At 41.2% G+C, this 72089-nt stretch overlaps 1 protein-coding gene across 4 annotated transcripts; it reads right to left on the bottom strand.

Moving 5' to 3' along the window:
- Positions 1-24839: 24839 nt before the first annotated feature.
- On the bottom strand, positions 24840-47072 carry c37h1orf159 (chromosome 37 C1orf159 homolog). Of its 4 annotated transcripts, XR_009647095.1 has the most exons (11): positions 47004-47072; positions 46719-46808; positions 41859-41943; positions 40877-40978; positions 39545-39610; positions 39299-39433; positions 37243-37268; positions 34520-34550; positions 27048-27148; positions 25619-25678; positions 24855-24878 (listed from the first exon to the last, which is right to left on the bottom strand). XR_009647095.1 is itself a non-coding variant. In XM_060852022.1 (10 exons), the coding sequence occupies exons 1-9, from the start codon at positions 47028-47030 to the stop codon at positions 27066-27068; spliced, it is 645 nt and encodes a 214-aa protein (XP_060708005.1). In that variant the 5' UTR covers positions 47031-47072; the 3' UTR covers positions 24840-24878; positions 27048-27065. The 4 variants fall into 4 exon arrangements, 3 of the variants coding, with proteins under 3 accessions (XP_060708005.1, XP_060708004.1, XP_060708003.1); XM_060852022.1 differs by lacking the exon at positions 25619-25678 and having other exon boundaries at positions 24840-24878; XM_060852021.1 differs by lacking the exon at positions 24855-24878 and having other exon boundaries at positions 24908-25678.
- Positions 47073-72089: the final 25017 nt, after the last annotated feature.

The raw sequence follows: 72089 nt of genomic DNA, 5'->3' as shown, positions 1-72089 counted from the left end.
AGGGAAAGAGATACATAAAACCTTATATTAATTAGCACCAATGGGACCAGGAGTGTGCTGGTTGATCAAATACTCCGATCGATCAAGATGTCCACTAATCAATGTATAGCACATACTAAGTTATAGAAACTTTAATGCAGGGTGTATACACATCACTGTTATACTTAATCTTCAGCATAAGTCACTTGAATAATAATGCAACTTTGTCTTAAATAAAACGTCTTAGCAGAGAGCCTTTTCACTCACAACCTCAATTGACTTGGTTGACATTGTGATAATACAGTAAATTTCCGATATACGGTTCTGAATATTGTTCAGAGTATTGGTTCATATGGGGAGTGCAGCCATAGCTAGGTCTATGGCATCAGAAAAGGCTCCAGTCTACAGGGACTGGGGGGGTGGGTGTACAATGAAGACTAGAAGAACAATAGTACTGTTCTTGGTGTCTTGGGTACAATATGAAAATTGGCAAATGGTACAAAACGTGGAAGTTTTGTAAACTGTGAGGAGGATACTGTTGAACTCCTAAAGTTCATAAACAAGTTGGCAGAAGGGCATGAAGGAGGCAATTTAATGTGAAGTGATGCATTTTGGTAGGAAGAAATAATATGAAATAATGGAAATAATTTTAAAGGGGGGTGCAGTGGCAGATAGACTTGAGTTTGTAAATCCATGAGTCATTACATTTGATTAGATTGGTTTGGACCACAGTTAAGAAAGCAGACAGTATCTTAGATTTTATTAACAAGATGTAGACTACAAGAGCAAACAGATTGTGTTCAGCTCATATGAGATACTAGTTTGACTTGAGTTGGAGTATTGCATCCAATTCCTTGTTTTACGGACCAAACCAAATCCCTTCAAAAAAATGTCAAGGAGATAGCCCAGATCCTAACTTTCTCTTATTTTAAAGGCAGGTGCCAGGCATTGCCTTCCAGCTGCAGTTTGATTAATCAAACAAATGCAAAACACAATTTATTCATACAGTATAGTTAAAATATAGACAAAATAAAACTAAACGAGAAGAATTGACTTAACTATAACTCAATTGAAATACTTAACAAAGTAATTAACTACTTATTATTTGTTCCAATATAGCAACATCCCCAAAGCACATGTTTGGCAAGTACAAAGTTAGTAAATTAGATTTTCTCACAAACAATTCTAGCAGCAGGAAGAGAATCCCAACCTTTAGCTGTAACAGAGGGAGGAAAAAGAGCTTCCATGTCCAGCCTCGAGATCCCAACAACTGTATCTGACTGTTACACTAAAAATCCTGGTTTTGTGGGAGCTTGACACCACCCATTCAGGCTGCTTCTATTGTTCCAACTTTAAAAAAATACCAAGGCCTCATAAACTGTGTACTTTAGGGAGAATGTGCAAACTCCAAACAGACAATCATCCGAGGCTGGAATTGAACCTGGGTACCCGGTGCTGTGAGGCAGCTGTGCATTGGATTGGCTACAGCATTGGCTATACATTGGGTGCAGATGACATTGACCACAAGGGTTCCAGGGATGAGGAAAAATACAGTAATGAAGATAGATTGAAAAGTTAGGAGTGTTCCCTTTGGTGAATGCAATGCTGAGAGGAGATCTGAAAGAGATATTCAAAATCATTCAGGGTCTGGACACTTTAGATAAGAAAATGTCAATTACACTCATGGAAGGAATGAAACCAAAGGATGACTGATGTAAAGTAATTAGCAAAAGGAGCAAAAGTGATAGCTTTTACATGCTGTGATTAGAGACTGGATGCGAGTGTGCTGGAGAAAAGATCAATCGATGTCTTCAGAATGGATTTAAAGTTTTATTTGAAAAGGAACACAGGACAAAGACTGGAGGATGGTGTTAGGTAAAGTGCTTATTAAGAGAAGCACTGCAGACAGGATGGACTGAACGGCCTCTTTCTGTGCTGGAGAGACAGTGGCCTTGTGGTAGCATCACTAGATCAAGCTGAGAACATGGATTCAGGTCCCACCGTGGTGGCTGGTGGAAATTAAATTCAATTAGTAAATGTGGAATATAAATTAAGTCTCAGTAAGGACCACTGTGAAACTATGATTGATTATTGTAAAAACCCACAACTATGGATTCACCAATACCCTTTAGGGAAGGGAAATCTGCCATCCTTTACCTTGTCCAGCCTACATGTGGCTCCAGATCCATAGCAATGTGTGTTGAAAACAACAAATGCTGGAAGTCACAGCAGGTCAGACAGCAAGCTAATATTCTGAGTCTAGATGACTCCTCAACAAGACTTGAAATGTTAGCTTGCTCTCTCTCCATGGATGGTGTGCTGTGATCTCCAGCCTTTGTTGCTATCAACACAGATTCCAGTATCTGCAATAACCTACTCCTCCACTTTCAATTGTCCTCCAAAGTAGCGAGCAAGCCATTCAGTTCAAGGGGCAATTAGGGATGAGAAAAAAATTGCCAGTGATGCCCCCATAACCTGAAGTAACCTAAAAAAACAAACTATGTTTCCACCGGCCAATACTCTAGCCGTAAGACAAGAATTTAAAAGGTTCCAAAATCCTAGATTGAAGTGGTATTTATGGTAATATTGTCTTCATCGTTATAATGAAGCCGTAAATGTGCTCAAAAAAACATGTCACCAACACACAGCAGCTGAAGTAATTTCCACCTCTGTGTCCTTGTAAAGATTTGTTTAAAATCTTTATAGAGAATTTCAAAGGTCAACCATAAAAAAAGCGGGTAAGTGACAGTCAAAAGGGTTTCCAACTGTGACGAGTAATTCATAAATGGATTTAATCTTCTATTTTGCAGTAGATTTACAGGAATTAGTTATGCAGCATTTGCTGCAGTACAATGGAAAAGCAATTGTACCTCTCCAGACAGGCTTTCTGGTGTCTGTTGCGAAGGGCAGTTTTTGTTCGGAGTGAATATTTTACTTATTCCCTCCAAGGAGTAAGGACCTTATTGATGTTGCAGAGCCACACCTCACACAGAAAGTTGGTTGTGGACTTGGTGAAGTAAACATTCCAGCACCTGGTTGGATACTATCCCAATACGCTGCACATTTGCTGGAGGATTTGAATATTCACAGCTACTGGCAATTGATTTCCAATGGGTGGCCAAACTGATTTGCATTTCTTCCCTTGAATGTTGACTGTCGTACCTGATACTCATGTACATAATCTAGGTTTACAGTCCTACTGCAGTACCGAGTTGGTGCTGCACAGTCAGCCATGCTATCTTCTTGTTGTGCTCGTAAACTTAAGCCCCACCTGTTACATATGGCGTGGTTCAAAGAATATTAGGGAGGTTGTCCCTAGTACCCTGACAAATAGTTAACCCTCAATCAACATCACTGGACAAGTTATGCCTTTAACACATTAATTCTGTGGGAACTTGCTGTGTGCAAGTTGATCGAAGGGTTTCTGACTTTGCAAAGCTGACTATTCAAAACGTATTTTAGTGGCTGTAAAATGCTTTGCAAAGGCCTGAGATCATTCAAGAGTGTGTCTTTCAAATTTGTCATATCATTGAATGTTGTATAGCAGGTCCGATCTTTGACTAAGTAAGGAAGAAATGATGAGCTGAAAAATGTGTTGCTGGAAAAGCGCAGCAGGTCAGGCAGCATCCAAGGAGCAGGAGAATCGACGTTTCGGGCATAAGCCCTTCTCCAGGAATGAGGAAGGTGTGCCAAGCAGGCTAAAATAAAAGGTAGGGAGGAGGGACTTGGGGGAGGGGCATTGGGAGTGTGATAGGTGGAAGGAGGTTAAGGCGAGGGTGATAGGCCAGAGAGGGGGTGGGGGCGGAGAGGTCGGGAGAAGATTGCAGATCAAGAAGGTGGTGCTGAGTCCGAGGGTTGGTACTGAGATAAGGTGGGGGGAGTGGAAATGAGGAAGCTGGATAAATTGGCATTCATCCCTTGTGGTTGGAGGATTCCTGGGCGGAAGATGAGGCGCTCTTCCTCCAGGCGTCATGTTGCCATGATCTAGCGATGGAGGAGGCCAAGGACCTGCATGTCCTTAGCAGAGTGGGAGGGGGACTTAAAGTGTTCAGCCACAGGGCGGTTGGGTTGGTTGGTGCGGGTGTCCCAGAGGTGTTCTCTGAAATATTCCGCAAGTAGGCGGCCTGTCTCCCCAATGTAGAGGAGGCCACATCGAGTGCAGCGGATGCAGTAAATGATGTGTGTGGAGGTGCAGGTGAATTTGTGATGGATATGGAAGGATCCCCTGGGGCCTTGGAGGGAAGTGAGGTGGGAGGTGTGGGTGCAGGTTTTGCATTTCTTGCGGTTGCAGGGGAAGGTGCCGGGAGTGGAGGTTGGGTTGGTGGGGGGTGTGGACCTGATGAGGGAGTCGCGGAGGGAGTGGTCTTTCTGGAACGCTGATAGGGGAAGGGAGGAAAATATATCCTCGGTGGTGGGGTCTGTTTGGAGGTGGCAGAAATGACGAAGGATGATACAATGTATCTGGAGGTTGGTGGGGTGGTAGGTGAGGACCAGTGGGGTTCTGTCGTGGTGGTGATTGGAGTGGTGGGGTACAAGGGTTGAGGAGCAGGAAGTTGAGGAGATGTGGTGGAGAGCATCGTCAACCATGTCTGAGGGGAAATTGCCATCACCTTTGGCACACCCGCACCAACCAACCCCGTGGCTGAACACTTTAACTCCCCCTCCCACTCCGCCAAGGACATGCAGGTCCTTGGTCTCCTCCATCACCAGACCATGGCAACACAATGCCTGGAGGAAGAGCGCCTCATCTTCCACCTAGGAACCCTCCAACCACAAGGGATGAATGTAGATTTTTCCAGCTTCCTCATTTCCCCTCCCCCTACCTTGTCTCAGTCCCAAACCTCAGATTCAGCACCGCCTTCTTGACCTGCAATCTTCTTCCCGACCTCTCTGCCCCCACCCCGTCTCTGGCCTATCACCCTCATTTTAACCTCCTTCCACCTATCGCATTCCCAACGCTCCTCCCCCAAGTCCCTCCTCTCTACCTTTTATCTTAGCCTGCTTGGCACACCTTCCTCATTCCTGAAGAAGGGTTTATGCCCGAAATGTTGATTCTCCTGTTCCTTGGATGCTGTCTGACCTGCTGTGCTTTTCCAGCAACACATTTTTCAGCTCTGACCTTCAGCATCTGCAGTCCTCACTTTCTCCAGGAAGAAATGATGAGACAAGATATGGGACACAAACATACCAAAATGAGTAGAATGAATGAATACAAGCAATGACATATTTGAATAATAGCTTTTCAGAATGATCAGATCAATTCTGTACAGTTGTGGTGCTGACTTTACATATAAAAATTTAACCAATACAAGTCTTTGTTGTTAGAATAGTCTTCATTGGCCAATATCAATGGTCAGTTGCTTTAGACCCATCTGTCTGGTCATGGCAGGCCTGGTTCTTTCCCTAAGTAGAGAAGGAAAATGGACAGAGAGGTTGCCCTGGGCCAAACTGCAGCACCAAGAGGAGATGATTGTGCAGCATTAATATAACTGCACAGAGGACAGTATCCCATTACCATTGCACAGTGACACTGACTGTGGCCAGCCAGCTCGGAGTCGGTCCCTGAACCGAGGAGATTCAGAATCCCCTGTTCATGTCAGTCAGCCAGGGCTCCCTGATTAGCCCAGGTTAGCAGCCCCAATCATGGATCTCATCGTCAATAAGATCCACTTGATTCCAATCACTACAGGCATCATCAGCAAAAGCTAAGGGCAAGAAGCTTTTCCATTTCCCAGGCTTGGAAAGGGGCACAGAGAAAGCCAACAGTAGAAACAAGAGCAAAAAATACGTCAAGTAGTCGATAATGTGAGGAACAAACTGTACTTTTGAGGTCCATATGTTCCTATATTACAACACTAATAACCCTTCCAAAGCACTTTCTTGTGTGCAAAGTGTTTTGGGGAGAAAGTGAGGATTGCAGATGCTGGAGATCAGAGCAGACAATGTGTTGCTGGAAAAGTGCAGCAGGTCAGGCAGCATTCAAGGAGCAGGAGAATCGACGTTTCGGGCATAAGCCCTTCTTCAAGAATGAGGAAAGTGGGTCCAGCAGGCTAAAATAAAAGGTAGGGAGGAGGGACTTGGGGGAGGAGCGTTGGAAATGCGATAGATGGAAGGAGGTCAAGGTGAGGGTGATAGACCGGAGATGGGGTGGAGGCGGAGAGGTCAGGAAGAAGATTGTAGGTTAGGAGGGCGGTGCCGAGTTCGAGAGATTTGACTGAGACAAGGTGGGGGGAGGGGAAATGAGGAAACTGGAGAAATCTGAGTTCATCCCTTGTGGTTGGAGGGTTCCTAGGCAGAAGGTGAGGCGCTCTTCCTCCAGCCGTCATGTTGCTATGGTCTGGCGATGGAGGAGTCCATGGACCTGCATGTCCTTGGTGGAGTGGGAGGGGGAGATGAAGTGTTGAGCCACGGGGTGGTTGGGTTGGTTGGTCCAGGTGTCCCAAAGGTGTTCTCTAAAACGTTCTGCAAGTAGGCAGCCTATATTAGGGAGACAGGCCGCCTACTTTCGGAACGTTTCAGAGAATACCTCTGGGACACCTGGACCAACCAACCCAAACACCCCGTGGCTCAACACTTCAACTCCCCCTTCCACTCCACCAAGGACATGCAGGTCCTTGGACTCCACCATCGCCAGACCATAGCAACACGACGGCTGGAGGAAGAGCGCCTCATCTTCTGCCTAGGAACCCTCCAACCACAAGGGATGAACTCAGATTTCTCCAGTTTCCTCATTTCCCCTCCCCCCACCTTGTCTCAGTCTAATCCCTCGAACTCAGCACTGCCTTCCTAACCTGCAATCCTTTTCCTGACCTCTCCGCCCCCACCCCCACCCCACCCCCACTCTGGCCTATCATCATCACCTTGACCTCCTTCCATCTATCGCATTTCCAACGCCCCTCCCCCAAGTCCCTCCTCCCTACCTTTTATCTTAGCCTGCTGGACACACTTTCCTCATTCCTGAAGAAGGGCTCATGCCCGAAACGTCGATTCTCCTGCTCCTTGGATGCTGCCTGACCTGCTGCGCTTTTCCAGCAACACATTTTTAGCTGCAAAGTGTTCTGGTGTAGCCTGAGGTTGCAAAAGACATTATATAAATTCAAGCCATTTCTTCTTTTTAGGGTAAAATAGGATGTTTTACTGTTGACACAGGTATAGGTGATGAAGCGAGATTGTTTAGTGGAGATTGATATTTGATATACACCAGGATGATGCTGTTCTCTGTCAGAGCAGGGCAGTTCGCTAAGACAGGGTGCACTATCAGCTTGTTAGCTCATTCAGTCATGCTGCAAAAAAATGCTGCCAACCCTTATGTTAATACATGGACAAAACCATTTCGAGGTGAGGCATATAATTATAGCCTGGCACTATAAAGGGTCCGAGTTCTCTTAGGACACATCCTTGAAGAGTTTTTGAGCAATGATTCCTGTCTGGACCATTGAAAGGAATTGTTTAGCCTGGCTGATCAAACTGCCGAGTCATTTCCTGTTTATCACTGAGTTATAAAGGTCAGACAGCACCTCCTCAGTCATCATCAATCATAACGCTGGAAACTGCATGTAAATGACACTGCAATAATTAGCTGGTTATTCTGGTTTAAAATTTTTAGTCCGAACTGAATGATGACGACGAGGAGCCAGTAATGCAGCTCTCTGACTCTGAGTCACAAGTTCTGGGTTCAAATCCCATTCCAGAGCACAGAAATCTAGGCTAACATTCTTGTGGTAATACAAACCGAATGCTACATTATTGGAACAGGGGATTATTCCTTATTGCCCTGGTTAATACTTGTTACTCACATTACTAAAACAGGCCAATAAAGCTTGAGGCACTTATCACAGAGGTGCAATGAGGAAGTGTTACTGTGTCAGCCTTTTTAGCTATAATAAGCAGTGAGACTGGAAACTGTGTAGAACACCTCAGGCTGTATACATGCAAAGGAAGGTTCATTGTAAATATCAAAAGCATTGAAATCATATTGAGGTACCTCAGAGTGGAATGTACCAAGCAGAGCAAACTTTTCGTAATTATTCCATTTGAAATATTTGGCCTTGAATTGTATCCTGGGCATGGAATACATATTATAAACATTAAAAATATTGCAATTGTAATGAGAAACTCAAGGATGGAACATACTGCATGAAAACAAGATTTAAAAGGGACCTAAGGGGGCAATGTTTTCACACAGAGGGTGGTGTGCTGATGTAATGAGCTGCCAGAGGAAATGGTGGAGGCTGGTACAATTACAGCATTTAAAAGGCATCTGGATGGTATATGAATCGGAAGGGTTTACAGGGTAATGGGCCAAATGCTGACAAATGGAACTAGTTTGGGATGCCAGGTTGGCTTGGATGAGTTGGACCGAAGGGTCTGTTTCTTTGCTGTACGCCTCAATGACTCCAAGTTGAGTTTTATTGATCATTACTTAATTTATAATTTGAAATGCTTTAGACTCTTCATTTCCCAAAACATATATTTAATTCATAACATTTCTCCAATAAGCATTTCCAAAACAGGTGACCTAGCCATCACTGTTTACAGGATTTTGTACAAATTAGCGGCAGCATTTCTCACATGACTATACTCCTGAAGTATTGCATTAGCTGCAGCATTCTTCAGGACATCCTGAGATTGTGAACGATGCTCCAGGTCAATAGTCCCCAACCTTTTCAGCATCAAGGTACACAACAACAAGACAAACAATACCACGGCACACCCACTGCTCTCACACCATATACTCAGCATCGGAAGAGTGTGCATCCGTGGTTTTGGAAGCTTGCATATGCACAGTCGATAGGGATGCATGGTGTCAGCAGATACTGCCTTCAATAATAAATGCCCCAAAGCTCTAGAGGTGATTGGAGGCACAGACATGGTCTCAGTGCTCAGGTAAAGCGGCACACTTTGCACATTGTTGTCGCATTATAGACACCTATTGGAAACCATTGCTCTAGACATACAATTCTGTCTTTCCTCACCCTCCCAAGTTTCATGAGGAATTAAATCTTGCTGAATTAAACAAGACTGCTCATCCCATTTGTATTTTTCAAATTGTCCACTTCACCTGCCCTTTCCCCATAGCCGTGAAAATGTCCTACCTTCAAGTACTTATCAGAAATGGTAAAAATTAAGCATATTTTTGGAAAAAGAACATTTTGACCTCATAAAGTATTTCGACTTGGAAATTACATAAAGTACAATTCCCGTCTTTTGTAAAATATGACCAGTCTTGCTTCCACCATCCTTTTGGGTAAAAAGGTGAATGGCATGCTTGCCTTCAGTAGTTGGGACATTGAGTATAAAAAATGGCAAGTCATGCTGCAGCTGTATAAAACTTTTAGTTAGACCACATTTGGAATATTGTGAGAGTTCTGGTTGCCACATTAGATGAAGGACATTGAGGTTTTGGAGAGGGTACAAAAGAGGTTTTCCAGGATGTTGCTGATTTGGAGTGTATTAGTTATACAGAGAAGTTGGACAATCTTGGATTGTTTTCATTAGAGCATGAAGCTGAGGGATGACCTAATAGAAGTAAATAAAATTAAGAGAAGCATGGAATAGGGTGAATAGTCAGTGTCTTTTTCCCAGGGCCAAAATATTCAATATACAAGGCAGGTTTATTTACACAGTGGCTGGTAGGTGCCTGGAACATGCTGCCAGAGGAGGTGGTAAAAGCAGATATGATAAAAATCTTTAAGAAGCATTTAGACAGACACCTGAACAGGGTAAAAACAATGACTGCAGATGCTGGAAACCAGATTCTGGATCAATGGTGCTGGAAGAGCACAGCAGTTCAGGCAGCATCCAACGAGCAGCGAAATTGACGTTTCGGGCAAAAGCCCTTCATCAGGAATAAAGGCAGTGAGCTGGAAGCATGGAGAGATAAGCTAGAGGGAGGTGGGGGTGGGGAGAGAGTAGCATAGAGTACAATGAGTGAGTGGGGAGGGGATGAAGGTGATAGGTCAGGGAGGAGAAGGTGGAGTGCATAGGTGGAAAAGGAGCTAGGCAGGTCGGACAAGTCCGGACAAGTCATGGGGACAGTGCTGAACTGGAAGTTTAAAACTAGGATGAGGTGGGGAAGGGGGAAATGAGGAAGCTGGTGAAGTCCACATTGATGCCCTGGGGTTGAAGTGTTCCGAGGAGGAAGATGAGCCGTTCTTCCTCCAGGCATCTGGTGGTGAGGGAGCGGTGGTGAAGGAGGCTCAGGACCTCCATGTCCTCGGCAGAGTGGGAGGGGGAGTTGAAATGTTGGGCCACGGGGCGGTGTGGTTGATTGGTGCGGGTGTCCCAGAGATGTTCCCTAAAGCGCTCTGCTAGGAGGCGCCCAGTCTCCCCAATGTAGAGGAGACCACATCGGGAGCAATGGATACAATAAATGATATTAGTGGATGTGCAGGTAAAACTTTGATGGATGTGGAAGGCTCCTTTAGGGCCTTGCATAGAGGTGAGGGAGGAGGTGTGGGCACAGGTTTTACAGTTCCTGCGGTGGCAGGGGAAAGTGCCAGAATGGGAGGGTGGGTCGTATTGGGGGCGTGGGCCTGACCAGGTAGTCACGGAGGGAACTGTCTTTGCGGAAGGCGGAAAGGGGTGGGAGGGAAATATATCCCTGGTGGTGGGGTCTTTTTGGAGGTGACGGAAATGTCGGCGGATGATTTGGTTTATGCGAAGGTTGGTAGGGTGGAAGGTGAGCACCGGGGCGTTCTGTCCTTGTTACGGTTGGAGGGATGGGGTCTGAGGGCGGAGTTGCGGGATGTGGACGAGATGCATTGGAGGGCATCTTTAACCACATGGGAAGGGGAATTGCGGTCTCTAAAGAAGGAGGCCATCTGGTGTGTTCTATGGTGGAACTGGTCCTCCGGGGAGCAGATATGACGGAGGCGGAGGAATTGGGAATACGGAACGCAAACGTCGATTTCACTGCTCGTTGGATGCTGCCTGAACTGCTGTGCTCTTCCAGCACCACTGATCCAGACACATGAACAGGCAGGGAACAGAAGGTTCTAGATCATATGCAGGCAGATGGGATTAGTTTAGAATGGCATCATGTCTAGTGCAGACAGGGTGAGCCAAAGGGCCTGTAACTCTACCTTTCCATGTGATATTCTAGATGCATTTGTTGTGTAAAGAAAAGTTCAATCTCACTTCTAGTTCTTTTCCCATTACGTAAGTTTTAGTTTAACCTTTTTAAGAATGTGAGGTTACTCATAAAGTCATTCTTTACATCTTAGATCATTATTAATTCCCCTTTTTATTTGCAGATGGTGTTTCTTCTGGAGATTAATAGATACTGGGCAATAATGGGCCTGTTGTTATTAGAAAGCCTTGTACTTGCATTACACCATAAATTTTTGAATTGCTTTCTCATTCCAGGCATACACATATATTTGAGTTAAAGTTAGTCATGTTGAACACAATGTTTATGCTTAATTGCCTTTTCCTGTGTGTGAGTTGGTGCTACTTTTTGGGATAAATTTACTGTAAGGAAGGAAGGAGTGGAAGGCACTGATGTGAATTTACAATTTAAACTGCATGTCTACTGCTCAAAAATAATCCTTCCAGTCAAAGAGTAATGATGTGAAACCACAACAAAAGTGCAAATTAAACATGGATTTATGAAAAGCTGGTCATTTTACTTTAATTCCAACGAGCAGTGGTAGGGGATCATTTGGTTGGGTGCAGTTGAAGGGCAGGGTGGGGTGGTGAGAATCTTTAATATAGTACTTTGCATCTTTATTGAGGTAGTTCACATGGGTACCTCGGTTTATAGAAAGCTTAATCTAAAAAAAACTGTAGTTGCAAGCAATATTTTTAATAATTGGATTGTTCCAATCACGTCAAGTTACAGAGAATTACTATGAAAAGTGAGAGCTGTCGATTAAAGGTTAAGTAAAATTATGACACACAGACACCTGCAATGGCAAGACATGTGCACATACACACAACCCTGCTGAACGACATTAATGCTTCATGAAGCTCCGATTTATATAATGAACATTGCTAAGTTGTTTAATTCCATCCACTACTGCTCTGGCTCACACACTGTCAATCAGTTTCTTATCTCCCACTTTCCAGACCTGAAGTAAAATCCTCTCTTGTGTTTTGTTTGAATCACTCAACCTCTTCTTGCTTTTTCTATCATTTTGAATTGAAAGGGAAATAATTAATATACAAAGGAGGGTGGATAGAGGGGATCTTTACAGATGTATGCATCATGTATGGAGTTCGTTGAAGGGAGTACAGCTACTCCCACTTTAACTTCAATGTGGCATGCAAAATCCATAAAATTACCCTACCTGTATTATATTTAGCTGATTATTGTGTTAACTATTTCCAGAAAGTAATAATGTTAATGGCCTTTAGCATCAACTGACCTAATCAGAATTCTCATTCAGCACAATGTTACATATTGTGTCCATCTTAACATTTGTCAATTACAACAGCATTCCAAGAAAACAACTCATCCTGAGCTGATCATGTGATAGGTCAGGCTGCATTTATGTAGAGGTAGCCTGTTCATATTTATTAATACTCAAGAGAACACTATTCTTAGAATCATCTGCCAAAACAATTCCTCCAGAGCTATGGAGAAATTTATTTTCAGTTCTTTATCATGGCGAACTGTTCAGTTGTTAAGTATATTCAAGAGAAAGTTTGATAGATTTTTGGTATTGCAGGGAGCTAAGTATTAGAGATGTAGGTGGAGAGATGAAGTTAAGGCAGGAGATTAACTCATTGAATAGCAAAAAAGGCATAAAGAGCCAAATGGTCCACTGCATTTCCTATTTTGTTGTATGTATAGAGATAATCAATATCAATGAAAAAACTCCTGTGAACACTTTCTGTTATAAACTCTTCCTTTACAATGTATATGGCCCACATAAAATTGTTCTGCTACAATTGAATTTGTACATTGCAGGCTCCATAAACAGTGCTGATTATAAATGCGGTTGTTGGCACCTGTAATGGCAGAGTAAATAAACAAGAATTTAAAGTATGTCTTTAACATGGCTTGGAAGTACTGTTGCAATTTTCCACACCTTCAAACCCTGCTTCTTCTGAAATTGACCCCACCTTTGTAACAGCAGGGGAGACTGAATACTGTTTTGATACTGCTGAAAAAGACACATTTTGTTGATGCTTAAGAGGAGAGGGCTAATTGGTAGGCAAGTGGACTCTGATTAGTAGAGGCAATACTAAGGAGAATGCATCTTTAGATGATGACTAGCAAATACAGGCACCTACAAAGATTTATTTAAATCTGGCGGGTTGACTCTGGTTGCTTTGAGAGATAAATGAAAGAATGCTTGTTACCGGCATTGTTGAGTTGAAACAAGCATAATGTATGTATATGCTATTTCTGTCTGCAAGGAACACAACGTGTATTAATATGTGCAAATGTAGCACTGTATTTATGAGCAATTTTTAAAAATAATTGGATTGTCCTAATCGCGTCAAGTTACAGAGAATTACTATGGAAAGTGAGAGCTGTCCGATTAAAGGTTAAGTGAAATTATGAAACATAGGTCACCCGCAACGGTAGGACATGTGCACATACACACAACCCTGCTGAACTACACTAATACTTCATGAAGCTCCGATTTATATAATGAACATTGCTAAGTTGTTTAATTCCATCTTCTACTACTTTGGCTCACACACTGTCAATCAGATTCTTATCTCCACATTCCAGACCTGAAGTCAAGCCTGACTGACAACCTTAAATTTCTCTGAACTATCATCATCACCATCCCCCCACCCCCCCACCTCCATCCACCTATTGCCTTCCTACCTACCTTCCCCCAGCCCCACCCTCTCTTGTTTATCTCTCAGCCCCCACCCATGCCTCCCCCCCATTCCTGATGAAGGGGTTATACCCCAAAATGTTGATTCTCCTGCTCCTCAGATGCTGCCTGACCTGCTGTGCTTTTCCAGAACCACACTTTTTTGCATCTTAAATTAGTGGTCAGCATAATTCTTAACATACTCTAGATTATTGTAGCCCAGTCATGTACTCACAGCTTCTGTTGGACACTGTTTTGAGTTTTGTAAGCTTGGGCTTATTGAACCTTGTACATGGCAAACAGATGAAAGGCTATGCTGTTTGGCATAATCAACCAGCTTTAGCACTTTATAACACACATATGTAGCAACACACCAGCACTGAAATTCATAGACCACATTTACTTATCTTTGTGATGGTCAGCATTTGGGCAGCACAGTGGTTAGCACTGCTGCCTCACAGCGCCAGAGACCTGGGTTCAATTCCCGACTCAGGCGACTGAATGTGTGGAGTTTGCACATTCTCCCTGTGTCTGTGTGGGTTTCCTCTGGGTGCTCCGGTTTCCTCCCACAGTCCAAAGATGTGCAGGTTAGGCGAATTGGCTATGCTAAATTGCCCATAGTGTTAGGTGTAGGGGAATGGATGGGTAGCGGGTCGGTGAGGACTTGTTGGGCCAAAGGGCCTGTTTCCACACTGTAAGTAATCTAATCGAAAATCTTGATGGCAGTATCCTATTAATGGCAAACACTATTTGTATTGCCACTGTATGATATTAGCATGAAAATGCCAGTTACACCTGTTGCTCAAACATTTTGAGATACTTTATCCATCTGGATAATTTGAGGTAAGACTCGGCACTTTTCAAGACCAAAAGTAATTACCTTAAGTCCATTCATGAGTTTGGTGATATACAGTGAGAAATTATTCAGGTGGCCATTATCTCACTGTATGGCTGTCATGTACCCTATTTCAGCATTAAGAATGCATGGTCTACAAATGTTTCAGGCTCTGATTATGACTTTGCAGATGAGGCCAAACTTGTAGCAGTTGAAACTGCTAATATCCTAATGCATATATTGAAACCAGTGATGATAGGCATGTAGACTGTAGTAGATAAACCCCCAATCAATTTCTCAATGAGGATGTCAAAAAGGAAGTCCATTTGACAGCTCCATTTCAAATGTGAATTTAAGTGCAGGATGGAATCCATTGAAACCTGGAAGGAAACTCCTACATGTGGATTCAAATACAGTAAATGTACCGTGAACATATTGGATATATGCAATAGAAAGGTTAGATATCATTTCATCAAACACACATCTGTCAAGAAACCTAAAAATGATACTATTGAAAGCTGGTTCTAGCAGGGATCCCATAGCACAACAGCTCACAGCGGTTAGCACTGCTGCCTCACAGCACCAGGGACCCGGGTGCAATTCCCACCTCAGGCAACTGTCTGTGTGGAGTTTGCATGTTCTCTCCGTGTCTGTGTGGGTTTCTTCTGGTTTCCTCCCACAGTCCAAAGATGTACAGGTTAGGTGAATTGGCTATGCTGAAGTGCCTGTAGTACTAGGTGCATTAGTCAGGGGTAAATGTAGGGGAATGGGTTGCTCTTCGGAGGGTCAGTGTGGACTTGTTGGGCCAAAGGGCCTATTTCCACACTATAGGTAATCTAATCTAATCTATTTGGAAATAGATGGTGTCATTAAAACTAACCTCAACTACGAGTTGCTAAGTTCACTGAATGGTGGCAAGTCGAGCTCACATAATATAGTACTGCAGTGCATACATCTCTGCCTTCCTTGAATGGCATATTGGTGGACAGGCTGTCAATGCCAAATGAGCACATTTGCATAGCGATGACAATGTAATGCCTGTCCTGTATGATCTTTGTAAAGGTAAAGGAATTTTCATCATCTAAATATGGAAACCTTGCTCAAAACGGTTTGTTCCAATTTGCCCAACCATGTGGCCAGTGTACATTGCGCAGAATCAGTCATAAAGATGAATTTCAAACATAGAACATGGAACATTACAGCTTCGTATAGGCCCTTCGGTCCTCGATGTTGCACTGACCTGTGGAATTAATCTGAAGCCCATTTGTCCTACACTATTCTATTTTCATCCATATGTCTATCCAATGACATTTTAAATGCCTCTAGTGAGTCTACTACTGTTGCAGGCAGTGTGTTCCACTCCCAGTACTACTCTGAGTAAAGAAACTGCCTCTGACATCTGTCTTATATCTATCACCCCTCAATTTAAAGCTATGTTCAGTTGTGCTAGCCATCACCATTTGAGGAAAAAGTCTCTCACTGCCCATGCTATCTAACCCTCTGATTATCTTATATGTCTCTATTAAGTCATCTCTCAACCTTCTTTCTAAAGAAAACAACCTTAAGTCCTTCAGCCTTTCCTCATAAGACCTTCCCTCCATACCAGGCAACATCCAATAAATCTCCCCTGATCCCTTTCGAAAGCTTCTACATCCTTCCTATAATACGGTGACCAGAACTGTACGCAACACTCCAAGTGTGGCCACACCAAATTTTTGTACAGCTGTAACATGACCTCGTGGCTCCGAAACTCAATCCCTCTATCCATAAAAGCTAACACACCGTATGCCTTCTTAACAACCCTATCAACCTGGGTGGCAACTTTCAGGGATCTATATACATAGACACAGATCTCTCTGCTCATCTACACTACCAAGAATCTCCATTCCTGTTGCTCATTCCAAAAAGTGAATGACTTCACACTTTTCTGCATTAAAGTCCATTGGCCACCTCTCAGCCCACCTCTGCATCTTATCTATGTCCCTCTGTAACCTGCAACATCCTTCAGTACTGTCCACAACTCCACCAACCTTAGTGTCATCTGCAAAATTACTAATCCATCTTTCTACGTCCTCATCAAGGTCATTTATAAAAATGACAAACAACAATGGCCCCAAAACAGATCCTTGCGGTACACGACTAGTAACTGAACTCCAGGATGAACATTTCCCATCGACCACTACCCTCTGTCTTCTTGCAGTTAGCCAAATTCTGATCCAAACTGCTAAATCACCCTCAATCCCATGCCTCTGTATTTTGTGCAAAAGCTTACCGTGGGGAGCCTTATCAAGAGCCTTACTGAAATCCATATACACCACATCAACTGCTTTACCCTCATCCACCTGTTTGGTCACCATCTCAAAGAATTCAATAAGGTTTGTGAGGCACGACCTACCCTTCACAAAACTATGTTGACTATCCCTAATCCCAACTTATTCTTCTCTAGAGGATTATAAATGCTATCTCATATAACCTTTTCCAATAGTTTACTCACAACCGAAGTAAGGCTCACTGTTATATAATTATCAGGGTCGTCTCTATTCCCCTTCTTAAACAAGGGGACATTTGCTATCTCCCTGTAGACAATAACAACATAAAGATCTCCTCCCTAGCTTCCCAGAGAATCCAAGGATAAATCCCATCTGGCCCAGGGGACTTAGAGAGTTTCACACTTTACAGAATTGCTAACACCTCCTCCTTGCAAACATTAATCTTGCTTAGTCTGGTAGACTGTATCTCAGTATTCTCCTCGACAACATTGTCAGTATTCACACTGGAAAAAGACAAAAAAAACTCATTTAGCGCTTCCCCTATCTCCTCAGTCTCCACACACAACTTCCCACTATTATCCTAAACTGGCCCTAATCTTTCTCTAGTCATTCTTTTATTCCTGATATACCGATAGTCAGCTTTCAGATTTTCCCCGATTCTACCTGCAACAACTTCAGGTCTCCTCCTGGTTCTTCTTAGCTCTCTCTTTAGGTTTTTTCTGGCTAACTTGTAACTCTCAAGCACCCTAAATGCACCTTCACATCTCATCCTAACATGAGCCGCCTTCTCCTTGACAAGAGATTCAACTTCTTTAGTAAACCACGGCTCCCTCCCTGCCTGACAGATACATATTTATTAAGGACACACAGTAGCTGTTCCTTGAATAAGCTCCATATTTCAACTGTGCCCATCCCTGGAGTTTCCTTCCTTATTTTATGCATCCTAAATCTTGCCTAATCGCATCATAATTGCCTTCCCCCCAACAATAACTCTTGCCTTGGGTTGTACACCTGCCCTTTCCATCAGGAAAGTAAACATAACCAAATTATGGTCACTATCACCAAAGTGCTCACCTACCTCCAAATTTAACATCTGGCCAGCTTCATTATCAAGTACTCCAACGTGGCCTTGTCTCTTGTTGGCTTGTCTACACACCGTCAGGAAACCATCCTGCACACATTGATTACTTCAGATGGACAAAAAACTGACCCAAACTAGAGTATTTCCAATCAATATTTGGAAAGTTAAAGCCCCCATAACTATCCTGTTATGCTCGATCCCATCTAGAATTATCTTTGCTATCCTTTCCTCTCCACCTTTGGAACTACTCAGTAGCCTATAGAAAACTCAACAGGGTGAGTTTTCCTGTTCTAATCTCAGCCCATACTACCACAGTAGACAAGTCTTCAAACGTCCTTTCTGCAGCCATAATACTGTCCTTGACTAAAAATGCCATACCACCCCTCTTTTACTGAATCATGTAAATTGCAGAACCTGCAACCATTCCTGTCCCTGCTCTATCCAGGTCTCTGAAATGGTCAAAACATCAAAAGTCCCAGGTACCAACCCATGCCGCAAGTTCACCCACCTTACTCTGGGTGCTCCTGGCATGGAGGTTGACACACTTCAAATCACCTTCCTGCTTGCTGGTGAACTCTTGCGACCGTGAAACCATATTTCTGACCTCACTACTTTCAACCTGCTGGACACTGGAACTGCAACTTTGGTTCCCAACCCCTGCTGAATTAATCTAACCCCACCCCCACATAGCATTAGCAAATTTTGCCTCCCAGAATAATGGTACCCCTGTGGCTCTGGGGTGAACAATCCTGTTGTTTGTAGAGCTCCCACTTTCCCCAGAATGAGCCCCAGTTATGCAGGTATCTGAAACCCTCCCTCCTGCACGATTCCTGTAGCCTTGTGTTCCAATGCCATATTCCTTGCCTCGCTAGCACACGGTGCAAGTGACAAACCAGAGATATCAACTGTTTGTTCTCGCACTAAGCTTCCACTCTAGCTCCTGGAATTTCTGCCTTAAATCCCCACCCCCTTTTCTACCCATGTCGTTAGTACCTATGTGGACCATGATGCTCCTTCCCCCTCAAGGATCCCGAAAACACGATCCAAGACATCACGAACCTTGTCACCTGGGAGACAACACACAAACCGTGGGTCTCTCTCGTTACCACAGAACCTCCTATCTGTCCCCCTAACTATGGAATCCCCAGTAACTAATAGTCCCCACTGTACCTGTTGCTCAGAAGGGAAGAGTCTGTGCCAGAGACCTGTACCACATGGCATACCCCTTGTAAGCTCCCTCCCCCTCCCCCAAATAGTATCTAAAATGGTATACTTGTTGTTGAGGGATATTGGCATTGGGGATCCCTGCACTGCCTGCCAGTGCCCTTTCCGTCCCCCAACTGTAACCCTTTTTCTTGTACCCAAGGTGTGACTACCTCCCTGTAACTCCTCAATAACCTCTTCCGCCTCTAGAATGATCTGAAGTTCATCCAGCTCCAGTTCCCTAGTGTAGTTTTCAAGGAGCTGCAGATGAAGTCAGCGGGGACACTAGTGGTGACCATCACCTCCCACGTTCTGCAGGAGGAACATTCAACTGCCCTAACCACCATCCCTACTTTTCTAAATTCCCAAAGTGACTGTAGAAAAATAAAAGAATATAATTTTTTAAAAAAGCTAATTCCCTTACCATTCCAGCACACAACCTTTTACTTTTGGTTACAGGAGAACGATGGATGGGAGACACTACCTAAGTAGTGTTTTGGTTAACGCAACCACCCAAATATTCAGCAGTCCCATGTCCGCTTCTGCTCAGTGTGTGCTCTGCCTAAACTTTATTCACAAGGTAAGTTAAGTGGTAAAATGCTTTGATACAAAAGGAGTCTTTCCTTCACCAGTGCCCTAGTGTCTTGACAATGTCCCGGATAAATGAGGGAGAAAATATCAATACAAAGTTTATATTTAATGAAACCCTTTAAATTCTAGCCTATTTTGAGTATAGGATTTTCTGTTGGAGGTTTCTGCTGAGTTTCTGCCCTCTATTTGTCATCTTCCAAACATTGTGTTTCACCTGCCTGTATATCAATGTCGCAATTTAGGCAGGATTATTGTGATGCTGATAATTTGCAAAATCCCAACTGAATTCAACATTAAAACAAAAGTGAAATCTACAAAACAGCTGTCCATCTCAAAGAAATCAATTCTTCTGATGAGGCATTCTATGAGGGGCAGAACCTTAAAATCACAGCTAGAGTGTTCCAGGGCTGCTATCAGAAAGCATTCCTTCATAAAAAGGACAGCAACAAACACCAATTTTCTCCCTAAAAAGAGAGAGAGGTCAATTGACAATTTAAAACTATGAATGTTAAATTTATTTTAGGTAGGAGAATTAAGGTAGAGATCAGCTAACGGTGAAGTCCCCAGAATCCCAGAAGCTGCTTTCTCACTTGGCAGAAAGAAATGATTCATGGTGGTTTAAATCAGAGGGTCGCCGATCCGAAGGGGAGGAACAAAGTAGAGAAGGAGAACCTTTATGGTAATCTTAGCTGGTGTGGGAACTGAACCCACACTACTGGCATCACCATCACAAATCAGTCATTCAATCAACTGAGCTAAGTGGCAGGCCATCATAGAATCACAGCACAGGCAAAAAGAAGATAATTCAGCTAAGATCTAATTAAACGATAGAACAGACTTGAAGGGTTGAATGGCCTATTGCCATTCCTTTGCAGGAAAGATGCCTGACAAGCAATGATGCCAGCTAGGTTCTCCAATACCAACTCCAAGAACCAATTCCAACACCGCACAGCCCAGATGGCCTCCTTCTTCAAGGACCGCAGATTCCCCCCAGACGTGATCGACGATGCCCTCCACCGCATCTCCTCCACTTCCCGCTCCTCCGCCCTTGAGCCCCGCTCCTCCAAACGCCACCAAGACAGAACCCCACTGGTTCTCACCTACCACCCCACCAACCTGCGCATACAACGTATTATCCGCCGCCATTTCCGCCACCTCCAAACGGACCCCACCACCAAGGATATATTTCCCTCCCCTCCCCTATCAGCGTTCCGCAAGGACCACTCCCTTCGTGACTCCCTTGTCAGATCCACACCCCCCACCAACCCAACCTCCACCCCCGGCACCTTCCCCTGCAACCGCAGGAAATGTAAAACTTGCGCCCACACCTCCACACTCACTTCCCTCCAAGGCCCCAAGGGATCCTTCCATATCCGCCACAAGTTCACCTGTACCTCCACACACATCATCTATTGCATCCGCTGCACCCGATGTGGCCTCCTCTATATTGGTGAGACAGGCCGCTTACTTGCGGAACGCTTCAGAGAACACCTCTGGGCCGCCCGAACCAACCAACCCAATCACCCCGTGGCTCAACACTTTAACTCCCCCTCCCACTCCACCGAGGACATGCAGGTCCTTGGACTCCTCCACCGGCAGAACACAACTACACGACGGCTGGAGGAGGAGCGCCTCATCTTCCGCCTGGGAACCCTCCAACCACAAGGTATGAATTCAGATTTCTCCAGCTTCCTCATTTCCCCTCCCCCCACCTTGTCTCAGTCGGTTCCCTCAACTCAGCACCGCCCTCCTAACCTGCAATCCTCTTCCTGACCTCTCCGCCCCCACCCCACTCCGGCCTATCACCCTCACCTTGACCTCCTTCCACCTATCCCACCTCCATCGCCCCTCCCCCTAGTCCCTCCTCCCTACCTTTTATCTCAGCCTGCTTGGCTCTCTCTTATTCCTGATGAAGGGCTTATGCTCGAAACGTCGAATTCTCTATTCCTGAGATGCTGCCTAACCTGCTGTGCTTTGACCAGCAACACATTTGCAGCAGGTTCTCCAATAGCCCAGTGGTTACATTTTTTATGAAAAGTTACTGTAGATTGAAAAAAAACTGTAGTCAGGGTTTGAGGCTGTGACAGCTGATTTCCCCCCATTGGAACAGAATGGGAGAACAAAAAACAACAAGATGACCATTCTTGCCCAAAACACAACTCTAGTGCACCACTCAGTGGTCACTACTAAGGTAGCAGCTGCCCAGGCAAAATGGAAAGGCAGATGGAGTCGAAACAGCAGTTGCACATGCAAAAATGAAGGATAATAGTTCTTTTATTTCAAATCATTACAAAACAGCTCAAAATCAGTACAAAACAATTATGGAGCAAACATCACAAACTATCTTGCTGTACAACAGCAGTAAAACTTGCAATAGCCAGCACTGAATCCGTTTGGTCAGTTCCCGCAACACATTTGATTCATTCAATTAATAACACAAGGTTCAGATTAATCATTGCATAGTATTTGGGAGATAAATCCTGATGTTTTCTTTCAAATTGCTGTCAACTTATTGCCAATATTGTCATTTCATTTCATTCTTAAAAATGGACATTAAGATACTTTCTGTTGACCAACACTATAATTAGGTTATGTTCTCTCCCACTCTCCTTTTTTCCAACATATTCAATCTCAAGGGGAACAATAATTCTCAATAAACTGCATCAAAATTATTAATTCACTCCTTAGTTGCAGCGAGAGAAAAAAAATGTGCTGGATTAATAAAATACCATCACTGCCATTTTCCAGAATGAAAACTTGTTCAGGGACTCAGTTGCAGACTCAACAACATTTCCCAGGGCATGGGTGTGTGGAGCCTGAAACACAGTAGTGCACACCTTAGCACCAGTTGCAAATTAAATCCAGAAAGGTATTTAGGAGATTAGATTCCCTCCAGTGGAAACAGGCCCTTTGGGCCAACCAGTCCACACCGACCCTCCGAAGAGTAACCCACCTAGACCCGTTTCCCTCTGACTAAATGTACCTAACACTATGGACAATTTAGAATGGCCAATTCACCTGAACTGCACATCTTTGGATTGTGGGAGGAAACCCACGCAGACATTGTGTGGAGTTTGCACAGTCACCCAAGCCTGGAATCAAACCTGGGACCCTGGTGCTGTGAGGCAGCAGTGCTAACCACTGAGCCAACGTGCTGCCCACATGAAAAGTGGTGTCCTTTGCATTTGTGTGTTTGCTGCAATGGAATATTAGACACCAGACAGGGATGCAGTTGTCCATAGGGTCTGAGCCTAACATTATTGGTGAGGCTGTTTGGAATTAGTATGACTATATAGTGTCATTATGTCATGGGCAATTAGTTGTTTCTTAAATGAACATCATTCAAAACCAAAAAACCTCCAGACATTTTAGCTCATTGCTGTTTGCTGGAGCTTACTGTGCATTAATAGCACAACAGTGACTACACTACATTAAAGAAAGTTTAGATGCTATGAAATGTAAATCACTTTCTTATTGCTTCCAATGAAGCAGCCAGGGTGAATTTGATTTACATATGGTCAGACGATTTGTTTAGCAAGCCACTGACCTAAAGGCTGGAAGCCTTCTGGAGCTTGATATTCACTTACTCTGTGAACAGAGCAGTTGATTCTATCATAATAGCCCATTCAGTGCATGTCAAATTATGGACAAATGACAGGGGGCCCATGCAGTCATTTGGGCTCTGCTGACGCCTCATATGGGCATATGATTGAAAAAATGGACAGACGTGTATATAACAATGATAAATTCCGATCTGTGTATGTGAATGTTTACATATGACCAACTGTACATATTTTATTTTATGAATAAAGTATATATTTGAAATAAAAAAGTTATGGACAAATCGAGCAAATACTGCAGAGATTCAAAGATTGAAATTTTGGTTATTCAAGTAAGGATTTCACAACCCATGGGTTATAGCTGAATGAATTAGCAAATATTTCCTTTGCTATTGTCCCCCTCACTGAATGTGTTTTGTTTAACCCTTTTAAAAGGATTTCACTTATTTGTGTATTTTGAGGAAGGATTTATATTCAGCACCAGTTGCCTGGTTGATTATAGTTTTAGATGTTGTCAGCATTTTTTGTTCATAGCAAACTTTTCAATAACAATTTAGTTTCTGTTATAGTGAGATATAAATTAAAGCCTGGCAGATGGAGGGGAGGTAATTTTGGTGTCGACACAGTTAAAATAAAAAATAACAAAGAAATGGCATCATAAGAAACATCTTTGTTGAAGACAAGTTACCACTGTTTGAACATTCTCGCAGAAATGATACTTCTATTGGTCTCCATGCATGCTTGAAAAGGATAAGCCCAGCCTAGGCATGAAGGCTTACCATGTTTTACTTCCTGAGCTGGAGAACTAGCATCGGGGTCTCTTGCTAGGGGCGAAATCCCAGTAGCGACAGAATGAGACCCATACATTGCTATTAATTCACCATTTATGGGCCTCAACTAGCCCACAGGTGCAAGTGCTACCCAATGCCTTTCCTGCCATATATAATATATCTATGCGAGTGGGCAGAGAGGCTACAAGCACAATACCATTGGCCTGATGCTCAATGTTTCATCCTCCACTGCCACGCTATTCCGAGGAGCAAGTGTAAAATACAGCCCATTCACCTTTAATAAAATACAAAACACTAGATAGAATCTTGGTTAAGGACTGGAGGATTGCTATCCCTTACTCTGACATCACTGAGATATCAGCCTTGACTATGGAATCAAGGTGTTGGATTGTGGCTTCATTTAATATCTGTCTAGAAGCAGCACTGTAACTATGAGTCAGGCTGATATAATATAGAGATTATACACCTTTCATAGTGGGGTAGATAAAGTTTTGGTGGAGTGTAAGTGAACTTCCTTCCAATCTTTCCCATCTATGTTTTATACAGCTGCAAGCTGTACGGAAAAGGGAGATCAACACTTCCTCTCAATCAAATAAGAATACTTTTACTTCTGAACTGTTTGCTGGATGCTGCATTTTTGACCAATTCTTCTTAAACATTTCCAAAAGTAAAACAACAAATCAGTATTGACCTTCTGTCTAATCAGTAAATGTATTCATACATTATATCATGAAGCTAATGATTGATTTTTACCTTTCTAATAGTTCCATGATATCATCACACTTCATACCTGAATGGTTTACAAAATAACAACCAGTTATCATCTTTCTTCCAATATACCAACTCACATTTACAACAAAACAAATGCATCAATGCTACAGTCCTTTCATAATAAATGAAAGTTAAAGAACTGCCTTGTCTGGGATAAATTAGTTGATGCAGAATAGAATCCGTGCACTAAGAAAAATTTATTCTGAGAAGTTACACTTTAAAAATTGTTGACAGTCAAATGAAAGTGAGCAGATAGAGAAGATTAGATTTCTATTGGCTATTGCCCCATGGAGACCAGCGACTACCACCCACAGCATCCCAAGGGTCCACATCCAGATCAACAAACTAACATCAATCGCTAAGTTGACTAAGGACCTCCTAAACAGTCCAACCTCAGTGGCCAAAATGCAGTCAACGGAGCTGGGCAAATGAAATAAAAAAGGTCACTTCTGGAGAATGAACACTTGGGGCCTTTGAATTTCTACATCTTCTCAGTTCAAAACGTGAAAGAAATGTAGGCTGGTGGGGGGAAATTGCTTCTAGCTCTGCAAAGTAATGATGGCAAAATTATGTTTACCTTATTTGCTACAATGCAGCTCAAAATATTGTAAGCAGCATTTGATTGTATTACAGAGAATCAATCCTACCCACAATTTATGTATATGGGAAGAGTCTTTAATCTGAAACCTAAAAATTAAAAGAAAGAACTCAAAATTCTGTGAAAGGAGCTTTAAGTCTGCTTTTAAAAACAGGAGTCACCTTGTCATTGTTTAATGTCACATCATTCCATGGATGGATATGTTACAGGGTGCCCATCTCCTTCAAAAGAAAAAAAATTCTATGACCCAGGGTGATGCAATCTAAATAAACAGACTGCAGCTATGCAGAAACCTCATCAGCATTGTAAAGCACCTGCTTAGATCCCTGTAACCCATTTTCGTGTTTGATGGAAGTTGATGTCGACAGCACGATATTGCATGTCACGTTTTCCAGTGAGCCCAGAGAATTTTAAATTGCAATATTACAGTATGCATGGTTGGGTAGGTTGGTAATGTGAAGCTATTAGTTACAAATTCAAAGTCTTGACTGCCTTGTCCTGCCAACAAAGGAGAAATGAAGGGTAAAAAAACAGAAGGGCTGGAGGAAAGAAATAGTAATTGAACAAGTGGACAATGTGGACTAAGGAAGGCTTAAAGGAAGCCAGATTAGAAGCAAGACAATATCAATAGCCCCACTAAAGCTGGGTAACAATGAATGAGGTAGCAGAATGGAAGAAACATATTTACATTTACTCTACGCTCTTGAATTTTGAAAAAAAAGAGTAAAATATCAAACTGCCAGACTAAAGTATTCCTGACTGATTATCTATTAAAGAAAATGCTAATGTTACCCAGTCAAAAGGGTGAATATCTGATTTGAGGTAATTAGAAGGACTGAGCTGAGAACTGAGGGAATATTAGCCTCAAAAATATTAGCTTCACCTTCAGGGACATAATTCAATATGAAACTAAATGATAATTGCTAGAATGTCTCGAGTTAAGAAACCTCAATGCTACATTCTGCATTTGGCACAAAAAAAAAAGAAAGTGCAATGGACATTACAAGAAGAGGTGACCCAGTACTCTTAAATCCACAGCCAGAAACATAACCTGTTACAAATCAAGCTTAACACCTATAGAAAGTACACTGGAGCTGCCAGAGCTGATGGTTTCTAGGACAAAATTCTATCAGTACCTTTATGGATTGAGAGCATTCAGGATGCATAGACCATCTAAATTTAGTAGGATTTGAAGACAGAGGTGTTGCAAAGAAATCAGGAGAAGATTAGAAACTAAGTCAGTTGACCTTGATCTATCAGTATCTACAAACAGTTGAATAGTGTAGACCAATATAGGAGATATATGCTTTTGTGGTCACATATCAACTTTTGACTTGGTCGTCATTTCATCTCTGAAATAAAGTCAGAAGATGGAGAACAGCCCAATTATATTGAACAATATATTCCCAGACTGGGGAGAGATCATGTCTGTACTTCCAAATGCCCATGTGATGTATGTGTGTGCGCGTGTATCATTAAACAACAGTTCTACAAAGTGGCCCTTGCAATTTGGCAGAATGATAGTGTCCATCAGTGCAGGGAATTTATATAAAATGTACAAATTTAAATAATACCATTTCTTGAACATACATGGTGGACAATGCAGGATCAAACATTGCTTATGGCAGCCGAGGCAAATGAAGCTGTAGAAGCAGAGAGTCTTTCTCTTCTCGAATATCTTTGTTTTCGCACTGGAAATACAAGGAAAAGGGAAGTGAATGAACTAGATGCCAATCAGTAATTTTATTAAAACTCTTGGGCTAGGAGACTATTAATATAGCAATCACACGAATGTACTGTCAGCCAAAATACATCCAATCTGGTTATCTGAAATCCAAAACACTTAATCTACCCTGCTTCAAGTTCAATTCAATAAAATTTAAAAAAAACACAACTTACCTGGGCATTTGCTTACTGTATTGGCATGGTATGACTCCAGACTAGTTACTAACTTCACTGTTTTACACCCCACTTTATTCCAAGTTTCTGGCAATCCTAGACTCCGCCACCCAAGTCAAATTCTAGAAATATCCGAAGTCCAGCACCCTAGGCACTGTGGTATTGTACTGGCTGCTTTGCGCAATCAGGAAAGATCATAAAAGTGAATGAAGATCAAGTAGCAGCAAAGGCTTGGTTTGCTCAAACCACAAAACAAACATCTCACGCTCATTAATAAAACAACGTACATTCTATGCTCCATATCACAGTACCTTTCATTGAAGTGTAATCAGACAAAAATGGAGAAAACTAATAAAGAATAGATGAAAGAATGTTTAAAATCTTTATCCAAACTGAGTCTCAAAAGAAAGCAGCAGCAGAGGTCTAGTTTGGAAATTCCAGAACTTCAGAACTACATAGCAGATTGCACACAGTCATTAATGATGAAGTGAAGATTAGTGTTAGAAGTTTGTACAGTTTCTTGTGCTTACTGATGGAGAGAAGAACGAACTGTGGCAGCATTTAAACAGGATTGTAAGAATTCTGAAATCAAGCTGCTGTTAAGACTAGTTGCTAAAGATGGCTAGTTGACACAAAAGGTGGTAATCAAAGTCCCTCTACAAGTGGAATCTTAGAGGAGCTCAAACATCAGAGTGGAAGAAGGGTAGCTGAGGCAGAAAAAAAAGTCACATCAAAAAGACAGTGTATGTGCCTTTGCCAGCGTACATTACTTTTAGGTGATAGTTACACTACTAAAGGAACAGTGATAATGCTTGTAATAGGGTCTACCGTTTGGTTTTTCCCTTGAGCAGATAAACATAACACAGAAATACACAGTTTCCACATTATTGATTATTTGGATCTTCCCCATATCGTGGGAGAAGAAAGGCAACATCAACTGCAGGACAAGGGGCAGGGGGAGAGCGAAAAGAAGGAGGGAGTTCAGAACACAAGCAGCCACATTGTGGATCTACAATGCAGCACAACTGCTGGAATCAGTTCAGCAATAGCTACATCTAAAAACTGCATTCCACATTACAACTGGGAGCAAATTCTTAAGCTTAGGAAAACCAGGGTAATTAATATGCTGGACACCATGCTCCCTTCCATTGCAATTTCTGCTCAGATCCATACTTCAAGCTCAAATAATTGACTTCTGGTCTATTAAACACTCGTTAAGAATTATAAATGAGTGTTAGACCTTCCAAACATACCCATAAATCTTGATAGGACAATAAAAATACCAATGTCATTAGGAGTTTTGGCTGGAGTACCTAGGTGTATGTGATCTCCTAGTCACTATCAATTAAAATTCATTGTCCTTTCTTACGGACCTTCTGCCACAACATAATAAGCCACACAATCCAAGAAGTGCTGACCTTGGTAATGATACCCACTTCTCAAAAGAACATTAAAAAACTGTATACTGAGTAGAAAGGCAAATGGAATGTTATCCTCTAATTTGGTGTCCTCATTTAAGAAAGATGTAAATGCGTTAGAAACAGATCAAAGGTGGTTCAGAAAAAGGTTTGATCAACTAATACTTGGATAGGAGATTACCTCAAAATACCTAAATCTATTGCAGCTTAGAAGGAGGAGAGGCAAGTCCATTGAAACATATACTGAGTGCATACTGTAAGGTGTCTCCTTGTGGAAGAGACTGAAACAGGTTATCTCGAAGAATCAGATAGGGATGCCTGGCACCAAATGGAAAGAAAGAAGGAACAGATGGCAGTTATAAAAGAGATAATTGGATAAGAATTAGGCATGCATAAGAGGAACAAATAGTCAGTGGGTCAAGGTTTGTACTGTGCAAGTTGAAATAAAAACCTGACTTGAAAAGCACATGCCTGAACATTGTTGAGCCAACCTTTTAAACCTGTTGTGTTTTTAAACAGTTAGAGCAAAGAATGGTTAGCTGGTTTTTACATCAAACATTGAAAGCTACTTATTATTCTCAACCAAAAATGATTTGGAGAAAACTTCAGAAAAATGGCTGAATGAAATAACCATGAGTACCTGTCACTTCTTTATGTAAGAGCAATCAAGCCTTGTAACCACCCAAAAAACAGGATGATAAGCAAATCTTTCTCAGAATTGGAAATTGACAATATGAACATGAAGGAAGATTTGGACAAATTATATTTTATTGTTTAAATGAATCTAAAGTTTATTTGCTCACTTGCTAGGTGTGGTCAGATTTTGACAAATTCAGAAAGGCTGAAGCTAGTTCCATGAAAAAGAGTACTAATGGAGTTTAATAGACTTCTGCAGGATTGCAAAACAATTAAATGTAAATTTTACAATCTATGCTGGCACTGAGATACATGGCAAGTAGGAACAAGAGTAGGCCATTAGTCCCTTGAAGTAATTAGACAGTGCCAAAGTACTAGGTTAGACAGCTTTGATAGGAATTAAAATTTGCAGACTGAATGCTGGAAACATGTCAAAATAACAACAAACTTTTTCAAAGCATTTCTTTCCAGTATTATTTGAGGTGCAACAAGGATGTTGCCAGGGATGTAGAGTTTAAGCTATAAGGAGAGGCTGAATAGCTAGAACTATTTTCCCTGGAGTGTTGGAGGCTGAGGGGCAACCTTGCAGAGGTTTATAAAATCACGAAGGGCATGGATAGAATGAATAGCCGTGGTCTTTTTCCCAGGGTAGGGGAGTCCAACACTAGAGGGCATAAGTTTAAGATGAGAGGGAAAAGATTTAAAAGGGAAATCAGAGGTAACTTTATAATGCAGAGGGTGGTGCACGTACAGAATGAGATGCCAGAGACAGTGGTGGAGGCTACTACTACAACAACAAAAAAATGATATCTGGATGGGCATTTGAAAGCAAAAGGTTTAAAGAGACATGAGCCAACTGCTGAAAAATAGGGCAATATTAATTTAGGATAGCTGGTCAGCATGGATGAGTTGAACCAAAGGGTCGGTGTCCAAGCTTTACTACTGACAGATATTGCAGCAAGACATAAAAAAGGCTGGTGGGACTGTCTAGATACAGATCAAAGGCAACAGTATGAAATAATAACTTAAAACAAAGAAATTAAGGCATAAATGCTTTTGACAAGCAAGACAAAGGGAAGAGAATTTGGGAATTACAATAAAAAGAATGAACCCCAGAAATGTCCAGCATATAATCAACTTATACTTTAGGTACGATTCAAAATACCATTTCACATAACTTCCCCATGAAAGAACATAGTTTAATGTTCAAAACTAAACATAAAAGCAGAAGATTCAGAAGAGGATGGCAAAGGGAGTACATTGTATTGGTTGTTAGAAGTTTCAATTCAGTGAAAAATGCATCAACAGCAGAATCTTTCAACTGTATTCGATTGCAGATACATAGCTATGTTCTGTAGAATAGTCTGTATGAATCTAGACTAATAAGACCTAGAACAAAGAGTTTGAGAACAATGTTCCTTCTAATACGTGCAGTTGCAGGTCTGCACCACTAATTGATATGCTAATGTTGTTCCCAGCATTGACGCCTGGTTATGGAAAATGCTTCCATGCATAAACCTCAGCAGGTCCTCACAGAAGAAACAAAAAAAAGCGTAATTTAAGAATTCGAACAACTTCAGATTTGGGGATGCTAACACAAAAAGTTCTCTTTTTAAAAGTAGTAACTTCTTGTAAACTGGCCTGAATTATTGATTTTATTAGTAAGGATGTAGTAGCTGTTGAAAGTTTGTTGTTATTAAGTAGGCTATCAATGAAAAAGATGCAAGTTGAAATTAGACATGGAAAACTAAAACCTTTTACACATGGAAAATCTGTGAATTTGCAACGTACAGGTTGCTGGGCTATAACACTGGTTTCATTAACACATTCGCTATAACACAATTGAAGAATTTTGGACACTGTTTCTAAAGCAAAATTTTTAACAAGTGTGTATTGGTTATAATGGGATTCTGGCCCCATTAGTTTACATGGTGTTGTTATTACACAATTTTTTTAATAACACGTGATTGCACGAGAACGGAACTGAGTTGTAGCAGAACTGACTGTACACAATCAGGATATTATTCCTTCAATGAAACATAATTTCCCCATGAAAGAAATTAAAGGTTTATGGATATTCAGGCGCAAAAATATAAAGACCAAATAGTTAAATTGTATTAAAACTACATTGGCAGAAGCATGGGAAAATTGCCTCAAAAGTTAAAAACTTTACTAAAGGGTTCAGGAATAGCTGAAGAAGGATTCAATAAGTTTATAGAAGAGACAATAGTGTGACAAATGCCAAAAGAGACAGCCATTATTTATACAAATTTGACCTTAGCAAGGGATTTCAGTGAGGTACTGGCTATGAATTTAAAGGGATAATTCATTTTACAATTTGTAAATTTGTCAACCAGATTTAGTTAACTGAGGATAATATATATAGCAAAGACAAGAAAATTGTGGATAAGGTATTAGTAAAATGGATAGGGATGGATTTGCTTCCTTTGCAAAGTTTTTCACTGATAATGGTGGGACATTTGTTAACTAAAAAATTAGTGGTGTTCAAATAGGAATAGAACAGATATGAATTTTGCAGCAGAAAGCCTTTTAGTAATGGGGTTGTGAAACAGCCATGCAGTAATATACAAAACAATTAATAATTTACACTTTGATGGCCAATATTTTATTAGCTGTATTAGCCTAGGCAATCCATGCCACACGTTCACGGTAAACAGTCAGAGGATAAAAGATCCTGATCAGTAGAAATCCTAAAGTTTGGTCAATAATAGGTGATCAGCTCCGCAAGCATGGGAAAGGACTACAACAAACTCTGGTTGAGCATCAGAATGCAGCTCATGCAGTCAAAAAAAAAGCTTTCATTAAAATCAAAACCACAGAAACATTCAGTGATCCTTAAGACATAACGTAAGCCCAATGGAAACAATTTTCAAAATGGAGAAATTTCTAGACGTACTCCCAAAAACTACATACTGTACACACAGTAAAAAAAGCCTAAAAAAAGGGATCTGTTGTAATTTAGTAGCATCTGGCAGGACTGCTCCAGACAAAATGGAAATAGAGAACAAGCGATGGTTATGGTTTAAATAAGGGATCACTGGATGACGATATTATCAAATACATTATATCCATACAAATAGACATAGATTTATGGGAAACAAGTAATCAGTGGGTAGGAGTTCCATGAAGAACAATTTGAAATAACACTGACCAGAAAAGCATTTGCCCAGACTCTGTCTAACCAGACTATTAATTGCAGGCAATTAATAACAGCTTCAAAATAAAGGGGTCACCCATTTAAGAGCAAGATGAGGAAGAAATCTCTCTTAATAGATCAGAGTCTTTGAAATGGTTCTCTCCAGAGAGCAGTAGAGGTTGGATCTTTGAAATTTCTTATTAGCCAAGAATCTACCTACATCTGCCTTAAAAATATTCAATGGGTATTGAGAGTAGGCAAGGTTGTGCATTTGAAGCCACAAGTAGATCAGCTATGATCTCATTTAGTGGTGGAGTGGAAGAGAAGGGCTGAATGGATAACTTATGCTCCCAATTTGCACTTGGCCCAAATGCCTAAGCAGGTTTATTGACCAATGGAGAGATTGCGAGGTTTGAGCTTGGTGAGTCATAGAGATTTGCAGCATGGAAACAGACTCTTTGGTCCAACACGTCCATGCCGACCAGATATCCCAACCTAATCTAGGCCCATTTGCCAGCACTTGGCCCATATCCCTCTAAACTCTTCCTATTCATATACCCATCCAGGTGCCTTTTAAATGTTGTCATTGTACCAGCCTCCACCACTTCCTCTGGCAGCTCATTCCATACATGCACCACCTATCCGCATGAAAAAAATTGCCCCTCAGATCCCTTTTAAATCTTTCCCCTCTGACTCTAAACCTATGCTCTCTGATTCTGGACTCCCTAACCCCAGGAAAAGACCTTAACTATTTACCCAATCCATGCCCCTCATGATATTAAAAATCTCAAAGGTCACCCTTCAGCCTCAAATGCCACAGCCTATTTAGCTTCTCCCGGTAGCTCAAATACTCCAAACCTATCAACATCCTTGTAAATCTTTTCAGAACATCCCTCCGATAGGAGAGAGACCAGAATTGCACACAATATTCCAAAAGTGGCCTAACCAATGACTGTACAGGACATGATTTCCCATGCACAAAGCCATGTTGATGATCCCTAATTAGTCCTTGCCTTTCCAAATGCATGTAAATCCTGTCCCTCAAGATACCCTCCAACAACTTGCCCACCACCAATGTCAGGGTTACCGGTCTATAATTCCCTTGCTTTTCCTTACCACCTTTCTTGAATAGCGGCACATTAGCCAACCTTCAGTCTTCGAGCACATCACTTGTGACTAATCGATGATACAAATATCTCAGTAAAAGGCCCAGCAGTCACTTCCCTAGCTTCCCAGAGTTCTATTTCTACTCTAACTACACTGGCACAAAACAACAAGAAATCACCTGCACACAGATGGCTGACAAAAGAGCTTATACAGGTCATTCTGCTATAATGCATGTTTCGTTAACATGAATTCGCTATAACACGATTGATGAATGGGGGACATTGTTTCTATTGCGCAAATTTTTAAAGCATCTATTGGTTAGAACGTGATTCTGCCCCTATTAGTTTAAATGGTGCTGCTATGTGATTTTCTTATAACACGGGATTGCACGAGAACAGAACTACCACATTATAGCAGAATTGACGGTGTTTTGTAAACTGGGTTTTGCTAGTCAATAATTTAAAATTTCTTGTGTAAACTGTGGAGTGGAGTAGAGGTAGAAGTGGATGCAACTAATGCTTATCAACAAATTAGCTTCTCCCAAGACTTTTCCATGCAAATAATGTGTTATTTCTAGAGGTGTTATTAGAATTTATGCTCCGGTTAGCATGTGTAGCAAAAGTGTAATCATGTTCTTGTTTAATGCGGTTTAATCAAGACAAATAGCAACCAGAATAATTTTCTACAAATGACAAAGAAGGGGAGTGGTGAGGGTGGCAAAAATTGGAAATATTTTAGAATGATAGATTGAACTTTTCATGAGCACAGATTGTTGATTATGCATTGGAGAATCAATATTATATATATATATAACACCCCCAATCTGTTTTGTTGGTGTCTATTACCTGATCTAATGGGGCTCCTCATAATTTCTGCCTGTAAAACAAAAGAGACCTTAGTCACATAATGCCACTGATTAGAATGGTTATTTAATTATTAGAATTAAAACTCATTACTACCAAATTAAAAAAAGGACTGATTATAGCATGAATTACAGAGATAATTTTCTACAGCACATAAATTGCTCTGAGCTGTCAAGTAGATCAAATAAAGGCAGCTGACTCCGATCCAATTCCAAATTCCATTATATCTATTTCAATTGATACAAAATCACAATCAAGTAGAAAAGTAGAATTCTACTGCACTTTTTACAATGCTACTTTGCTTGTGTTTGCCAGATGACCGTGATTTGCGATTTGAAAAATACTTAAAAAGTGCAAAAGTACAGGACTATGGGCATACAGGAGAGTGCGATTAATTAGATGGCTCCAGCAAAACTGTTATCACATCCTGATTAGTGTTCTTCTTTATTGTCTATTTAATCTAACCATCTCAATCTGATTAATCATGTGAAATATATTCCAATTCAAAAATGCACACCTATCTGAAAGGAGGTTGGTCTCCTGGCCCATGGCACATTAGTTTCAATATCTATCTGTGAACAGTAGTGTTGTTACGATTGATTAGATTAGATTAGATTACTTACAGTGTGGAAACAGGCCCTTCGGCCCAACAAGTCCACACCGACCCGCCAAAGCGCAACCCACCCATACCCCTACATATACCCCTTACCTAACACTACGGGCAATTTAGCATGGCCAATTCACCTGACTCGCACATCTTTGGACTGTGGGAGGAAACCGGAGCACCCGGAGGAAACCCACACAGACACGTGGAGAATGTGCAAACTCCACACACAGTCAGTCAGTCGCCTGAGACGGGAAATGAACCCAGGTCCCTGGCGCTGCGAGGCAGCAGTGCTAACCACTGTGCCACCCTGGTGGATTGCTTCATAATTACAAAAGGTGTCCACAACTCAAAAAGGCCAATCAGCCCAAATGTTAGGCAATTTTTGGAACGCTGTGTGCAGTTCTTGTCTCCCTGCTATAGGAAGGATGCTGCGAAACTTGGAAGATTCAAAAAAGATTTACTAGGATGTTGCCAGGATTGGAGGGTTTGAGTTATTGGCTAGAGTGTTTTTTTTTCCTGGAGCGGAGGCTGAGGCGTGACCTAATAGAGGTTTTTAAAATCATGAGGGGCATGGATAAAGTAAATAAACAAATTCTTTTCCCTCAGGTGCAAGGAGTTCAGAACTAGAGGGTATAGGTTTAAGGAGAGAGGGGAAAGATTTATAAAGGGGCCTAAGCAGTGACTTTTTGATGCAGAGGGTGGTGTGTGTATGGAATAAACTACCAGAGGAAGAGAAGGAGGCTGGTATGATTACAACATTTAAAAAGGCATCTGGATGGGTATATGAATAGGATTTTAGAGTGGTATAAGCCAAATGGGATTAGATTTATCTGGTTGGTATGGATGAGTTGCACCAAAGTGTCTGTTTCCGTACTGTACAGCTCTATCAAATGTTTGAGGATTCTGGGTCTAGGCTTGATGGAGAAGCTAATTGAAACTTAGAGAACACTGAATGGCCTGGACAGAATGGATGTTGAAAAATGTTTCCATTGGTAGGAGGCTAGGACCAGAGGGCACAGCCTTAGAGTAAAGGGAAGACCTTTTAGAATGGAGATAAGGAGAAACTTCTTCAGCCAGAGTGTAAGAATCTATGGAATTCACTTCCACACCAGACTGTGGAGGCCAGGTCATTGAGTATATTTAAGACGGGCATGAGTACGTTCTTGATTGTTCAGGGGATCAAGGGTTACGGGGAGAAAAAAAAAAAGGAGAATGGAGTTGAGAAACTTATCAGCCATGATTGAATGGCGGAGCAGACGTGATGGCTGAATGGCCTAATTTCTGCTCCTATGTCTTATAGCTAAACGCCTCTGAGTGAAAGGAGGAGTAAATGTCAGGCATCCCATATCAAAACGTGGCAGGAGACAAGTGTCTAACTGAGAACTTGGAGCAGGACCATTGTGAACATTAGAATTCATTTTCTAGAACCTGGGTTACTCAAAAATCAATGCCCACAGATCTTTAAAATGAATATAAAAAAACCAATAACAGGCAATTCAAAGAAAACTCAAAATTACAAATGCTGGATGTGAACAAGTCCTAAAACTAAAATGTGAACCTCCCTATTTAAAAACACAAAGGCTATTTACTTCTAAGAGGTAATACTTTTAATCTGAGGTGATACAACTGTTTCAGTTATCTTGAATGAGATGATTAACTGGTATTAAAACAAAAAGTGCTGGAGGAAGTCAGCAAGTTTGGCCGCATCTGGCGAGAAACAGATATGGGTTCCAAGGAAAGGTCACTGGCTTCAAAATGTTAACCCTGTTTCTTCTTCTACAGGTGCTGTCAGATCAGCTGAGTTCTCTCAGCACTTTGATTTTATTTCAGATTTCCGATATCTAACATATTGATTTTAGTTGAGCGGTTACCTAGTCATTGTTTAGATATCAAAATTGTGTGGGAGATACTTTGCTCCTTAGGTCCCTTTTAAATTATCATTGTTTTTGGTAACAATGAAGGAAAAGTAAAATAATGCTCTTAAAAACAGAGGAGGCATTTTCTTTCAAATGAATCAACTAGATCTGCATTTACATGGAGCCTGAAAATGTAAAACATCTTAGATGATTTCATATAAAAACATTGCACTTTGACTTACCATTTCATTTGGCTGCAGTATAGAAGCTGAAAAAAAAAAGTAAAAGGGACTTTAGACAGCAATAAACACACATTTCAGACAGGTTGACACTACATTATGTCCACTCACCAATTCATGAAACAACTCCCTGGAGGCTAATTTTCAATGACAACATATAATTGTCCTCGCCAGAACCAATTAACAACACAGACAGGACGTGGAACTGGGATCCTTCTGGTTTGCAGTATTTAGCTGCTTACTGGATAAGCTGAGAGATGTTTTGGAGTGTACACTTACTGCACATGCAGTTGCAATAGCTGTGAATTTGCTGCATTCTTCCAGAAAGTTTTCAACAACTATTCCAAGAGAAACCAGAACAAATGAATCACAGCAATTGCAATCTGCTATATCCTGCTCAAAAGGATGGCAGAAGAAGGTTCATTAGTAGCTTTCAAAACCAAATTAAGTAAAATATTCGAAGGGGAAAAGAGAGACATTTGGTTAGAGACAGTTAGAATATTAATTGGATAGCTCTACAAAAAGACGCATCACAGACATGATGGCCAAGTGGCCTTCTACACTGCATGATTCCTTAAGGGCAATTGACTCCACTGATTTTTCTCAGCATCTGAAAATTCACCCATTGTTAATCTGTTGGATACAGAGTTCGAAATGCTGATTTCAAAAATGGTGACGGGGGAATTCACCTTTCCCTACAGGTGCAAAGGGACACTGTTGGCATCACTTACAAACTGGTAAGTGGTGATACAAACTTTGTTAGCAAATTGGATGACTACAATTATTCAATTTTGTAGAATATTTCCCCCTTCTGGAAGCAGTATTCTTTCTAAAACTGGAAACTGGAATAGGGAACATTTGAACAATTCTGGTGAGGACTGGGGAGACAGAAAAGTGTTTGAGGGCAAGGAAGGTGGGATGGGAATAATTGAGCAATATTGTTTGAGCAACAGCACAACATCAGTCTCTAGATCCATTACATAACAGGTCACATCACAAGTCAGATTATAAAATGGCTCAGACATCTTAATTTTAGCAATTTCAGGGGAAGGTTATTAAACCATACATCTTTTAAGATAAGCAGACATCAACTTCCAATGTCTTTAACAAGTATGTAACAAACACTTGTCAGTTACAGTTGCCAAGGTGTTAAAAAAAAGTTAACATTGCTAATTTTCTGTTTTCAAGCCAACATGTCCCAACAGTTTAATTTTCACAATAACTTTAATTTCTATATTGATGTCTTAAAGTCTTAGGTGTGTTATAAATTATATATTTTCTACAATTTGCTCTAGACTTTAATATTCAGCCAATAACTCTGTATGCTCATGAAGTTGGCTATCTGGTAATAATTTGCATTGTTTTACCTCCTTCCTCCACAATGAGAAGTTCACATTATGTAAAACAGCACCAGAGTGCACACAACATGGTTTTCACAATTTCTCATTTTGGTGAAAATACAATTAAATTGTGAGAAAAATGAAAGCTTGCCTGAACAAATTGGGGAATGTTGTTGCTTTAGCTTTTGACAAATTGCTGACAGACAATTATTAGATTATCTGTTGCTTGATACACAATGAATGTTCAGAAATTCTATAAACAAGTTCTTCCTATAATTATCAAATTTGTCAGCACTAAGCATGATTTAGATTAACAAATCTTAATCTCGGTAATGATTTGACCCAAAGTAGCATCATTAGCATGGAGTAAATTGGAGCAATGTGCTCATCTTGTGAAACCAGAAATCTCTCTGATCAAACCATTCTTATTTATAACTTATAAAGCCAATATTACTTCAGCACTTGGATTTAAATGCTCCAATATTTGCTTGCCCATCAGTTTCAATCCATTAACAGTTCCCATGCCAGCTTTTAAGCAGCAAATTTATGACATCATCAGGACAGAATCAGAAAGATACAGTCAGTAGTTAGTTGCACAGTGAGGAAAGGATACTTAGAAGAAATGAATAATAAAGAGCATACTTTAAACAGTACGCACATCCATCTAGAACCAAATGCTCAACAGCCATAAACGAAACAATACAATATTAGGTCTTTACCTTTGTTTTGCTGGTAAAACAAATGTGGGAGTTTGTTGGATCGCTTGAGGTAAAAAAATGCAGCCACAGAAAGGATGAAGAATGAACTGATAAATAGTGTTCCAAGGCATAATGAGACAGCTATCCCTGGCCCTCCTTTACAAAACAACAATAAAAAAAATCACTTTATGAAATACAGTAAATGATGTTACTTAAACAATGGTTAGCGGTTTCATGGCATCTGTGGTTTCCTATTTGTATTCTTACCAATTTTAAGGATGGTTGGGCCCACTGTGGTGCCATTTTCCACCTTCTCTTCACTGCCAGAGGGTGCTACAATAGGAAAACTAAATGGGCGTGAAATTCATACAATACTAAGGATATCCAAACAATGAACTCAAAAGACATTTTACTTAGGAAGTTGCTGCATTTAATCTTTGTATTATTACTGTAATAGTTGAATTACTTCTACATCCAATTTAAAAATGCAACCCAAAATTATTATAATCCAGCATTTAAAAAGGGGGCGTTAGATAAGTAGAGGAAGGAGAAAGCAATTGAAGTATCTGATGATCGAGTTAGATGAAGTAGGGCATGAGGGTGTACAGTATGGACATCAGTATAAGCAAGTTGAGCTGAATGGTCTACTTTTCTATCCTACAGAAGCTGTGAAATCTATTCAGATTAATGAAGTACACATCTCTACACCATATCACAAGAATATGTTCAACCTAGTCTGATGGTGCAGTTTGAACTCCAGTATTCTCCCTAGAAACTTTGGGATAACTAGATTAGTGGAAAAAAAACACACCGAAGGCATGAAATATCATTATTTTGATAGTTAACCAGTTTCCAGGAGGAAATAATTTAATGAGGAAACTTTACTGATGCTCTTTGACAATAGGATTGGGAATGTTTAAAGTTCTTACTTACACTAAATGTTAATTGGGCCCAAAATCTTTTATTTGGGATAAAGGTAACTCAGCACTTTCAAATGACAAGCCTCATAATATATTGTATACAACAGCGACAATCTATTTGGTTGATTGTGTAAATCACTTCATAATGAATGTCAATTTTTAATGCTTTTAAATCACTTACATTGAATCAGGCTGGCTGCAAACAGCAGAGAAAAAAAATTGGCAAGAGTAGTCACTGAAGTCAGAAACAAACTTCAGTTTTTGTCTCCTGTTTGCAGGACTTTAGCCTGTTGCTCCTCATTGGATAACAACTGAAACCCACTTATCTTTTTTTCCCCCCAAAAGAACTACATGTTAGTTTCCTTGATTACCAGCATAACTTGTAGAACTTGCCCAAACAAACAGTCCAAGTAGTGGAGATTCGAAAATCAATTTTGACTTCTAATCAGATATATAGTTCTTACCCACTGTAGAGACTACACTTTTAGTTTAAGTTTTCAATGCATCTGTCTTCAGGAGACATCAGGTTGTATGTAAGGTTGTATGTGGGCTTTAAAGGATATCTCCCACTAGCATTAGCTAGTGTTCAAGCAAAATTACTAATGACCTAACAGTCTAGTCACATTTTATGATATATTGTATTGTCAGATGAAAAAAAAGACAATGTTAGGTTACTCACAGACGATGCATTCAGTCCTATTATTCAAGGAATCAATTAATGTTTCATTAATGCACCTGATGCACGTGGTACTTCCATTCTTAAACCAGTGTCTGTAACAGCCTGAAAATGGAAAGTGGGTGAATAAGAGACAAATGCTACTCAAACCTCCTGTAATTATTTTCAGCTAACTTGGAGTTCTTGAAATCAAGCTCAACTGAATTAATGAAGTAACAGACTGGAGTGCTCTCTTTTCCATCTGCCTTACACTCCCAATCTACATGACCATGGACCAAAAGCGGTTGCCTCCAGATCCCTGCAAATTATGACACTAAAGCATTTAAATCGATAGCCCAGAAATGTTGGCAATTTTTTTGCGGGAAGCTAAATATTTACCTGACTCATAGTCACAGTGTGAAGTGGTGGAAGAGGGTATTATTCTGGGAAGGATCTGCCTTTTTTTAAAAAATATAATGTTAATTGGTTAGAAATCTATTTTTTCCACCAAAAGGTCAGAATTGGTCAGGCAATTCTCTTTTACATTTATAAAATTTACAAGCCTAACACAAATCAGTTTAGGCAGACAACTTGCTGCTTAACAAGTACTTAATCCAAAAGGCTACCTCAAAATAAGATACTTGAATCATCATTATTTGAACTAAGCAATACAAGTACTAAAACGAAAATTCAATTTTATTATCTCTATTTTATTAGCAACAGGCAGTAAAAGTACACCAGTTAAACAAAAAAACTTGCATTCTTGTTCCGGAGTGAGAACACAAGTGGTAAGAAATGGAAAACACTCAAGTAATATAGTGATTCACGAGAGTGATGCTCTTCTGGGTTAATGTCTTATCGAGGAACATTACAGACAAAGTGCTCAAAGTTGAGTGCTCCATTCTCCAGTATTTACATTTGCTAACACAAAACACATGGAATGAAAAGTTGACGTATGCTTATTTGGTTGGCCAATATTACCAATGGCGTTATGTTAAAAATGTACCTGAATAACATGAGCTGCTTTGTGGACAAAGGCCAGAATCATCGGAGAGATCTGCACAACATTCAGACAGAGCATTTAATGGAATCTAGAAAAGAAAACCAAAGCATCAGAAATTAGAGTAAGGACAAAGATCTGTATTTCTAAAGAGCTTTCAATATGCTTAGATCATTCCAAAGTACTTCAGAACCAATTATGTACTTCTAAATCACTGCAATAATGTAGCAGTCAATTTGCACATAAAAGGTCCACAAAAGTGTAAGGAATAAGTGACCGACATTTTTTTTCCCCCTGATGGGTTTCGAGGGTAAATATTGGCCAGGCTAAAGTACATGACCCTGGGCATTCCTACTGGATTTGATCTTCAAGCTTCAAAACTTTGGAAAAGCAAGTCAGAGCAGGACTTGTACACTTAATGGCAAGATCCTACAGAGTGTTGCTGAACAAAGAGTGCAGGTTCATAACTCCTTGAAAGTAGAGTTGTAAGTAGATAGGATAGCGAAGGCAACATTTGGAATGCTGTCCTTTATTGGTTAGAGCATTGGAGTATAGAAGTTAGGAGGTCATATATAGGACATTGCAATATTCCAAAAGTGGCCTAACCATGCAATTCTAGTCTCCTTTCTATGTTGTGGAACTTGTAAATCTTTTCTGAACCCTTTCAAGGATGTTGCCACGTTTTGAGGATTTGAGCTATAGGGAAGAGGCTGAATAGGCAGAGGCTGTTTTCCCTGAAGCTTTGGAAAAAGGAGGGGTGACAGAGGTTTATAAAATCATGAGGGGCATGGAGAGGGTAAAGAGACAAGGTCTTTTCCCTGGGGTGGGAGAGTCAAGATATAAAAGGGACTCAAGGGGCAACTTTTTCATGCAGAGGGTGGTATGTGTATGGAATGAGCTGCCAGAGGAAGTGTTGGAGGCTGGTACAATTACAGCATTTAAAAAGGCATCTAGATGGGTAGATGAATAGGAAAGGTTGAGAGCGATATGGGCCAAGTGCTGGCAAATGGGACTAGATTAGGTTATAATATCTAGTCGGCATGGATGGGTTGGACCGAAGGGTCTTTTTCTGTGCTGTATATTTCTGACTCTACGACTTTGTACAAGGTGACCTTTCCCAAAACCATAATATTTAAAAGAGAAACGCACTTAAATCAGCATTGGTTACATCGAAGGTTCTCAGCCTCCATTTTACTATAAAGTCAGAAAGAGAATGCATCTCTGTACAATAACAAATCACTACTAAGAATAGGAATGTAGCTTTTTTTTTAAAAACAAAAGGGTATTTATTCAACTGATTTCAAGTATGCCCTCCTGTGGAACGCATTGACTTGTTGAAATATGATTGAATTTTAACTGTCGTAACAAATACTCAACTTGGCAAATAGCGATTTCAGGAGTTCAATCAGAAATAAGAATCTCCAGAGATAGGAGGCTTTTATCTACTGATTAAAAATACCTGCACACATGCCATAATTAATGGTACATTAATATACATCCAACTGGTGAAGTCAAGAAAGGCATGGATAAGCCTAGATGAAGTTTGCTTCTGTTGACCTAGGCATGTATAATGCATTATACATGAGCCTTAAAAGTATTTGAACCAAAAACACCGATCATAATATTGTGCACATCACTGAGGTTGCAGCAGGAATGTTGGCCTGACAATTTTGTCACTAGGCAAAAACCTAACAAAGTCTTAATTCATATATTAGTTCTTGAATTTATATTAGCAAACAGAACTTCAGAACCACTACAGTAACAAACAAGTAATATATCACATGGGAAAACCAGTTTTAGATTAGATTACTTACAGTGTGGAAACAGGCCCACCGAAGCACAATCCACCTATACCCCTTAATCTAACACTACGGGCAATTTAGCATGGCCAAATTTACCCAACCTGCACATTTTTTTTTTCGGACTGTGGGAGGAAACTGGAGCACCCGAAGGAAACCCACGCAGACAGGGAGAATGTGCAAACTCCATACACAGTCAGTCAATTGCCTGAGTCGGGATTGAACCCGGGTCTCTGGCACTGAGAGGCAGCAGTGCTAACCACTGTGCTGCCCTTGTATTAGTTTTGTATTAGGAATTTCTGTATTGTCAACTCAAATACCAGATTGTTCAAAAACAAAAAGGACAATCCTACTCAGGTATTTATTTTTGAATGAGCTCTCAATGTATTGAAAGTATGCAACACATTTGTCATTAGGAGGGAGCTGAAAGGCATCTGGGAGTGGAAACTGACTGGATATTAACAGACCCAGTCACTTGTGAAGGAGTAATCAATGAAGCCAATATTATTGTGAAATATATTTACTTATTATGTGCATAGTCACAGAGCCAAGTAATAGCCTTGACAGAGGCTAGGTGGGGTTCTTCAAGCCTGTCTTAAAGCTTAGTCAGTGACACTCCTCAACAATGCGAGTCATTGTTTGGACTGCACCAGAATGGAGGTCTTGTTAAACCCACTGATATTGGTTGGGGTGAATTGTATTCCTAAATCATTAGAACAAAAGAAGATGATGAAACACTAAACGATGCTGTCTAATTACAGCATACAAGTGGCTTCTTCAAATTTGGTAACCAAGATATGCAGAAAATATTCTAACATGGAAGCAATACACAGGAGAACAAGGACACTATGCTTCACGTTAAAAGCTTCAGCTAAGAAGAAAGGCCTAAGAAGACTTTATAAAAAGTCAGTTAAGGGTTAAGTAGTTAATATATCATCACAAGGAGGATAAGTTCAAACTAGTGGTGTTAAGAGTTAGGATTAGATTAGACTTACAGTGTGGAAACAGGCCCTTCGGCCCAACAAGTCCACACCGACCCGCCGAAGCGAAACCCACCCATACCCCTACATTACCCCTTACCTAACACTACGGGCAATTTAGCATGGCCAATTCACCTGACCCGCACATCTTTGGACTGTGGGAGGAAACCGGAGCACCCGGAGGAAACCCACGCAGACACGGGGAGAACGTGCAAACTCCACACAGTCAGTCGCCTGAGTCGGGAATTGAACCCGGGTCTTCAGGCGCTGTGAGGCAGCAGTGCTAACCACTGTGCCGCCCATGCCACCGTGCCACCCATAATGATTGTTGATCAGAAGCTCATGATATAATAAATGACAGACATTTGGAATGGCCCTTCTGGTGTAAGATAGTACAGTAAAAGCCTATAAAAAATATAACTGGCTGATGCAACGTAACAGGGTGGATGTTCCTTTTCAAATTATATAGGTCTAGTACACTCCACTACTTTTTGTCATTTACGTAAATGATTGGGATGTGAACATAGGAGGCAAAGCTAGTAAGATTGCAGATGACACCAAAATTAGAGGTGCAGTGGACAGTGAAGAAGGTTACCTCATAACAATGAGATTTTGATCAGATGGGCCAACGGGCTAAGGAGTGGCAGATGGAGTTTAATTTACATAAATGTGAGGTGCTGCATTTTGGAAAAAACAAATCAGAGCAGGATTTATACTCTTAAAGCTGAAAATGTGTTGTTGGAAAAGCGCAGCAGGTCAGGCAGCATCCAAGGAGCAGGAGAATCGACGTTTCAGGCATGAGCCCTTCTTCAGGAAAGGATCCCTGAATAAGGGCTCATGCCCGAAATGTCAATCCTCCTGCTCCTTGGATGCTGCCTGACCTGCTGCGCTTTTCCAGAAACACATTTTCAGTTCTGATCTCCAGCATCTGCAGTCCTCACTTTCTCCTTATACTCTTAATGGTAATATCCTGGGGAGTGTTGCTGAACAAAGAGACCTTGGAGTGTAGGTTCATAGTTCCTTGAAAGTGGAGTCACAGATAGTGAAGAAGGCATTTGGTATGCTTTCCTTTATTGGTCAGGATATAGGAGTTGGGAAATCATGTTGCAGCTGAATAGGACATTAGTTAGACCACATTTAGAATATTGTGTGCAATTCTGGTCTCCTTCCGATTGGAAGGACGTTGTGAAACTTGAAAAGTTCAGAAGAGATTTCCAAGGATGTTGCCAGCGTTGGAGGGTTTGAGCTATAGGGAGAGGCTGAACAGGCTGGGGCTGTTTTCCCTGGAAGCTGAGGGATGACCTTATGGAGGTTTATAAAATCATGAGGGGCATGTATAAGATAAACAAAGTATTTTCCCTGAGGTTGGAGAGTCCAGAACTAGAGGACATAAGTTCAGGGTGAGAGGGGAAAGACCTCAGGGGCAATGTTTTTACACAGAGGATGGTGCATGTATGGAATGAGCTGCCAGAGCAAGTGGTGGAGGCTGGTACAATTACAACATTAAAAAGGCACCTGGATGGGTATATGAATAAGAAGGGTTTAGAGGGATAGGAGCCAAGTGCTGGCAAAAGGGACTAGATTAGGTTTAGGATATCTGGTTGGCATGGACAAGTTGGACCGAAGGGTCTGTTTCAGTGCTGTACATCTGGAGGACTCCATATGGTTAGAGATCATATACTATGGTCTTGCAGTAAATAACTCCTTTCAATGTGAAACTGGCTGAAAAAGTGCACAAATTGCAGAAGCGAAATAATTGCATAACAACATACTCACGACATTAAATGATACCTTCTGATTTCATGTTCCTTCTTTAACTAACGTTCTGTATAACTAATTTGAACTAAAGAATGAATTAGAGAGACACTTGTTTGGTTTACGGTCAAAAGGTTTGTGTTATATAACCAGCATGGATTTGTCAAGCTGTAAAATTCCACGTAAAGTTTTCAATCTAGCTTGCGTGAAGGGAAAATGTGATGTAGCAAACGTCATTTCAGGCACTTCCTGCAATTCAACAAGCAGAATTAACCACCACACCTCGTCCTGAATAAATGCTGGGTCACACAAAAAACAGAAGTGCAACGTACCAACGACTGTGGTGTTTCAGTGCAGACTTGAAGCACTAGTCCTGCCACAAATACAATGAACGGCACAGTCATGGCCACTACAAGAAGTTTCTGCGAGAGTAAACACAAAACTAAATTAATTTGCTGGGAAAAAAACCATACAAAATGCAACTTCAGTACCAAGAGCTCAGCAGTTAGTAAAACATTGAGGTCAAGCTAAAGAAAGCAGTCCGTCAAAGTCACACAATTGGTAAAGACATACAGGCAGACTTATTTACTGAACCTCTGAATAAAATAAAATCTTACTTCAGTGAAAGAATTAAGTTCAGGCATTCGGATTTTCACTCTGTCACAGCAATTGAAAGCAGATTCCTCCTCATAATGGCAGCCTTGTTTGTTGCTAGGATACAAGGGGCCTTATCTGAATACAAGCACAGCCTTCTGGTTTTATTCCACACCCACCTAAAATCAATTTTAACTATAACAGCCTGAGTCAAAGCTTTCATTGAAAATCATCCTTGCGAGTAGAATTAAGATAACTTTATTTCAAAAAGGAAAAAAAAGTCCTAATTTCTACTTTTTTTTCATTTTGCCAATTAGGAAATAAACAACTTAACAGACATGCTACAGCTAGAACCAGGCAGAAACATGTTTAAACCTGGCAGCAGAATATGTTTCTTTTTTTACAAATCTCCAGTAAATAAGACACCAATTGTTAAACTTCACTTGAGAATGTAACTTTTAAAAAAAATTTTGTTATTTACATATGAAAGAAGTGAAACTAGGTCATTGTAACAGATGAAGGACTTGACAAACAATCAAGGTATTTTTCAATGTATAATTTATAATTTCAGTTACATCACACTGTAAACTTTTGCTATAAATTCTGTGTCTTACAATCGTGTACTCCACAACCACCTGATGAAGGAGCAGCGCTCCAAAAGCTAGTGCTTCCAATTAAACCTATTGGACTATAACCTAGTGTTGTGTGATTTTTAACTTTGAACTCCAGTAAATAAAGAATTATTGAAGTGAAACAAAACTGTACATTAGCAAGTATCCACAACTTTCTGACGCTCTGGAATATCAGTATTGTCAGACACATCGTTTCTGATAGACCTTTATAACTTCAAGTAAGGTTATGTGGGAGATAGATTCAAAGTGCCATTTCCAATTTCAGTTTGGTTTATGTGGGATGGTCATTAAATATATGTAGACTTGTGGCTGTGAGAAGGACAAAGTGATGAGAATCTCCAAGCTTGCATACCTTTTGCAATTAGTTATAAATTACTTTGGAGGATATTACCTTTGTTACACTTGGTAAGCAAAGCAGAAGAGTAACAATGTAAGGGTAACTTAATGTGTGTGGAGACATCTTGTAAAATAACAATCACTGAACGACCATCCTTTTTATCTTCCAGCGCTACAAAGATAAACTAAGACGATCATATTTTCCAGTTTAACTGAATCCAGGATCACACAACCTGACACATATCCATATAATTCAAAGCTGTTCTACTCTAGCTCCAGCTCATCAGTTCAGTTAGCAGTGGCACCTTTTATTGGGAATTTTGATTCTGGGGCCATTTTCTCAACTTAGGTTTTGTAGGAAAGCTGCGCATGATCCACTAAAACACTTGGGATTTATGGGGGCCAGGATGGTGTTTGCACAATGGCCAAAGAGTGTGTTATAGTGTCATAGAATCATACATCATGGGAACAGGTCCTTCAGTCAAACTCATCCACGCCAACCAAGTTTCCCTAAATAAACTAGTCCCACTAGTCTGCATTCAGTCCATATCCCTTTAAAGCTTTCCTATTCATGTACCTATCAAAATGTCTTTTAAATGTTGCACTGTATCTACTCAATGGTCTGAGCAATAAAGACTAGGGTACTAAATGCATTCTTAACCATCCTGTCTACCTGTGCAGCAACTTTCAAAGAACTATGTACCTGAACCTCTAGATCTTTCTGTTTGACAGCTCCATCCAAGGCCTTACCATTAACTGTATAAATCCTGTCCTCCTTCATCTTACCAAAATGTAATACTTTATATTCATCCAAATTAAACTCCATGTGCCATTCCTCAGCCCATTAGCCCAATTGATCAAGGTTTCTTTATAATCTTAGATAACCTTCTTCACTGGCAACTACACCACCAATTTTGGTGTCATCTGCAAGCTTACTAACCATGCCTCCTGAATTCTCATCTAAATAGTTTGTATAAATGACAAACAAAAGTGGACCCAACATGATCCCTGCAGAACAACTAGTCACAGGTCTCCAGTCCTAAAAAAAAACCCTCCACCATCAACCTTTGTCTCCTATCATCAAGCCATTTTTTTTCCAATTGGCATGTTCTCCCTGAATCCCATGTGAACTAATTTTATTAATCAGTCTACCATGCAAAACCATGAATTCAATGTGAACTAACTTCACTAATCAGTCTACCATGCAGAATCTTGTCAAAGGCTATGCTAAAGTCCATGTAGACAACATTTACTGCTCTGCCCTTATCAATCTTTTGGTTATGTCCTTAAAAGACTCAATCAAGTTTGTTGGACACCATTTTCCAAGCACAAAGCCACGCTGACTATCCCTAATCAGTCTTTGTCTCTCTAATGGCATGTAAATCCTATCTCTCAAAATCTTCTCCAACGACTTGCCAACCACTGATGTTTATACTTCCCAAGCTTCTCCTTACAGCCTTTCTAAACAACATAAGCAAAGCTCCAATCGTCCGGCACCTCAATGGAGGATGAGCACCTTGCCAATGCCTTCCCTGCAGTTCCACTTCTCATTTTTAAACAACCACCAAACCTTAAACAGATCGTGACTTATGGCTATAAATGATATAAATGTGTCTCTGCTAGGGGCCCCGCAATTCCTTCGCTAACTTCCCATAACATCCTAGGATACACTTGATCAAGTCTCGTGAATTTATCCACCTTTATGTTTTTTAAGACCTCCCACACCTCCTTTTCTGTGAACTGTTTTCAAGACATCAACATTTATTTCCTTGAGTTCCATAGCTTCTATGGCTTTCTTCACATTAAAAACTGATATAAAATATTTGTTTCGTATCTCTCCCACCTCTTGTAGTTCCACACATTAGATTAGATTAGATTACTTACAGTGTGGAAACAGGCCCTTCGGCCCAACAAGTCCACACCGACCCGCCGAAGCGCAACCCACCCATACCCCTACATTTTACCCCTTACCTAACACTACGGGCAATTTAGCATGGCCCAATTCACCTGACCCGCACATCTTTGGACTGTGGGAGGAAACCGGAGCACCCGGAGGAAACCCACGCAGACACGGGGAGAATGTGCAAACTCCACACAGTCAGTCGCCTGAGTCAGGAATTGAACCCGGGTCTCATGTGCTGTGAGACAGCAGTGCTAACCACTGTGCCACCGTGCCGCCCACAAATGACACATAAATGACCTTGTTGATCTTTAGTGGGCCCTATTCTCTCCCATGCTTCCTTTTGCTTTTAATGTACTTGTAGAATTTCTTTCCATTATCCTTAATCTTATTTGCAAAGGCTGTCTCATATCCCCTTTTTGCCTTCCTGATTTCCCTCTTAAGAATGCCCCAAAATCTCTTATATTCTACATTTAATGATCATCTCTTGTAAGAGAACAGTCTCACTTGAAGTAAGTATACATTTCTACTTTGGCAATGTGAACAATACCTTTTACACACACACTTACACAAACACACAAATATATACACACTCTATCACGTGCACTTACACCCACATGTACACACTCACATGAACACTCAATCTATGCACACATGTAAGCTTGTGGGGTAAATTAGTTTTTACAGAATTACTAATTTTATTTTGCTCAAAAATTGCATGAATCCATGTAAAATTCTGCAAAACTATACAGAGGGTTTGTCAGTCTGATATAACATTTGGTCACAGACAGACTTCACACCTATTGTTTAAAAACTGTGCGATCCTGAAAAAGTATTTGAAAAACATATATGGGATTTACATATCAAAGAACAGAAACTAACATATCCCATTATAAAAGATGGAAGTTTTAATCTAAGATTGTTTACTGTATCATGTTTCCATGACTCTATACTCCTTTGGCTATAAATTCTGTGAGCATGATCTTAACCTCCACAACCACCTGATGAAGGAGCGGCGCTCCGAAAGCTAGTGCTTCCAAATAAACCTATTGGACTATAACCTGGTGTTGTGTGGTTTTTAACTTTGTCCAGCCCTAGCACCACCAAGTCTTTCAGATACCAATCTTCTTGTACAACATCCTCTAGTAAAACACATTATCAGTGGTTGAAACATTTCCTCCCATTATTTGGAACCTGTCTTACCCATTTCAGTGAGAGACAACAATGTAGTTTGGAATCAGTGCTTTCTGATTTGAACCCATGCGTCATTAATGGTTAACGTTTTCATTCAAGGCCAAGTTTTGTGAACCTTAGACTCTTGACATACAGTACTACATTTGAGCACTGCCCCCAGACTCACCTGATGTTAAACTCACTTTGAAGCTCTGCTTTAAGGTTTAGTGTAGTCAATTTCCTACAGCATGTAAGGAGTCAAGAGCAAGTGAAATTACCCAATAAGACTTTGATTTGATACTTTCTATAACTACATTGCAAAACTAACAGCAATTTCAGGAAGTTAAAAGTTGTGTCAGTTAGATTAGATTAGATTAAATTCCCTACAGTGTGGAAACAGGCTCTTCGGCCGAACAAGTCCACACCAACCCTCCGACGAGTAACCCACCCCCTCTGACTAATGCTCCTAACAACTATGGACAATTTATTATGGCCAATTCATCTGACCTGCACATCTTTGGAAATGTCATTTGGATTTCTCTGCATGACAAATTGGGGGATGTATAATGACAGTGCTGCTACAGGTGAGCAGGTATAATCATAGGATGACCAGTGTTGGTCAGCGGTTCGTAATACAAAAATGGAAATCGGAAATTATTTTTCAGAAACAGTTGATCCAAGAAGTGTGAAGGAAACTATGACAACCAGAAGCAAGGCAGGAGGTTCTGCAATGTAATATTTTTATGAATTTTAATGATGTCAGCCACTAATCTGAAGTAAAATGTACCAATATCTCCTTTCAAAGGGGCACTATCTTCATTAAAAAATGCTTGGTAAACCTTCATTGCCAGAGACGGAAGAAGACAAGATGTATGTCTTTTTTTTGAAGGTCATCATAACTAGCTGGGGTAATGACACATTTTATTGTTTATGATTTACAACATTAGGTGTGTCTGTAAAATAAATGTTGAAACATTTACTATAGAGATTCTACAAAGTTCATTATCCGTTAAATACAAAAAACAAATAAACATTCATTATATTATAGTTGGTACTGTATATATCACCTGGCAATCATACAGCCTACTTTGGATACTGCCAAGCTTCAAGGGCTGCAGAAACTGCACTATGCAGACAAGTAGACACTATACCACTGAAATTCTGACCTGTGCCTAGTATAGAAATTACGTTAATTTCACAGAATGCCCAGTATTTCAGCTGTTGTGTTAGCGCAACATTTAAGTGGCTAGTCCGGTTAGGTTTCTAGCCAAGAGTGACTATCTAGTCACAGTCATATTCAGACAGATGAATAGCACGGAAACAGACCCTTCGGTCCAATTCGTCCATGCCATCCAGGTATCCCAAACCAATCTAGTCCCACCTGCCAGCACCTGGTCCATATCCCTCCAAACCTTTCCTATTCATATACCCATCCAGATGCCTTTTTAAATGCTGCAATTGTACCAGCCACCACTACATCCTCTGGCAGCTCATTCCATACACGTATCACCCTCCGCATGAAAAGGTTGCTCTTCAGGTCTCTTTTATATCTTCCCCCCCCCCCCTCACCATAAACCTATGCCCTCTAATTCTGGACTCGCCCCACCCAGGGAAAAGGCTTTGACTATTTATCCTATCCATGCCCTTCATGATTTTATAAACCTCTATAAGGTCAACCCTCAACCTCCGAAGACTCCAGGGAAAACAGCCCCAGCCTACTCAAACTCTCCCTATAACTCAAACCTTGGCAACATCCTTGAAAATCTCTTCTGAACCCTTTCAAGTTTCACAACATCCTTCTGATTGGAAGGAAACCAGAATTGCATGCAATATTCCAAAATTCCAATATTCCAAAAGTGGCCTAACCAATGTCCTGTACTGTTGCTACATGACCTCTCAACTCCTGTGCTTAATACTCTGACCAATAAAGGAAAGCATACCAAATGCCTTCTTCACTATCCTATCTACTTGCGACTCTACTTTCAAAGAGCTATGAACCTGGACTCCAAGGACTCTTTGTTCAGCAACACTGCCTCGAACCTTACCATTAAGTGCACCAATCCTGCTAAGGTTTGCTTTCCCAAAATGCAGCACCTTGCATTTATCTAAATTAAACTCCATCTGCCACTCGTCAGCCCATTGGCCATCTGACAAGATCCCATTGCAACCTTCGTCTGTGTCCACAACATCTCCAATTTTGATGTCATCTGCAAACTTACTAACTATACCTCTTATGCTCACATCCAAATCATTTATAAAAATGATGAAAAGTAATGGACCCAGCACCGATCCTTGTGGCACTCCACTGGTCACAGGCCTCCAGTCTGAAAAACAACACTCCTCCCCCATCACCCTCTGTCTTCTGCCTTTGAGCCAGTTCTGTATCCAAATGGCTAGTTCTCCTTGTATTCCATGAGATCTAACCTTGCTAACCAGTCTCCCATGGGGAACCTTGTTGAATGCCTTACTGAAGTTTATATAGATCACATCTACTGCTCTGCCCTAATCAATCCCCTTTGTTACTTCTTCAGAAAACTCAATCAAGTTTGTGAGACATGATTTCCCACGCACAAAGCCATGTTGACTATCCCTAGTCAGTCCTTGCCTTTCCAAATATATGTACATCCTGTCCCTCAGGATTCCCTCCAACTACTGCCCATCACCAACGTCAAGCTCACTGGTCTATAGTTCCCTGGCTTGTCCTTATTGCCTTTCTTAAATAGTGGCACCACATTAGCCAACCTCCAATCTTCTAGCACCTCATCTGATCTATCAATGATATGAATATCCCAGCAAGCGGCCCAGCAATTACTTCCCTAGTTTCCCACAGAGTTCTAGGGTACACCTGATCAGGTCCTGGAGATTTATCCACTTTTATGTGTTTCAAGGCATCCAGCACTTCCTCCTTTGTAATATGGTTTTGTGTGTGTGTGTGTGTGTGTGGTGCAGTGGGGTCACCTGTCATGAGACATGTCACCTATCATGTGACATGAACCCAACGTCCCAGTTGAGGCCATTTCCTGGAAACCAAACTTTGCTTTCAGCGTCTGCTCAGCCACTCTGTGTTGTTGCTTGTCCCGAAGTCCACCTTGAAGGTCACCCAAAGGTCTGAGGCCAAATGTCACGGACCACTGAAGTGTTCTCCAACTGAGTACAACTCAACTCATCGGTGGCAGTTCCAACGTGCCACAGAAAGAAACTGTAATGATCTCCTCAGGAGACAGACAGAGGCTGCAAGAGACAGGTTACCCTTTGTTGTCCAGTACTTCCCAGGAGCTGAACGACTACACCATTCTCCGCAGCCTGCTACATAATATCAATGAGGATGAGTACCTCTTCTAGGCCTTCTGTGCAGCTCCAGTTCTTGCCTTTAAACAACCACCAAACTTTAGACAGATCACATGGTGTGCAGGGTGTTTTAGCTAGTTGGATAAAGAACTGGTTGAGCAACAGGAGACAGAGACTGGTAGTTGAAGGGAGTTTGTCGAAATGGAGAAAGATGATCAGTGGTGTTTCACAGGGATCAGTGCTATGACCACTTTTGTTTGTGATATACATAAATGATCTGGAAGAGGGCATTGTTGGTCTGATCAGTAAGTGTGCAGATGATACGAAAATGACGGAAATAATAGGGGGCTGTCAAAGAATACAGGAAAATAAAGATAGACTGGAGAGTTGAGCAGGGAAATGGCAGGTGGAGTTCAATGCAGGCAAACGTGAGGTGATGCATTTTGGGAAGTATAATTCTTGACCGAACTATTCTGTAAACGGAAGAACCTTGGGAAAAATTGATGAGCAGAGAGATCTGGGAGTTCAGATCCATTGTAACCTGAAGGTGGTTGCACAGGTGGATAGAGTGGTCAAGAAGGCATATGGTATGCTTGCCTTTATCAGACGGGGTATAAGAGCTGGCAGGTGATATTAAAATTGTACAAGACTTTGGTTCGGCCGTATTTAGAATACTGTGTACAGTTCTGGTCGCCACATTACCAAAAAGATGTGGACGCGTTGGACAGGGTGCAAAGAAGATATACGAGGATGTTGCCTGCTATGGAAGGTGCTAGCTCTGAAGAGAGGTTGCATAGGTTAGGATTATTTTCATTAGAAAAAATGAGACTGAGGGGGGACCTAATTGAGGTCTATAAAATCATGGATGGTACAGACAGGGTGGATAGAGAGAAGCTTTTTCCCAGATGAGGGATTCAATAATGAGAGGCCACGCGTTCAAGGTGAGAGGTGAAAAGTTTAAGGATGATACACCGGAAAGTACTTCACACTTGGTGGTAGGTGCCTGGAACGTGTTGCCAACAGAGGTAGTAGAGGTAGTAGAGGCAGGCATGGTAGATTCATTTAAGGTGTGTCTGGACAGATGCATGAGTAGGTGTGGAGCAGAGGAATACAGATCATTAGGAATTTTTCAATAGGCTTAGACAGTGGATTTGGAAGGCCGAAGGGCCTGTTCCTGGACTGTAAATTTTCTTTGTTCTTTGTTCTAGATCATGATTTGTAGCAAGTTGCCCAGCCTTCAGGACAACACCGTACAACCCTGTCACACCAGCTGTTGCAAGATGTGTCAGAAAATCGACTCAGGTAACACCATTACATGTGGGGAAACCTCCCACCAAATACGCGATGAGTACTCGTGTGACTTGGCCAATGTGGTCAATTTCACACATTGCAGGCAGGAATGCCCTGAGGCATTGTACATTGGCAAGACTGAGCAGATGCTACGACAATGGATGAATGGACACTGCGCAACAATCACCACACAGGAGTGTTCCCTCCCAGTCGGGGAACACTTCAGCGGTCCAGGACATTTGGCTTTGCATCTTCGGGTGACCATCCTCCAAGGCGGACTTTGGGACAGGCAACAAACAGAGTGGCTTGAGCAGAAGCTGATAGCAAAGTATGGTACCCATAGGAATGATCTCAACCAGGACCTTGGGTTCATGTCACACTACAGGTGACCTCATTGCAGGATACACTCTCTGACACACATACACACACGCACACACAAATGCATAAACATGCAGACCCTTCCTCATACACAAGCTCTCTCCTATGCACACACGTACACCCCCCACACTCACACCAACACACGCACCCTCTCACACATACCCAATCACACTCACACACACACTTAACCAAGCTTACACACACGCACTCGCTCACGTGCACTCACATCCACACAGACACACACACACACTCACATGCTCAGTCACTTTGTTGCCCTTGCATGTGCACACATATTAGCCTATGGGGTAGATTTGTTTTTGCAGAATTACATTTTATTTTGCTGATGAATCCATGTAAAACTCTGTATTGTAGAGGGTTTGTCAGTCTGACATAGCATTGGACACAGACAGACTTCATACCTATTATTTAAAAACCTGAGCTACCTTTAAAATGTAATTTAAAAGAATGGAATTTACATATCAAAGCACAGAAACCAGCATATCCTACATGGAATTTACAGCAAAGAAACAGGTAACTTGTGCCAATTAAAAACCACGATGATGTTTCATAGTGAGCCTGCCGCCATCCTATTTCATTTAAACCAATTTTCATTTAACCCTATCAGCAAACATTCTATATCTTTCTTGCATGATTATTTAAATTCCCCTTAAATACATCTATATTATTTACCTCAACTACTCAATTTGGCGGCAGGTTTCATATTCCAACCATTTTTCAGTTACATCGCCATGCATCCATCATGCATGCATCACACATTAAAGTGCCATATTCCATTTCTTTTACTACTCATGTAAAATAAACTTGATCATTTTTGGTGGGGAGGTGGCGAGGTTTGTTTTGAGGATAAGCCCTCTTCTGGATTTTACTGCTTACACCTGATCCTCTACCCTAACACCAAAAAAACCTGCATTTTTAAAATGTAAGGACAAACTAATTAAGGGCTTTTTTTCTCTGAAATTACCACAGAGGCCAAAGACTTAAAATGGTTACTGATCCTCAGAACCGTTTGTGAGCAATTTTTCATGGGGAGTGTCTGAACAATGGGTTCAAAGGACAGGCTAGGTTAAACATGGCTTTTTTTAAAAAGCAAAATCCCACAATCTTATTCCACATTCAAAGCTAATGGTAAGCCATGACAATAGTAAACATATATCAGTAAATGCTAAGCTCAGATCAGTTACACTTTTGTCAAATTATTTTTCTTTAAGTACACATAAAGGAAGGTATGAACAAATGCTCATAATGGACATAATAGAGTTTTATTATGCACAGCTGAGAGCATTTTTTAACCACCCAAAGCTACAGCTACTTAACGAAAATATAATTGCACATCCACCAATGCTTTACATGAAATTCAACATACTTTGTCATAAATAAATGCAACTAACCTATTGAATATTAAATATCCCATTCCAAATTAGTCTTTAACTGTGATTATAATTCAATTACAGTTGGAGTAACCTTTTACACTCAACTTAGTATTTTCCATTTGACCACTTCACATACAAATTACAACATAGAAAGCAGTAGAATTCTTTAAAAATATAATTACACATAATAAAGAGTCATAAAGGTTCTTATCTGTAAATTTTCCTTTTCTTCAATTTGCTATTATTTGCTTTTTTTTCGCTGTTAAATTCTTTATCTTTTTCCTTCATCTGTAATTTCCATTGGCAGCGTCTCTCATGCACTCTCAGTCCTTTTCAGCTCAGTCAATTGGCTTTCCATTCTCTTTGTTCTACACTCTTGGGAATTTTCATGTTAAATCAGATTATCTTTTACATTAATTCTTCTCTGCTCCTTGGTTCCCTCCAATGACATCTTCTCTTGATTGCAGTTGTTAAAAAGTTCTTCAAAATTAAGTATATTGCTAAAACTAAATAATTTCCAGCAACATTTCATCACTGCAAACAAAGGTTAGAAGAGTTTATTGAAAAGTCTAATGCAAATATTTCTATTGAATTTGTCACAGCACCAGCTTAATTTTTTTAAAATATGAGCAAGAATAGGCCACTCAGCCCTTCAAGCCTATTCCATTATTCAATCAGATCTTGGCTAAACTTGAATGACCACTGATTCATTTTTTCCTTAATACCCATTTTCAGCAAAAATCTACCAATCTCAGTTTTGACATTTGCAGTTGATCCCCAACCTTTTAGGTGGAGGGTGTTCCACATTCCTACTATCCTGTGAATAATGTGTTGTATGAAAGCGTTCCTGAATAGTCAAGTTACAAGTTTTGCCCCTATTTTCTGTACTGTCCCAGGTTAGACCACTTTATACACTCTATTCTCCGAGGAATGTAAACGTGGTCCATTCAGTCTTGCCTTATAACATAATCAATCATTCTTGATATGAAATTCAACTTATTCTAATCTCAAAATTGATATAAAATAATATTGCAATATTTTATGTGAACATACATAGGGAAAACAAAGAAAGAGAGCAGGAAATAAAAAAAAGGGCCTTTCTTTGGAGTTTAAAACTCCCAGATTACAATTTTGTCATCCAATACACTCCTAATCCTGCAGCAATAGTCTCAATTCAAAATGTACGAACAAATTACTGCAGATGCTGGAATCTTTACTAAAAACAACAAATGCTGGCGATCACCACGGGTCAAAAATTTTCGAGTAAAAAATGAGGTCTGCAGATGCTGGAGATCACAGCTGCAAATGTGTTGAAAGCTTTGATCACCACGGGTCAGACAGCATTGGAGAAAACAAACGCAGACTGGGTGACCGCTTTGCAGAACACCTCTGGTCTGTGCGTAAGCAGCACTCCGACCTTCCTGTAGCTGGTCATTTTACCAGAGTGTCCGACTCGCATGCCCACATGCCTGTCTTTGGTATGCTGCAGCGATCTAGTGAATCACAGCTGGAGAAACAGCATCTCATCTTCAGACTAGGTACCTATCAGCCTTCTGGACTTAATATTGAGCTCAACGCCTTTAAATTGTGAACCAATTCCCATTTCTTCCCTTTCTTTTAGTTTGTTATCATGTCCTATTCTATTTATTGTTCTTTGAAATCTGGCACGAGACACACCATTCTTCTGCCATTTTCACAATCCAATCGCTTAATCTGAACTATCAACATCTTTTCTCCACCAGCACCCCATACCCACTAACACCCCCTCCCCCCAAGCTATTGCGCAAATACTGTCCCAATCACTTCTACTATGATCAAGTAATCGAGACTCGAAACGTTAGCTTCTTCTCTCTCTGTGGATACCGTCTAGTCTGCTGTGATCTCCAGCATTTGTCGGTTTCAATATTAATTCAAACTTTAGATCAGATGTCTATCTAGTTACTCATGATTTGGAGCTGCCGGTGTTGGACTGGGGTGTACAAAGTTAAAAATCACACATCACCAGGTTATAGTCCAACAGATTTAATTGGAAGCACTAGCTTTCGGAGCAACGTTCCTTCATCAAGTGGTACCGCCTGATGAAGGAGCGTCGCTCCGAAAGCTAGTGTGCTTCCAATTAAACCTGTTGGACTATAACCTGGTGTTGTGTGATTTTTAACTATCTAGTTACTGATCATGTCTGAGATGTTACTTAATGCTTTCAATTTGTGGAAAAGACTGCCACCTAGTGCAGGGTTTAGTTGAAATGGAAGTAGAGGTTCTGTTTTGATTTACCAGAAATTAAAAGTATAAAATAGCAGAAGGGAGAAAGCTATTTTCTGTCCTCTTGTATTATGTCGTTTCGAATTACAAGATGAATTTTTGTCATTCCTATCTTTGTTGCCAGTTCCATCATGATGTACTGATAACCAAAACTGTGTTCATGGCTTAGGTCATGGCTTATTTTAGCTAGCATTATTCAATATCTTTGCTCAGAGTATTTGTCTGAAGTTAGCACAAGATTGTAAACCATTTTTTCTTAGGAGAGAAAGAGGAAAAAAGGGTGGAATCTTCCCAGCCTCTGAATGACTTGGAAAACAACGAGAAAGTTTGGAAAACACAGTGGGAATGGGAAAATAAGATTGTAGTGTCAAGATAAAAAATTGAATTTTGTGTTTGCAGTTTCAACATCTAGGTGAGAATCTCACTAGTGAGTGATGAGGGGCCTATTTGCAATGCATTCACATGTCATTACCATCTAATTGTTCCTCATTTATATGTAGATTGCTATTTTCCAAAGTATTGGAGAGAAACTAAACTGTGACAAGACCCGAATGAAAGAGTGGGTATCTTGTGGCTGCAGCGCACTTACGTTCTCTCCACTTATCTATCTTAGCCAGCATTCCCCTTCATTTCAGGGCCCACTCCATGGGCAGCTTCACAAGCATGAGCCTAACCACATCATCATGGCACATCCCTGACTCACTTATAGTAGAAAACACTACTTCAACACTCATTTGGTGCTTACCAACATCTTTCAGTGCAATGCTGCTACGATGTAGATAAACACATTAACCAAATCGCCAGGTCTCAAAGTCTCAGTGGAAGAAAGTGAGGACTGCAGATGCTGGAGATCAGAGTCGAGAGTGTGGTGCTGGAAAAAGCACGAGCAGCTCAGGCAGCATCTGAGGAGCAGGAGAATCGACGTTTCGGGTATAAGCCCTTCATCAGGCGTTTGCCCGAAACGTCGATTCTCCTCGAATGCTGCCTGACCTGCTGTGCTTTTCCAGCACCACACGCTTGACTCAAAGTCTCAGGTGTAGTTCTCAGTCAAGTCAAGGAAGACTGTTGGTAGAATTAAAGTCAGTTATGATTATCATCTGTTATCAATCCACAAGTATGGACATGTACAACCGTTCTGAGGATTAGCAGTAGATCAGCTGCAGAGCTGCGCTGATATTGATCAGCGGTCTGATCAGGAATTGGTTGGCACCATTGTTTCAAGATGGCAAGGGGAGTGAGCTATAGTCAGCTCTGGGCATTATTTAGTGAACATTAAGGGTATTATCAAGGACCACTTCTGTGGTAAGGAAGTTAGGGAAGTCAATTGTGGGGATTGGAGTCAGCATGCTAGGTTGCAGAGGGAACAAAACAATTATGAAGGGGGGAAATCACACTATAAAGGGATGGAAGATGATAAAAAATGGGAGGAAATGAGTACTTGAGGAAGGGGGCATATTTCATTGACAGCCACCATCACCCTGGTATTGGTGTTGGAGGGGCAGGGGAGCAGAAACAGACCAGCAAGTTTAGCATAATTAAGCAATAGACCTGGGGCTCAGGGGGTAATATGGGCTGATAAATACTTAAATAAAACTGTTGAATGCAAATCTGGGGAGGTTCAAATCTGATAGGATTGACAGGAAGTGCAAAAGCAGAAATGAACATGAAGTTTGCAGATAGTGGGGTTGGGGGTGGGGGTATGCTATCATCTGGATTAAAAGATTGATCCTGTGATACACTCTGTGAAGCATTATCATTATCACCTTCCATCTCATCCAAATCACAAGTGTACAGGGAAATGAAACATGACTGTTACCACATCCAGAGTGGCCAAAGTTAATGGTCTTTCTCTAAGGGAGCAGGGTTTATTTGTGAATGATATGACGCTCTTCAAGGGGTAATTTCATTAATTAGGTACTTGCATAACATAAAGACATTTGTTATTACAGAATTCTGGATGTGTACCTCCTGCAATGACATGACTATGTTGATGAAAATCCCAGCCACAAGCAATTTGAACAATATGATTCATTGTGACAAAGTATTTCTCATCATGGCTGTGACGTACAAGTAATTTCAGGTGAGCTGTAAAGTTTCCCATATGATCCAAAAATCATGAACACATTCCAAGGTCTCGGCCTACACTAAAATTTAGGAACCTAATACCTAAGATTATAAAACTTCAGCCATACTATCTTATATGCAGAGCTACCTCTCTTGGGTAATGTGGACGGGTAGGTTGGGGGAGTAGGTCTCTCTTATCCTAGCAGGCTTACAATCTGCTATTGTATATTTGCAACTGACTTATGCAGACACATCTAAATTAGGTCTACCATGGTAGGCCCACGAAAGGCATCCCATTACCATACTTGTCAGAATGTCCTCCAATGGTTAAATGTTCCATTCTCTGTGACTATTGACTGATCACATTACTGAGGAGCTGCTTCATTTCTGATATTCTTCCCATAGGCTTATTGGAACCATCATCAATGGATCTAGACCTGTTGCCAACTCTGTGTTTGTGGCACTACACAGACATTGATGAAGAATACATGCTTCTGGAAACCAGTACCAGCATCAACTTCGAGCTGATATGGAACAGCTATCTATCTATCACTGGACATCCAGCTACTTATGCTGTGGAGAAAGTGCGGGAGACCCAACATTCCATCAGTTTCGATGAATGTCCTCCATTTGAGAAAGAGGCAGTAGTGCTGTCAGGTGAGGATAAAACTCTGCTGCAGCATTCCAGGGCAACTTTATCTCTACAGAGGTAGCAGCGAGAACGCCTTGTCATGAGGCCTCTCATACATGCAATACAATACCTTCTTCCACTGGACAACAATAATAGGATACCTGGTCAGCATGGATGAGTTGTACCGAAGGTTCTGTTTCCATGCTGTACATGCCTATGTTTCTATGAAGTCCCCATGCTTGCTCAGGTCTTGTGGTTTGTTGAAGTAGAGGCAGAGTGGGCTGTATCATCCATGCATGCTTTGCTCTGGACAACTGGGTGGACACAACAAAGGTATGTGATAGAAGGGGACAATCTGTGAGAGTTGTGGCATTGTACCAGTGCAGTACTGTTGGCTGCAGCAACTCTTACAGGAATGTTTTTGGCAATCACTTTCAATGGAACTAAGTTGGGATGAATCGTTTACAGATTGTAAATGGATTGATATTTTTAATTAAAAAATCATTTAAAAATCTTTATATACATATATAGCCATTAGAACAGTTCAACTCTGTACAGTCTTTACATATTGAGAACAAACAAAAACCCAAGACATTTTTTACTTATACAAGACTGTATTTACATGCATTTAAATGGGTCTGATAACTGAACAAACTCCCACTTAACTTTGGCAGAAAGATGGCAGTCTTTTCCAGCTCTGCCTTGACGGCAGCTGCCCCAAGCTTTAGTACGTCCCTCAGCTTGTAGTTCTGGACCTTGGGATATGTCAGACTGCAACACTCATTCAAGGTCAACTTCTCGCACTGGAAGACTAATAAGTTTAAGGCAGGGCAAAGAGCATCTTTTACCAAGTTGATGGTCTTGCAAGGATGCCTTCCTTGAAGAAGCTCTCTTCCATTCCTGAAGAAGGGCTCATGCCCAAAACGTCGATTCTCCTGGTCTTTGGATGCTGCCTGACCTCCTGCGCTTTTCCAGCAACACATTTTTTCACACTTTCACAGATCTCTGAAAGTTGCCACCCAGGTAAATAGTGCTGTGAAGAAGGCATATGGTGTACTGGCTTTTATTGGTAGGGGAATTGAGTTCCGGAGTCCTGAGGTCATGTTGCAATTGTATAAGACTCTGGTGCGGCCGCATCTGGAGTAATGTGTGCAGTTTTGGTCGTCACACTATAGGAAGGATGTGGAGGCACTGGAACGGATGCAGAGGAGATTTACCAGGATGTTGCCTGGTATGGTCGGAAGATTGTATGAGGAAAGGCTGAGGCACTTGGGGTTGTTTTCATTGGAGAAAAGAAGGTTTAGGGGTGACTTGATAGAGGTGTACAAGATGATTAGGGGTTTAGATAGGGTTGACCATGAGAACCTTTTTCCATGTATGGAGTCAGATATTACGAGGGGGAAAAACTTTAAATTAAGGGGTGGTAGATATAGGACAGACGTTAGGGGTAGATTCTTTAGTCAGCGAGTCGTGAGTTCATGGAATGCCCTGCCAGTAGCAGTGGTGGACTCTCCCTCTTTATGGGCATTTAAACGGACATTGGACAGGCATATGGAGGAAAGTGGGCTAGTGTAGGTTAGGTGGGCTTGGATCGGCGCAACATCGAGGGCCGAAAGGCCTGTACTGCGCTGTATTTTTCTATGTTCTATGTTCTATTTTTCAGGTCTTCCAGGCACAGTCAATGTTTGTCTTGGTGTGGGTCCTGGGGAACAGACCGTAGAGCACAGAGTCCTGTATCACTGCATCTCTCTCCAGACTTCATTTGCAAAGGCACATTCCAGAAGGTGACAGTCTCTACCCACCCCACCACAGCCACTGCAGCTTGCAGTGGTGCAGACAGTCCACGCGTACATGAAGGATTCACAGCTAATGACCTTCTCACCATCAGCCAAGTCATGCCTTGGTGCTTGTTGTAAAGTTCTGGTGATGAGACATTTTGCTCAATGACTTTGACAGTCTGCTCAGCGAATAACTCAACTGGATCCACCTTCTCCTTTTCCGCAGGGTCTTGAGGATGCTATGTGCTGACCACTCCCTGATGACCATCTTCTGGTCAAAGATGTTTTTCTTTGCAAATTTCTCCACAAAGGACAGGCATATGGAACAGTACAACTACTTGGGGCATTCTGCAGCAATGAAACCAGACCCATCCTTTGCTACACTGGGGACAGGTACAGTTACTGACTCTAAATGGACTGATGCTATAGAGGCAAGCATCCTCTGTTTAATCCCAACTGCAAATCCATTTTACCAATTTTCTCTTTCTTCTTTTTTCCTCTTATTTAATAAAAGTTAACCTTGCAAACTGATGGAAGCTTGCACAACATCTGATGATCCATCACTCAATAATCATGAAGATTTATGCTGGTATGGATCCCGCATGAAAGAATACTCATCCTTCAGACAGGGTTAAGATAATGTTGCGCTGAGGATGCTCCTTTATATTAATTCTTGCAGCTGCAGCTAAAATGACAGTCAATCACTCTGGTGATGATGTCAAGTGAACATATATTCACTAATATGATATTAAATTTACAATAAGTATTACACATGCCACCTTTAGTGCCTCAAAGATTACCTCTTCCTACGGGATGGCTCAGGGCATTTGTGGCAAATGGCCCAGAAATGATATTACTGTCCTGGCAGAGTCATAGAGTCATACACTATGGAAACAGATCCTCAGGTTTAACTAGTCCACACCGACCATGTTATAGATTCATAGAGTCATAGAGATTTATATCTCAGAAACAGACTCTTCAGTCCAACACGTCCATGCTGACCAGCTATTCCAACATAATCTAGTTCTACCTTCCAGCACTTGGCCCATATCCCTCCAAACCCTTCCTATTCATATATACATTCAGATATCTTTTAAATGTTGCAATTGTATCAGTCTCCACCACTTCCTCCGCCAGCTCATTCCATACACGTACCACCCTCTGTGTGGCTGGTGGGTCCCTTTTATATTTTTCCCCACTCATCCTAAACCTATGTCCTCTAGTTTTGGACTCCCCCAAGCCAGGGAAAATACTTTGTCTATGTACCCTATCAATGTCCCTCCTGACTTTATAAACCCCTATAAGGTCACTCCTCAGCCTCTGACACTCCAGAGATAACTGCCCCAGCTTATTCAGCCTCTCCTTATAGCTCAAATTTTCCAACCCTGGCAACATCCTTGTAAAATTTTTTTGAACCCTTTTAAGTTTCACAACCTCCTTCCAATAGGAAGGAGACCAGGATTACACACAATATTCCAAAAGTAGCCTAACCAATGTCCTGTACAACCATAACATGACCTCTCAACACCTATACTCAATACACTGACCGATACAGGAAAGCATACCAAATACCTTCTTCACTATCTTATCTACCTGCAACTCTACTTTCAAGGAGCTATGAACCTGCACTCCAAGGTCTCTTTGTTAAGCCTATGATCTCATCCTGCTGTAATCTGAGGTAACCTTCTTCGCTGTCCACTACACCTACAATTTTGGTGTCATCGGCAAACTTACTAAGTATATCTCCTATGTTCACATCCAAATCATTATATAAATAACGAGAAGTACGGGACCCAGCACCGATCCTTGTGGGACTCCACTGGTCACAGGCCTCCTTTCTGAAAAGCAACCGCCCACCACCACCCTCTGTCTTCTACCTTCTAGCCGGTTCTGTATCCAAATGGCTAGTTCTCTCTGTATTCCATGAGATCTAACCTTGCTAACCAGTCTTCCATGGGGAACCGTGTTGAACGCCTTACTGAAGTCCATATAGACTACTCTGCCCTCATCAATCCTCTTCATTACTTTTTTTAAAAGACTCCATCAAGTTTGTAAGACATGATTTCCCATGCACAAAACCATGTTGACTATCCCTAATGAGTCCATGCCTTTCCAAAAAGTGTAAATCTTGTCCCTCAGGATTCCTCCAACAACTTGCCCACCACCGACGTCAGCCTCACTGGGCTATAGTTCCCTGGCTGTCCTTACTACCTTTCTTAAATAGTCGCACCATGTTAACCAACCTCCAGTCTTCTGGCCCCTCACCTGTGACTATCGATGATACAAATATTTCAGCAAGGGGCTCAGCAATCACTTCCCTAGCTTCACACAGAGTTCTCGGGTACACCTGATTAGGTCCTGGGGATTTATCTACCTTTACGAGTTCCAAGACATCCAGACCACCTCTTCTGTAAAATAGACTTTTTCAAGATGTCACCATTTCCTCACATCTATATCTTCCATGTCCTTCTCCATAGTAAACACTGATGCAAAATACTCATTTAGTATCTCCCCCATCTCCTACGGCTTCACACAAAGGCCACCTTGCTGATCTTCGAGGAACTCTACTTTCTCCATAGTTATCTTTTTGTCATTAATGTATTTGTAAAAACTTTTTGAATTCTCCTTAACCCTTTTTGCGAAAGCTATTGCATGTCCCCTCTTTGCCCTCCTGATTTCCCTCTTAAGTATACTCCTACTGCCTTTATAGGCTTCTAAGGATTCATTTGATCTCTCCTGTCTATACCTAACATATGCTTTCTTCTTCTTCTTAGTCAAACTCTCAATTTCTCTTGTCATCCAGCATTTTCCACACCTCTCAGGATTTCCTTTCACCCTAACAGGAATATATTGTATCTGGACTCTCATTACCTCATTTCCAAAGGATTCCCATTTACCAACCATTCCTTTACCTGCGAACATCTGCCTCCAATCAGCTTCTGAAAGTTCTTGCCTAATACTGTCAAGATTAGTCTTTCTCCAATTTAGAACTTCAACTTATAGATCTGGTCTATCCTTTTCCATCACTACTTTAAAACTAATAGAACTATGGTACTGGCCCAAAGTGCTCCCCACTGACACCTCAGTTTCCATCTAAACCCTGAGCACTATGGCAGTCCCAGTCTATGTTTGGAAAGTTAAAACCTCCGACCATAACCACCCTATTATTCTTGCAGTTAACCAAGATCTCCTTACAAATCTGCTTCTCAATTTCCCTCTGACTATTAGGGGGTCTATAATACAATCCTAATAAAGTTATCATACCTTTCTTATTTCTCAGTTCAACCTAAATAATGTCCCTGGGTGCATTTCCAGGAATATTCTCCCTCAGTACAGCTGTAATGCTGTCCCTTATCAAAAACACCACTCCCCATCCTTTCTTGCCTCCCATTCTATCCTTCCTGTAGCATTTGTATCCTGGAACATTAAGCTGTCAGGTCTGTCCATCCCTGAATCACATTTCTGTAATTGCTATGATATCCCAGTCCCATGTTCCTAACCATGCTCTAAGTCCATCTGCCTTCCCTGTTAGGCCCCTTGCATTGAAATAAATGCAGTTTAATTTATCAGTACTACCTTCTTCTCTCCTTTGACCCTGCCTGCCCTGACTTTTTGACTCGCTTCTTTTCTAAACTATACCAGTCTCAGATTGATCTCTTTCCTCACTATCTCCCCGGGTTCCACCCCGCTCCCCCCCCAACACCCCCACAACAGTAATAGTTTAAATCCTCCTGAGCAGCTCTAGCAAATCTCCCCGCTAGTGTATTAGTCCCCTTCCAATTCAGGTGCAATCCATCCTTCTTGTACAGGTCACTTCTACCCCAGAAAACATTCCAATGATCCAAAAACATGAATACTTTTCCCATACACCAGCTCCTCAGCCATGCGTTCATCTGCTCTATCCTCCTATTCCTATCTTCACAAACTCGTAGCACTGGGTGTAATCTACATATTACTACTCTCGCGGATCTCTTTTTTTAAAATTCCTGCCTAACTCTCTATATTCTCCTTTCAGAATCTCATCCTTTTGCTTTCCTATCTCACTGGTTCCAATGTGGACAACGACCACCAGCTGGACTTTCTCCCCCTTGAGAATATTCTGCACCCTCTCGGAGACATCCTTGATCCTGGTACCAGGAAGGCAGCACACCATTCTGATTTTTCGCTACTGGCCACAGAAATGCCTATCCGTGCCTTGGACTAGAGAGTCCCCTAACACAAATGATCTCTTGGAACTCGACGTACAACTCATTGCATTAGAGCCAGTCTCGATACCAGAAACATGGCTGTTCATGCTACATTCCCCTACATTTTCCAAAACAACATAATGGTTTGAAATGGGGATAGCCACAGAAGTCTCCTGCACTACATGCCTACCTCTCTTACCTTTCCTGGAAGTAACCCATTTATGTGACCGTATCTACAACATTTTTCTCTCCCTATAACTGCTATCCATTACAACCCCTTGCTCTTGTAAATTCCTCATTGCTTCTAACTGCCTCTCCACCTGATCTATTCAATCTGATAGGATTTGCAACCAACGACATGTATTGCAGATATAACCCTCAATAACTCGTAAAATCTCCCTAAACTCCACATCTGTCAAGAAGAGCCTATCACTCGACACAAGGTCATTTTTGCTTCATCCAATCTACAGACCCAGAAAATAGCTCTGTCTTATTGCTCTACAAAATATGGGCGGCACGGTGGCAATGGGTGGCACGGTGGCACAGTGGTTAGCACTGCTGCCTCACAGCGCCACAGACCCAGGTTCAATTCCGCCTCAGGCGACTGAATGTGTGGAGTTTGCACATTCTCCCCGTGTCTGCGTGGGTTTCCTCCGGGTGCTCCGGTTTCCTCTCACATTCCAAAAATGCTCAGGTTAGTTGAATTGGTCATGCTAAATTGCCTGTAATGTTAGGTGCAGGGATAAATGTAGGGGAATGGGTCTGGGTGGGTGCGCTTTGGTGAGTCGGTGTGGACTTGTTGGGCTGAAGGGCCTGTTTCCACACTGTAAGTAATCTAATCTAAAAACGCTGCTTCAGGCTAACTTAATACTTATGGTTTACATTTTTAAGTTTAATTAAGAGACATATCTTAATAAAACATTTAATCAAGAAAGAACCTACTCAACTCACTACTGCAGACTTTCTGGAGGCCATACTTAAAAATATTCACTTATCTGTTTCTGTACCATGACCTCTCCCAAACAGGTTCCGCCAAGATTAGTTGTGAATTTAACTGTTCGTTAATTTTCCCAGATGCACTCCGATATCCAGTGATACATGAATTCAAACAGCAAAGGCAGTAACTGCGCAGCTTCGCTGCTGTGTCAGCAGTGTGGGTTTCTTTCTTTCTCTCTCTCTATCCTGCACTGACCTCACCATGTGCTGCCTTTGTCTGTTCCTCTCCCTTTTAAAAGTGCTGTTGTTTTGACTTTTTTTCTCCAAAATTCCAAAACAATGCAATAGCATATAAAACAATAATTGCTGCTCCTGGGATTTGAGGAAATCACCTCCAGAAAGGAGCAGCCGATTACAGCCAGAAAATTTTCCCGTCCTCCATCTTAGTTCACTTCAGAATGTAACTTTTAAAAAGGTTTTGTGATTTAGATTACTTTTTTTTTAGATTACTTACAGTGTGGAAACAGGCCCTTCGGCCCAACAAGTCCACACCGACCCGCCGAAGCGCAACCCATCCATACCCCTACATTTACCCTTTACCTAACACTACGGGCAATTTAGCGTGGCCAATTCACCTGACCCGCACATCTTTGGACTGTGGGAGGAAACCGGAGCACCCGGAGGAAACCCACGCAGACACGGGGAGAACGTGCAAACTCCACACAGTCAGTCGCCTGAGTCGGGAATTGAACCCTGGTCTCAGGCGCTGTGAGGCAGTAGTGCTAACCACTGTGCCACCGTGCCGCCCATTTACATATGAAAGAACTGAAACCAACATGCCCATTCTAAAAGATGAGATACTTCACAAACAATCCAGGTCTTTTTCAATATGTAATTTCAGTTACATCACATTGTAAACCTTTGCCATAAATCCTGAGTCTTCTGATCTTATACTCCACAACTACCTGAAGGAGCAGTGCTCCAAAAGCTAGTGCTTCCAAATAAACCTGTTGGATTATAACCTGCTGTTGTGTGATTTCTAACTTTGTACACCCCAGTCCAACACCGGCATCTCCAAATTCTGTAATGTGAACTGTTTTCAATACATCAATATTTATTTCTGAGTTCTCTAGGCTTAATTTTATTTTCTACAGTAAAATTGATGCAAAATATTCATTTAGTATCAATCCCATCTCTGGAGGTTCAACACAGATGACCTTATTGATTTTTATGCAGATCTATTTTCTCTCTAGTTGCTCTTTAGCTCTTAATGTAGAATCTCTCTGGATTATCCTTAATCTTATCTGCCAAGGCTATCTCATGTCCCTTCTTTGCCATGCTGATTTCCCTCTTAAGAATGCCCCTACACTCTTAATACTCATCAAGTGATTCATTTGATCCCAGTTGTCTACGTAATATATGATTCTTTCTTATTCTTGACTAGAACTTCAATATCTTTATTCATCCATTGTACCCTACTTTTACCAGCCTTGCCCTGCACTCTAACAGGAACATAATGCCTTGATCACTCGTGGTCACACTTTTGAAAGCCTCCCACTTGCCAGTCTACTCCAATCAACTTTAGAAAGTTCTTGACTCATACCATTAAGAATTGCCTTACTCCAACAAAGGAAATTAAATTTTATGGAAGGTTTATCCTTTTCCATAACTGTTTTAAAACTAAATGAATTATAAAATCTTTTCCAGTTTGAATTTCCATATTGTTGAGGGTTGCAAGCAGGTGAGGGGCCAGGTAGCTCTAAGTGTCCTAACAGGAGACTTCTGGGATCCTGCATGTGGCTCCTCTTCCAGCTGGATGCCTACTAGAATCATCCTGTAATCCTTGTGAGGGAGTGGATCTAGTGTGAGGCCAAGGTCCCTCATTCCCCTATCACCTTGATATTGGTGCTAAACACATCTGGCTAACACATGTCAGTGCTCTCAATTTTTGGATGATGTGGTGGACTCATCCTTCAATCCAGTTTGTAGGGTGTCCCCAATAAACCTATGTCTGTGCATTTTAATTAAATTGTTAATGACTGAAAGTTATGAGAACTTCCCATACCTGGGGCTGAGCAGATGCCTGGTCTCTGGCAGTCCTCTTGAGTGCCAGCGATCTGGCCAGCTGCAGAGACATGCCAGAGATGTGTCTACCAGAAAGTACCCTTGGAGGTGTCAGTATCCCAGCTGATGGACATTGCCTTGGTGCTGCTTCATCTGAAATGTCTCAATTCTTCTAAAAGGAGGAAATGATGTTTGGATGGGCTGGTTTCTTAGTGGATGTCGCTCATGTTTCAGAAAACAAAAGAGGGGGAGTGAATTGAGTTTGAAACTTAAGCACATTAAAAAATCATTCCCAGAGGTGGTGATGTGAGGGAAACCAGCAGGGGTTATTGCAAAAGGGAAAGTGTACCGACAGAGTGACTTTGAAGAAACAAGGTATTTGAGTGTTTGCAGAGATTTGATTTTCTGCAGAAGTGAATTTTAATGACATCCAACCGCTGAGTGAAAAAGAGTATGAAAGCTAATACATGTCAGTGAAGCTGAGCTAAAATATAGAAAAGGCATACTGGCAGCAGCATGTTGATTTTTCTTGGCTACCGATGTGAGGTTATGAAAGTTCTTTCTGCATTGGTAATTTCTGTGGTGGAGGTTACGCTGAAAATTGATACCACCACTGCATGTTTATGGATCCCGTGCCAGTTAACTGGCTGCCTTCACCTCGTGGTTTCAAGCTTCTTGAATGTTGTTGGAGCTGCACTCATTCAGGCAAGTGGAAAGTATTCCATCATATTCCTGATTTCAGCTTTGTGGATGGTGGTCTGATTTTGATGAGTGAGTAGGTGAGTTACTTGATTTAGGA

Source organism: Hemiscyllium ocellatum, chromosome 37 (assembly GCF_020745735.1).
Source record: "Hemiscyllium ocellatum isolate sHemOce1 chromosome 37, sHemOce1.pat.X.cur, whole genome shotgun sequence".
Classification (NCBI taxonomy): domain Eukaryota; kingdom Metazoa; phylum Chordata; class Chondrichthyes; order Orectolobiformes; family Hemiscylliidae; genus Hemiscyllium; species Hemiscyllium ocellatum.
The sequence above is the reverse complement of the archived record's forward strand: the minus strand, read 5'-3'. Positions and strand labels throughout refer to the sequence as shown.

What these genes read in the sequence shown, in the direction of transcription:
- c37h1orf159 (XM_060852022.1), bottom strand. Translation starts at nt 47,030, where the DNA reads ATGCCTGAACTTAATTCTTTCACTGAA. An exon ending in AACTTAATTCTTTCACTGAA is followed by an intron (nt 46,809 to 47,003) that starts GTAAGATTTTAT and finishes TTACTCTCGCAG; the next exon opens with AAACTTCTTGTAGTGGCCAT. An exon ending in TAGGACTGAATGCATCGTCT is followed by an intron (nt 39,611 to 40,876) that starts GTGAGTAACCTA and finishes TTCCTATTGTAG; the next exon opens with CACCCTCTGGCAGTGAAGAG.